General features: G+C 38.1%; 2 protein-coding genes and 1 pseudogene across 2 annotated transcripts; 1 reads left to right on the forward strand and 2 right to left on the reverse strand.

Annotated features, from left to right (window-relative positions):
* Positions 1 to 16,467: 16,467 nt before the first annotated feature.
* On the reverse strand, positions 16,468 to 17,409 carry LOC112832286 (olfactory receptor 9K2-like). The gene has a single exon (XM_025882883.1). It carries the CDS (start codon positions 17,407 to 17,409, stop codon positions 16,468 to 16,470), a length of 942 nt encoding a protein of 313 aa, XP_025738668.1.
* A 4,071-nt stretch (positions 17,410 to 21,480) lies between these two features.
* Positions 21,481 to 34,964, reverse strand: LOC112832587 (olfactory receptor 9K2-like; annotated as a pseudogene).
* Positions 34,965 to 39,243: 4,279 nt separating this feature from the next.
* On the forward strand, positions 39,244 to 40,948 carry LOC112832474 (dihydrofolate reductase). The gene has a single exon (XM_025883185.2). It carries the CDS (start codon positions 39,335 to 39,337, stop codon positions 39,896 to 39,898), a length of 564 nt encoding a protein of 187 aa, XP_025738970.1. The 5' UTR covers positions 39,244 to 39,334; the 3' UTR covers positions 39,899 to 40,948.
* Positions 40,949 to 72,089: the final 31,141 nt, after the last annotated feature.

Consider the following 72,089-nt stretch of genomic DNA (forward strand, 5'->3'; position numbering starts at 1 on the left):
GCCCACTGGCCCTAAATCAGTGTAAATATGTGTCCAGACTATATTCCAGACAAGAGAATAACTGTGCAGTTTGAAATTATGTTGATTAAGAATATTTTCCTTACAAGTGTCATTAGGAAATAACTTATTTTTGGACTAGAATGCTGCTATAGCAGTCCATGTCCTGCCAGTATCACATGAAGCACCATCTATAAACCTGGCTCAATTTCTTCATTTTCTCAGAAACTAATAATGTTAAGATTCCAATCTTATCTCAAAACATCTATGACTTAGGTTTAAATGTTCATATAATGACCAGCCAACTTTGATAATATTTTTGGTATTGTTTTTCCCCATTGAAGATCCCAAATTCAGAAGGAAAACAAACTTTAAAAGGGTATTTTGTACTCTAAATATTTTTTTGAGTTTTTAACAATGGTTGCTCCCTTTCTTTGTGATCCATTATGACATGATAGTAATGAGTGAGAAATGATATAAATAATTATTTATAATTATTGTGCCCCCTCTGATTAATTAGCTTATCACAGTTATTTCAGTGGCCTTGTTTGCAAGTCCACAATATGGTTAATTGTCAGGTCAAAAAAGAAAAACTCAGTCTTCCTAAAATTATGTATAGGTAAATGTATTTAATGTAAATATATTTCACTGATTGTATAATACTCACGATCAGTAGAAATATGATCATGTACAAGGATTGATACAATGTTTGTTTTTATTAATTTCCATAAATGGACTACATACATTAAAAGACACAAGTCATAAATATATGGCACAATAACATTCTTTCTTTCATGCTGAAGGGGATAACTCAAGGTTATAGTATTCATCATATAAAAACTAGAAGGTGTAAACCCAAATTTGTTATCCATTTCAAATATTAATAGTAAATTTAGGAAGATTCTACCCTCAAAATGCATACATAAATTTCTTATTGAGAATATAGTTATACCTTAAAATAATAACTGTTCTTCCCCCTTTATGTTTTTAATTCATTTTCTTATTTCATTGGATATAATACTATGTGTGTGTGTGTGTGTGTGTGTGTATATATATAATTTAAAAAATCAAAGAGGAGGGAACACTCCCAAATTTATTTATAAGGCTGGCATTATCCTGATGCCAAAACCAGAAAAGAACACTACTAGAAAACTACAGGCCAATATCCATGATAAATATGGATGCAAAATTTCTCAATAATATGCTAGCAAATCCAATTCAGCAGCACATTAAAAGAATCATTCATCATGATCAAGTGATTTGTCTTTGTTTATGCAAGGGTGGTTCAACATATCTAAATAAATCAAAGTGATACAGTACATTAACCAAGTGAAAAAAGAATCATAAAATCATCTCAATAGACACAGAAAAATCATTTTACAAAACTCAACATCCTTTCATGATAAAAACTGTGGCCAGATTAGGCATAGAAGGAACATATGCCAACAAAATAAAGGCCATATATGACAAGCCCACATCATCTTCAATGATAAAAGGTTGAAAATCATTCCTCTAAGACTGGTAACAACACAAGAGAGCCCACTCTCACCACTCTTATTCAACATGGTACTCACTAGAGTGATAAAAAGAAATAGAAATAAAAGAAATCAGAAATGGAAAGGAAAAGGTAATACTTTTTCTTCTTGCAGGTAACATGATTTTATATTTATTTATTTATTTATTTATTTATTTATTTATTTATTTATAAAGATTTTATTTACTTGAGAGAGAGAGCACAAGCAGGCAGAGAGGCAGAGGGAGAAGAGACTCCCGACTGAGCAGGAAGCCCAATGTGGGGCTTGAGCTCAGGACCCCCAGATCATGACCTGAGCTGAAGGAAGGCACTTAACCAACAGAGCCAACCAGGTGCCCCATGATTTTATATTTAGAAAATCCAAAAGAGATCAGATTTGTGGCTATCAGAAGCAGAAGGTAGATAATTGTCATAATTTATTTTTGTTGCTGCTATCATTGTTTGGTTCATTCATTGTTTTGGGCTTTTATTATAGCAGTTTCCAGGAGAGGAGGACCATTCTCACAAACATTGCAAGTTTTTCCATCCCTCTTTCTCTAGTAATTAATTCAGTTTTTAACTTAGATGAAAATAAATCATAGTGGCTTGAATAAAAGGGAGAGCTTTTTCTTCTCCCAAGCATAGTGAACTAACTTTAATTCATTAAATATTTACAAACATTTCTTTCCTTTGATGTAGGTCAGTCTATTTGAATTAGATATTCTTACATTAAATAAATATGACAGATTCCTATGATAAACTAACCTCCAAGAGTGACCCCCCCAAAGTGACCATGTATATATTGGGCTATAGTTACATACAGTCCGTTGTTTAAAAATCTAATATTCTTCCCTAAAAAAGGAAAGAAGCTAGTCTTAGATTAACTCAGAAAACTGTTAGCAACAGTTTCACAGCTTCAAGCACAGATCAAGGAAGACAGATCACACAAGATACTGTTAAGAATTCTGTCTACAAATAAACTAAATTAGTAGCAGAGAAGTATGGTGTGACATAGGGAAAGTCTCTCAACCATATGGTTACAACCAGGCTACAGTCTTCATAAGCCATGTTTGCATGGCCAGGTTGTGAAAAGGTAAGCATCTGAAGTCACTGAAGGATTTCTGGAAGCTTGCAGACTGACATCAGAACAAGGGCAGATATCAACCTTTCAGCACTTTCAACAAAGTAGATATCTACAAAAAGCAATAACAAAGATTTTTAAAACTTATATTAATCCAGGTCAGCAGTAAAGCTGAAACAAAACAGAAAACCATACTTCCTGAAGTTTGCAGTAAGGACAAGATGACCAAATGATTAATGAAATGGATTCCCAAAGTTTCTGCCCCTAATGGAAGAAACAGAATTAGACTTGGCTAAGGATGAGATTCACTGAGAAAGCCAAAGTTCTCGGTCTCTGATAACCAGTGAGACTAGTCAATCATCAGATTAGCCAAAGGAAACTGAACCAAAATTCTAGAAACCCGAAATGTTGCCGAAGCAAGTTGCATTATGAGGTTGGAAAAGGAGGCATATTTCAGGGAATGATCATATTAACTGTCAAAGAATGTATCAAGACGAGTTAATGCACTGAGAATCTACTTATATTTGTGTAAATACATAAGGGATAACACCTTATCTAAAATTTCTCTCACAATCTTGAAAGCAGCTCGGGAGAAGATACCTGTAACCTAAAATGGTAGAAACATTAGATTGGCAACAGACCTATCCACAAAGACCTAGAAGGCCAGAAAGGACTGGCATGATATATTCAGAGCACTAAACAAGAAAAATATGCAGCCAAGAATACTATATCCAGCTAAGCTGTCATTGAAAATAGAAGGAGAGATAAAAAGCCTCTAAGACAAACAAAAACTAAAGGAATTTGCAAACATGAAACCAGCCCTACAAGAAATCTCGAAAGGGGTCCTCTAAGCAAAGAGAGTGCCTAAAAATAACATAGACCAGAAAGGAACAGAGACAATATACAGTAATAGTCACCTTACAGGCAATACAATGGCACTAAATTCATACCTTTCAATAGTTACCTTCAATGTAAATGGGCTAAACCCCACAATCAAAAGACACAGGCTATCAGATTGAATAAAAAAACAAGACCCATCGATATGCTGTCTGCAAGAGACTCATTTTAGACCCAAAGACACCCCCACATTGAAAGTGAGGGGGTGGAAAACCATTTACCATGCTAATGGACACCAAAAGAAAGTTGGGGTGGCAATCCTTATATCAGACAAATTAGATTTTAAACCAAAGACCAGAATAAGAGATGAGGAAGGACACTATATCCTACCTAAAGGGTCTATCCAACAAGAAGACCTAACAATTGTAAATATCTATGCCCCTAACATGGGAGCAGCCAATTATATAAGGCAATTAATAACAAAAGTGAAGAAACACATTGACAACAATACAATAATAGTGGGGGACTTTAATACCTCCCTCACTGAAATGGACATATCCTCTCAGCAAAAGATCAACAAGGAAATAAAGACTTTAAATGACACACTGGACCAAATGGACTTCACAGACATATTCAGAACATTCCATCCCAAAGCAACGGAATACACATTCTTCTCTAGTGCCCATGGAACATTCTCCAGAATAGATCACATCCTAGGTCACAAATCAGGTCTCAACCAGTACCAAAAGATTGGGATCAATTCCCTGCATATTTTCAGACCACAATGCTTTGAAACTAGAACTCAATCACAAGAGGAAAGTCAGAAAGAACTCAAATACATGGAGGCTAAAGAGCATCCTATAAAGAATGAATGGGTCAACCAGGAAATTAAAGAAGAATTACAAAAATTCATGGAAACCAATGAAAATCAAAGTTCAAAATCTTTGGGATGCAGCAAAGGCAGTCCTAAGAGGAAAATGTATAGCAATACAAGCCTTTCTCAAGAAACAAGAAAGGTCTCAAACACACAACCTAACCCTACACCTAAAGGAGCTGGAGAAAGAACAGCAAATAAAGCCTAAACCCAGCAGGAGAAGAGAAATAATAAAGATCAGAGCAGAAATCAATGAACTAGAAACCAAAAGAACAGTAGAGCAGATCAACGAAACTAGGAGCTGGTTCTTTGAAAGAATTAACAAGATTGATAAACCCCTGGCTGGACCTATCAAAAAGAAAAAAGAAACCCCAAATCAACAAAATCATGAATGAAAGAGGAGAGATCACAACCAACACCAAAGAAATAAAAACAATTCAAAGAACATATTACAAACAACTCTATGCCAGCAAATGAGATAATCTGGAAGAAACAGATGCATTCCTAGAGATGTATCAACTACCAAAACTGAGCCAAGAAGAAATAGAAAACCTGAACAGACCTCTAACCACTAAGGAAATGGAAGCAGTCATCAAAAATCTCCCAACAAACAAAGACCCAGGGCCAGATGGCTTCCCAGGGAAATTCTACCATACATTTTAAGAAGAATTAATACCTATTCTTCTGAAACTGTTCCAAAAAATAGAAATGGAAGGAACACTTCCAAACTCGTTTTATGAGGCCACCATTACTTTGATCCCCAAACCACACAAACACCCCATGAAAAAGGAGAATTACAGACCAATATCCTTGATGAACACGGATGCAAAAATTCTCACCAAAATACTAGCCCATAGGATCCAACAGTACATTAAAAGGATTATTTTCACCACAACCAAGTGGGATTTATCCCTGGGCTGCAAGGTTGATTCAACAACCGCAAGTCAATCAATGTGATACAATACATTCATAAAAGAAACAACAAGAACCATATGATCCTCTCAAAAGATACAGAAAAAGCATTTGACAAAGTACAGCATCCTTTCTTGATTGAAACTCTTCAGAGTATAGGGATAGACAGTATATACCTCAATATCCTAAAAGCCATCTATGAAAAACCCACAGCGAATATCATTCTCAATGGGGAAAAGCTGAGAGCTTTCCCACTAAGGTCAGAAACATGGCAGGGATGTCCACTATCACCACTGCTATTCAACATAGTATTAGAAGTCCTAGCCACAGCAATCAGACAACAGAAAGAAATAAAAGGCATCCAAATTGGCAAAGAAGAAGTCAAACTCTCATTCTTTGCAGATGATATGATACTTTTTGTGGAAAACCCAAAAGACTCCACCCAAAACTGCTAAAACTCATACAGGAATTCAGTAAAGTGGCAGGATATAAAATCAATGCACAGCAATCAGGGGCATTCCTATTCACCAACAACAAACCAGAAGAGAGGGAAATTAAGGAGTCGATCCCATTTACAATTGCACCCCAAACCATAAGATACCTAGGAATAAATCTAACCAAAGAGGCAAAGGATCTGTACTCAGAAAACTATAAAATACTCATGAAAGAAATTGAGGAAGACACAAAGAAATGGAAAAACGATCCATGCTCATGGATTGGAAGAACGAATATTGTGAAGGTGTCAATGCTACCTAGAGCAATCTACACATTCAATGCTATCCCCATCAAAATACCATCCACCTTTTTCAAAGAAATGGAACAAATAATCCTAAAATTTGTATGGAACCAAAAAGACCCCGAATAGCCAGAGGAATGTTGAAAAAGAAAAGCAAAACTGGCAGCATCACAATTCCGGACTTCCAGCTCTATTACAAAGCTGTCATCATCAAGACAGTATGGTACTGGCACAAAAACAGACACATAGATCAATGGAACAGAATCGAGAGCCCAGAAATGGACCCTCAACTCTATGGTCAACTCATCTTCGACAAAGCAGGAAAGAATGTCCAATGGAAAGAAGACAGTCTGTTCAACAAATGGTGTTGGGAAAATTGGACAGCCACATGCAGAAGAATGAAACTGGACCATTTGCTTACACCACACACAAAAATAGACTCCAAATGGTTGAAAGACCTAAACGTGAGACAGGAGTCCATCAACATCCTAGAGGAGAACAGAGGCAGCAACCTCTTCAACCTCAGCCGCAGCAACTTCTTCCTAGAGACATCGCCAAAGGCAAGGGAAGCAAGGGCAAAAATGAACTATTGGGACTTCATCAAGATAAAAAGCTTTTGCACAGCAAAAGAAACAGTCCACAAAACCAAAAGACAACCGACAGAATGGGAGAAAATATTTGCAAATGACATATCAGATAAAGGGCTAGTATCCAAAATCTATAAAGAACTTGTCAAACTCAACACCCAAAGAACAAATAATCAAATCAAGAAATGGGTAGAAGACATGAACAGATGTTTTTCCAAAGAAGACATCCAAATGGTCAACAGACACATGAAAAAGTGCTCAACATCGCTTGGCATCAGGGAAATCCAAATCAAAACCTCAATGAGATACCACCTCACACCCGTCAGAATGGCTAAAATTAACAGTCAGGAAACGACAGATGTTGGTGGGGATGTGGAGAAAGGGGAACCCTCCTACACTGTTGGTGCGAATGCAAGCTGGTGCAGCCACTCTGGAAAACAGTACGGAGGTTCCTCAAAAAGTTGAAAATAGAGCTGCCATATGATCCAGCAATTGCACTACTGGGTATTTACCCCAAAGATACAAATGTAGGGATCCAAAGGGGTATGTGCATCCCAATGTTTATAGCAGCAATGTCCACAATAGCCAAACTTTGGAAAGAGCCAAGATGTCCATCGACAGATGAATGGATAAAAAAGATGTGATATATAAACAATGGAATATTATGCAGCATCAAAAGGAATGAGATCTTGCCATTTGCAACGACGTGGATGGAACTGAAGGGTGTTATGCTGAGTAAAACAAGTCAATCAGAGAAAGACATGTATCATATGACCTCACCGATATGAGGAATTCTTAATCTCAGGAAACAAACTGAGGGTTGCTGGAGTGGTGGGGGAGTGGGAGGGATGGGGTGGCTGGGTGATAGACATTGGGGAGGGTATGTGCTATGGTGAGCGCTGTGAATTGTGTAAGACTGTTGAATCACAGACCTGTATCTCTGAAACAAATAATACATTATATGTTAAAAAAAAAAAAAAAGAAGATAGCAGTATGGGAAGAATGAAAGGGGGGAATCGGAGGGGGAGATGAACCAGGAGAGACTATGGACTCTGAGAAACAAACTGAGGGTTTTAGAGGGGCAGGGGGTGGGGGGTTGGGTTAGCCTGGTGATGGGTATTAAAGAGGGCACATTCTGCATGGAGCACTGGGTGTTATATACAAACAATGAATCATGGAAACCATATCAAAAACTAATGATGTGATATATGGTGACTAACCTAACATAATAATAAAAAATAATTAAAAAAATAAAATCAATAAAATATATATATAATAGTTGGTGAAAACATACCAGATATACCCCTTTAGTTTAGCCAAAGTCATTATGGGACTACAAACCTATGCCAAAACCTCACATTTAATACAACAAATGTATTGATATAATTAATATCATAAGGGCATATAAAGGGCAGTTTTGTTCATGTGGGCAGGAGAGCTCTTCTAATAATAATGCTTCCAAATAGTTTATACATTAAAGTCACATAAAAATATAACTTGTTAAGTGTTTAGGAATGAAAGTAACAAGAGAGTAATAACCTGATGAAAATTAATGACAATAAAATTATAACAATGAAACTAATAAAATGATCAAATCATAAATAATTATAATTCTCTTGCAATACCAATTCAGCAAAGAAGAAAGTAAATAAATGTAAAAAATATGAATGTTAACTATACAAAGTAACTGATAGTTTTAATCATAATAGAACATTTTGAACAATATATTACATGGAAAAAAGGAATAACTTTCTACAAAAGTACCAAAATTTAGTAAAGAAGAAATTTAAATGTTAAAAGATCTCGCTCTACTTATCATATCAAGAAGATTTTGCAGGCCAGCCTAGCATAAAGGCATTCTTATCTCATAGAAACATTTGCAGAGATTAGAAATTAAATAAATGATACTTAACACATTTCATAAATATAATATACCCTAAATAATAAAAGGACAAAAAAAAATCAGCCCCAATTATACCAATAACCTGGAAAGAAAAATTACTAAAGAAATAAGACATCAAATTATAAAACTTACATTATGCAAAAGAGACATATCTTTTGTAAAGATGTAACAATGATTCAGCATGAGAAAAATCCATGTTATAAAGGACAAGAATATATGATTATCCTCGATGATATAGAAAAGTGATTTGTTACTACACTGGAATAGAAAGAATGCTCTTTAATTTAATATACATTTTTCTCCAGAAGTATTATACTGAAAATCATAGTAAAAGTTCATAAATATGTCATCTTAGTCATGACAACTTAAGGATGTCTGTGATCAACACTACCTTTCAAAATTTCACTGCAGGTTATAGCTAATGCAATAAGGAAAATAGATAAGGATTGGAAGAAGTTTAAAAAGCATTAATATAGCATAATAATGGCCCACAATGGCATTCTATAAAATATAAAGAAAACCTGCATGAAGTTATAAGAACTAATACATGAGTTTGGTCAACATGCTCGAAATAATGTTTCTCTACACCAACAGTAAGAAATTAGAAAATGTAATAGAGAAAGAAAATATCCCTTTTATAATAAAAATTGGGTTATACATAGAAATAAATGTAAAATTGTGTGCAAGACCTTTTAAAGGATAAGATCTTTTAAAGGACACTATAAAAAGTTATCGAAAGATATAAAATAAGACATGAATGAGGTGAAAGCTATACCATGATCAGAGGCAGATTCATCATAAAACTGAAGAAGCTCAGGTTTAAAGCCTCCAACCTGCGTGGTCCTCTTGAAGTTACTTAAGGGGTGGGACGGCCTAGCATAATGTGTTTATCTAGTCATGTGTTTTAAATTTTGCAAAAATATATATTACCTGCAGTCGATTAAAACTGCTGGCTCCATTTTCTGATATTTCATTTCATGGCAGGTAATATTGAAGTGGCAATTGCTTTTTGGATCCAGGTAACAGGAATTTGAGTTGAGAATGCAATTAAAAACTTTTAGTGAGATGTATTTTATGTTTCTCAGTCACATGTGAATGTAGTCAGGTAATGCTAGCTATCCTAGGTGGGATGATTTCCAGGAATATTTCTATTGCTGAATGTGTAGATTCATTGTTCTAAGAATGTGCCTGTTAGATACGATATGGTAAAGTTGGTGTAGCCACAGGAGGAAACAAGGAAGCTTGGAAGAAAGTTTATTTTGCTCACAGGTCCCAGGAAGAGGGGGAGTTAGGGTGAGGATTACCTCTGAGGACCACAAGAGAAGACACCAAGACGAAACTCAGGAAATCCCCTCAGCTATGGCTCATTGTTGAATAATGTCACTTCAGTGATACTCCCTTCTCAGATTAGGTAGGAGTAGAGGGCTTAGACCATAGATTTTATTAGCATTTCCATAGGAAAGGCATGGCAGGGCAGGGTAAATGGTTTAGGATTGGCTAGTTTGAAAACAACCAAGAGGCTCCTGGGTGGCTCATTTGGTTAAGTGTCTGCCTTCAGCTCAGGGCATGATCTTACGGTCCTGGGATCGAGTCAGGCTCCCTGCTCAGTGAGGAGTCTGCTTCTCCCTCTGCCCCTGCCCTTCCCCCCTGCTTATGCTCTCTCTCTCTCTCTCTCTTCCTTTCCCTGTTCTTTCCCTCCCTCTCTCTCTCTGTCTCAAATAACTAACTAACCAACCAACTAACTAAATAAATAAATAAATAAATTCTTAAAACAACAACAACCAAACAAGCAAAGCAAAAGGAAACCAAACCAAACAAAAGAACAGTGGGGCAGGAGGAAACTGTTAGAGGTGATGGGTATGTTTGCTACCTCGGTGACAGTGATGGCTTCACTGGTGTGTGCAAAATTCATTAAATTGTATGTATTAAATATGTCCAGTTTTTATATCAATTAGACCACAATAAAGCTGTTTAAAAAATACATACATAAGGGGAAACCCACAAAATTTACAGAAAGGTAGAAAACCTGACTCAGAAAGTGAGTAGAAACTAATTCTGGACATCCAGACTCACAGTCAAAAATGCCACCACTATGCTGCTCGGTATCGGGAACCACACTTGTGTCACCATCAATATTTCAGGACAGTGAAATGTCACCACAAGCAACAGTGCAAAAGTTTTCATTCATTAGATCTTACCATTGCTACCAATAGTGTTCATTTTAAACTAAAGTTTCTTACCACTCTTCTCTCCAAATTCAAAGTCCCAGGCAAAAACATCAAATTGTCTGACTCCTGGCCATGTCCTGGCTTCCAGGAACAGAGAGATAAGCAACTCAATCTTCAGATTTCCTTAAAAAGTAGTGAGAGTATTCTTCCCACCAATAATCGTACACTGGCAGTTTCGCAAATAGAGCAAGGTGTTTAGATGCTAGGCAGCCCAACAATAATAATTTTATGAGAAAATTATTATTATTTAAGCATCACCCAGATAGAATGTCCTCTAAGAATTGAGAATTAAAATTGTATAGAGGCTATGTATTGCTTTTTTTCCTATCTGGTTTCCATTTCCCCTTTCTCAACAGTGCCTGATTTATTTTTGAGGCATTAACAGTTTCCAATTTGATAGAGTCTACTGGACTCAATCTAGGTGTCCCATCTTCCTTCAGTAAATGGATGGGCCCATAACAAAGGAAGGCCAAGAAGATGCTTCCTCACCAGAATTTGAAGTCAACAGAGTGACTCAGACAATAATACTATTTCTAACTTGTGACATTCTCTTCCAAAGGGTCCCTGCTACACCATACCTATATGTCCTCCTTCATTCTCTGCAGTGTGTTTGGTCGTGCCCTATTTTAAATCTTTTTCTTCTGCCTCTCCATCAGTTCTGTATGTCACCAATACTCTTACCCTTCTAATAAATAACTTTCTATCTAGGCTACTTAACTCAGTTTTTATTACTTGTACCCAAAACTCTAAACAAATATCTGAAATTGGTTTCAGAGTACATGGATGTAACTGCATCCGGTAAAATTAGCCAAAAATATAAGAAAAAGAAACTCCATTTTATATTGGGAATAAAACCTAGATGTTCACATCATTTGTGGCAAAATTGTCTATTAACTTATGACATTAACTAAATGCTTAAATGGAATCATGTGCCCATGAAAGCAAGAATGTGATAGATCATACAGTCACCATCATGAGATAAAATTATGGCATGATTGATTAAAAGATTGCAACACGGTATGAGTACTTCTGATAATTTAAAAATTAGGCTCAAATTTTTAAGTTCATACCCCTATGTAGGAAATTTCTGTCATCATACAAGATAATCTCAGATTTTATAGCTGCAGAGATGAAATAGCAGAAAAATTAAACCCCAGAGTATGATTTTTTGGTTTGCTGATTACAAAATATGTCAATTCATACCTCTGACAACTCTCATACAAACAAACTCTGGACATCTGGGTATGTAAGATTACTTACAACAATTTGAATATCCTGATATTTTTGACACTCTACACCAACCACGTTTACAGAGGAAAAAACCCACTCATTTCCCTGATGGAGCTCTTTTCTACTTGCTTTAAGATGTTGTAACTCCTGAGGACATTTCTTGAAGGAAGAAGCTAAATTCCCTTTACATCCTATTCCTAACTTTCATGAGCGCAGTTACTCGGGTCAGAACCCAGCACGCCGACAGAAGAATACTGCTTCAAAGCAGAGGCAGAATTTATGGAAGACTGGGGCTTTAAAATTTGACTATTTTTTGGATACATAGTGTCAAAACCCAAAGTATGTTGGTGTGAATGAATTTCGAGGGCTCTTTTAGTGGAGTGGTGAGAGAGATACTGGGTAGAATTTGTACTTGCCAGAGATTTGAAAATTAATGTGCTGATTCACGCAAATAGTTTGCTGGGTTAAGTGCAAACTATGAATTAATAATGGATGGCTCTAAAGAAGTTGAGACACTAGTAACACTTTGAGAAATCTGAAATTCAATCTCTTTAGGAGACAGTGATGCTGAGGAGGATTAACCATAGACGTTCTGGTCTCATCTACCCTGGTTAGGTGCCCCTGAGGTGTCAGAAAATTTTCTCTTCATCAGTCACAAAGGCAACAACTGTCAACTTCCAAAGCATCTGTGATGCTTCTTTCTAAGGATGTTGGTGGGAGATGTTAAATTTAAATGGCCCCCCTGATATCAACAGGAATAGTGCAGGGACAGAACTCAAACTGTGGCATCTGACTGAGAGAGCAAAGGAAGATTAGGTTAACATGATAGTATCAGCTCTGGCTTATTAGTCAAATTAGATGAATGTGGTATAGCAATCTTCACCTAAGTTGGTTAATCATGAGGTGTCTAGGAATAAAACCCGTGGGCCCTCTTCTGAGAGATTGAGAGAGAGAGTGAGAGAGACCTGATTTGAGCCTCCATGACTCAAGTCCTGCTCATCCTCCGATTCCTAGACCTCAGTTGGTTCACATACAGCCACCAGAATATAGAGAAGCCTCGATATTCTCAAGCAAGGCATGAGCTGAAATCCTCCCAACAAGCTTTTTAAAATATTTCAGTAACTAATTTTTGGGTGACCAAACACTGACTTTTTTTGACTTTTAAGAATATTTAGATCCTGTCTCAGAACTAACCAACAGAGAGACAAAGAGCTGAACTTTTGTGAAGTATTTCCAATAGCATGGCATTAGACAAATTTGGATCCTATTTAGAAATTCTTTGTCTATTTCCCACTTTCTGATCTTCTGGAATGCTAACAACTCATCTTCTCCAGCCTCGCAACTGTGGATGTGCAGCCAGAGCCAAACAAAATTTATGGCTAATTATTTAGTTCTTGCCTAAGTCATCCAAAGTTCATTTATGTAAGTTGCCACAAAAGACATCTAAGTACAAGACATTGAGTTGAAACTGATGCCATTTGTCCCGGTGCCAAACAATGTGAATACATGGTGATTTTTAAACATTGGTAAGGGAAAAACAAACTATTTCAAAAATCTAGAATCCGTATTTCATAAAATGAACAAATAGGAAAATCAGTCTTTGGTTAAAGGTATTGTTTTTGGTTTTTGTTTGTTTACAAAATTGAAATAATTAAGAAATTACTTTGAAACTAATTCCTTTTTTCCTGTTTCACTTCCAGGATACATTGCTTTTTTCTTACCCTTCTTTTCCTTCTTCCCCTCCCTCTCCAGGCTTCACAAGTAAGTAGCTTTGTCCTCACTGAGAGCTCCAGAGTAATAGCTTACACACGCTCAAAATTTTTATTGGTTATATGACCTACACTGCTTCAGGGGACTGGGCAAAATGACATCTCATGTTCAACATACAAGAATAAGTGTAACAAACAGTCCAATAGCAATTCAACATTACAATATTTTACAATATCTAATCAGTTCAGCTTCTCCAATCACCATAACAATTTAAATCTCATAATAAGAAATTGGAACTATCCTAAGGAAAGACACTGAAGCAAGCTCTGGGTGCTTGTCCACAGATGCTTAATGTAGTCATTTTAACTTATGTTAGTGAAGTTTCGAATCAGTGCTTAATTGCCATTTACAACTATCTGAGTCAGAGAATGTTAGCATCCTGGCAATAGAAAATATTACTATAAACACCTTCACCAAAGTTCTGCATCATTAAACTAGATATTAGGTAAACATCAACAATACATAAAATTTAAAGATAAAATGCAATACATGATGTTATAGGACATTAATATATGTGCATGTCCAAAAATTTGTTAAGAAAGATGAATCATGCAGTACAAATAAGTTAATAGTGTTTGAGGTATAGAGTTCAATCTCCAGCCTCTCAAGATGGTATCACTATTAAAAGATTTCTCTGTGTGGATTTTTGTGTACAATTTTAAAGTCAGCCGTAAATAACAACTTATGATGTCTATGTTGCAGAATGTAATCTTCCAAATCTCTTGGATGTAGCAGTGTTTCATAAACAATCCATGAATCATTAAAAAAAAAAAAAAAGACTTTGTCAATGAAAGCCAAAGAAGGTTGGTAAGACATTGGGGTGTTCTGATGGCATCTTTATGGCACAAGTAACAAGACAGGTAAGTTAGGCACTACTTTTCATAGAAAACCTGAAAAAAAATTACCAAAGAAAGTGTCTATGGCAATTTAAAGAAAATTATAGAGATCTTATCTAGCACCTTTGAAAGTACTTTGCCTTGGTTTTCAACTTTCCCAGATTCCTTCAAACGTTTAAAGTGGTTTCAGCAATGCCACTTGTGAGGTCATGCAATGGGATACTGTTATCTGTTATGGCTACAAAACAGGAAATATGAATCAACCAGACTAAAAACTAAAACAAAGGAATCTAGCTGTATTCTTATCCAATATTCTATTGCCTTTTCCCAACAGTCCTTAGTAACCCATACTTGTGAGATCTACAACAGAGTGACATTCTAACACTAATGGGCATCCAATGGAAATATGTAAAACCTCAACCTAAAAAGGGTGTTTTTCAGACTAGTAATAATCAAGGCCAATGATCCCTTTCCCAAGCTGATTTGGATTCCTATTTTGCTCTCAAATAATATTTTTCTGAAATATCAATTAAATGGTAGCATCTGAGTACCAAGAAAACGGTAAATTCACAGGTTTAGGGAGGAGGGGATAAATATAACCTTGATTTTTTAAAATCATTTTTCTGCTCTCTTCACCTCTTAAATAATTATTAATCAAATCTCTTGCCCTAATCGACATTAACCCACAAAATAAATGCCCTTGTGCATTCATCAAAGAAAGCTTTGCTATCTAAACAAAAACTGAGAAAGAGAAGGCCTAATCAGATACCCATGTTTTAGGTTTTCACAATGCCAAGTATATGGACATAACTGGTCATTGTATCTTATTCCTTAGGTTTAGCTTTTTTCCACATTTGATTTTGTCTGGACTTAAGCATTAACTGTTTAGGTGAAGTATTACTCACAGCACTTGTAAAAACAGGGACCTGCTATGATTTTCTCTGGAACATGCTTCCCTTGATACCTGTCAAATCTGTGGGAAGCTGCATTAACATTTGATGTTAAGGACTAATCACATTTTTATTACTCCTTAACCAAATTGACATTTGATGTTTAGGACTAATCACATTTTTATTACTCCTTCACCAAACTAATAAGCACACTCATACATATACAAACATAACACATGCATGCACACATATATAACCCAACTATTCATAATGGCTTTTGTAAGGCCTTGTGATATTTTTAACTGAGATTCTCCAGCTGATTTCATTTCAATATGGTGCTTTCACTACCAATAATTTGTATTATCCAAAACATAGCATGAGTTGTAAAATATCATAAACATCCTAAAATGTTTTCATTGTATGATAGCAAAGTAGGGATGACGGTGTCATTCAAAGAAAATCAAATAAAATGTCTTAATTTACAAAATCAATGCAATTTTCACATGTTTCTTCTTTGGCCACTTTAATTCAGCAAATATCACTGGTTATTCTACGTTTCCATTTCCTCCTCATTATATGCACATGCTCTCTTATCTTTTGCGTGACATCGAAAACAAAGCACAACACTAGCATTTATACTATCATTTGCATATAAACCATTGGGTCACACAGTTTCTAAGTTAACCCATTATACTAAGTATTTTCTGTATCTCTGTTTTACGTACGCACACAGGGAAGCAAAACTATAAAATTCTATACCTCCCTATTTGCATAACATATTATTACCTGGAGAGTGAGAAATACAGAACTCTTTGTAGAAATGCAGCAAATTTTCATGGTGTCCAGAACTTTCAGATTTAACATTGCCTTGAGAAAAAATGAATATGTTATTTGGAGCTTTCATTATAGGATGTTATTAATGCTATGGAATAAAACAGTTAAGGTGGGTTTTTCTTTGAGGGGGGTATTATTTTAAAAAAATAAATAAACCCGTGCTTTAAATGCCTGAGTCTAGAAGATCACGCAGACAAAATCAGTTGGTACAAGAAACAGTAAAACAGGGGGAAGCAGATTTAAAGTAAAACTTTTTTCTTCCATAGGACTTTTTTCATGGCATCTTTAACACCCTTATTTCTTAGAGAGTAGATTAAAGGGTTCAGCATAGGTGTGAACAAAATGTAACATACTGAAGCCACTTTACAAAGTTCAGGGTTACTTGGAGGTGTGAGATAGACAAAGGAGACCGTCCTATAGAGCAAACTTACAACCCCCAGGTGGGAGCTGCAGGTAGAGAAGGCTTTCTTCCTCCCTTCACTGGAGCGGATTTTTAAAACTGTAGACACAATATACATATAAGATAACACAATAACAACTATTGTGGGCAAAATAATGAGGACAGCCAGACTAAATGACACCATCTTTTTCAAAAAGATATTGGAACAAGAGATCTTCTCAATGGGGTTCGAATCACAGTAGAAGTGATCAATGACTCGGGAAGCACAGAAAGACATTGAGAAGGTTACACCGATTTGAAGGATGGAACTGACCCAGCCACAGAGATAGGAACCAGCCACCAACTGGATACAGAGGCTTCTTGACATGCGGACACTGTAGAGGAGCGGGTTGCAGATGGTGATGAAGCGGTCATAGGCCATGGCCGCCAGGACAAAGGCCTCTGCGACCATGAAGAGTGCATAAAGGAATAGCTGAGCCACACAACCTGCAAAGGATATGGTCTTTTTCTGAGACAGGGTGTTGACCATGGCTTTGGGTACAATAACAATGGAGTAGGCGAGGTCAATGATGGAGAGATTGCCTAGGAAGAAATACATTGGTGTGTTCAGCCAGGGATCGGTCACAATGATGCCAATCATGCTAAGGTCCCCCAGAAGAACCATCCCATAAACAATCAGGAATAGTAGGAAGAGGAGACTGTGGAGCTCTGGACGGACCCTGATGCCCACAAGAATGAAGTCAGTCACTTCTGAGTGGTTGTCTCCTCCCTTGTCACCCATGGCAAATTTCTGCTTAAAGGTATAACAGAAAGTCAACAGATAAAGTTTCCACTATTTCTCTACTATCATATATAATACTTTACATTAAAAAAGACCTTATAGTTGACAGAATACTATCAAGTTAAGTCCCATTAAGTTTACACACATAAGAAAATTAAAGATGAGAGATACTTGACGTGCCTAAGGTAACACAACTGGTTAAGGTAACACAACTGGTTAAGGTTCAAACTGGAATTTGAACTCAAGGTGAAATATTTTATATTCAAGTTTATTGTGAATTTCAACACAACAAAGTCTGATATGTCCTTATATCTCTCTATCTTGTCATACAGATGGTTTTCAAGATGTCGTTTGTGATTTCAAAGTACTAAAGTCTAACACTTCATACTAAGAAAAAGACACTTCCTTAAATTTGATTTATCATTTTATATTCATTTTTTGTAATAATACTTTGCTACAACACAGTAAAAATAATTAATCTTGGAAAAGGAAGATACAAGTTCTTTTCAAGATAATATGAACTTTCTAGCAAAAAGAGCTTTTACAACAACAGGTAAGTTACTAAGGAATTAATTGTCTTATTTGAGATCTTTAAAAATAAAATCAGACTTGAGAGCCTGGGTGGCTCAGTTGGTTAAGCCACTGCCTTCGGCTCGGGTTATGGTCCCGGAGTCCTGGGATCAGGTCCTGCATCCGGCTCCCTGCTCAGCGGGGAGTCTGCTTCTCCCTCTGACCCTACACCCTCTTGTGCTCTCTCTCTCACTCTCTCTCTCAGTCAAATAAATAAATAAAATAAAATCTTTAAAAAAAATCAGACAAACTTCTGGAAAAAGTCTAATTTTATTTAAGTGCAAAACTGAAATGTGATTGATGCCTTTATAATTTTTATCCTGTAAAGATTGTTGATACTGTTTTTGTATGTATAAATCTGTCAAGAAATCCATGTCATCTCCAACTTCTACACTTGAGGAAAAAATTAGAAACTTCAAAGTGAGGAACAAATCAAAATGTAAAACGAATATATTAGAGAGCAAGTTTTATGAAACTTTGACCAAATGGTCAAAGCCCAGTAGTTTTAAAAACAAATTTTGATTTTCTAGAAGTATCTAAATTAACCTATTTGGTTTTGGGTGACCTGCTAAGCAACTAAGGCAACATTAGTTAATTTGAAATATTTTTGTTATTTTCCTATGAAACAACACACTCACTGTCAATTAAGGATGACCTCATACATCTTTTCTTCTTTGGTGGCATTTAAACCAAGTGTCATTTATGCTTTCAAGGAGAGGTATGGATAATAAAAACCAGCAAATAATCTACAAAATGTCTTTACTGAAACTAAAATGAGTGATACAATAGCAATCAAATTAGAGAGTATTCAGAGTTTCTCCTTGACTCTCTATCCTCCCTCAATTGTAAGAGGTTTACGTGTTTTTTGACTGTCTACAAAAATCCCTCAGATCCCAAAGCCTTCATGACTTTCTTTGCTTCCTTCATTTATTGCCTCTCCCCACAACTCTCTCAAAGAAAGACATGAAATTAATTCATATAGATTCAAATCAAGGGGAACAAATGACTAATGAGATATATTACTATTCTCAGTCTTCACTCTACTGCCCCACCACATATTGGAAATCCATTCAAGTAATTGTATAGTAATTTGTTTATCTTTTGTTTATTTTTTATTCTTTTTTTATTTTATTATGTTATGTTAATCACCATACATGACATCATTAGTTTTTTTTGGTTTTTTTCTTTTTTCTTTTTTTTATTATGTTATGTTAATCACCATACATTACATCATTAGTTTTTGACGTAGTGTTCCATGATTCATTGTTTGCGTATAACACCCAGTGCTCCATTCAATACATGCCCTCCTTAATACCCATCACCAGGATAACCCATCCCCTACCAACCCCAGAACCCTCAGTTTGTTTCTCAGAGTCCATAGTCTCTCATGTTTCGTCTCCCCCTCTGATTTCGTATAGTAATTTGGTTTTATTAGGAGGTGGGGGGATGAATTAGGTTTACAGGTTAACACGCATGAGGATGATATTTTATTCTAGAACTAATAGAATGAAGCTTTTTTTAGGCATAAAGCTGAACAGAGCAGTTTCAAGTGCCAGTCATCATTTGCTGGTTTGGAATGGGGAAAAAGAGGATAGTTGAAGAAAAGAGGAAGCCCTCTTAAGACATGCTAACATTTTTTCACTCATAACTCTTTTCTGCAAAGAGGCATAAGCTTAGTAGGCCTTGTCCTTTGGTCTTATTTAAAAAGGAGGAGGAGAAAAAATCTTAAGTTCTTATACCAAATCAAATGTTACTTTTTTGAGACTATATCAATGAAAACAACACGTTAGTATTTCAAGGATATACATTTTCATCTGTCTGATTATCCATTAATGTGTTTATTCAATGTTTTTGAGTACCTGTTCTGGACCAAACATTGTGCCTGGTGCTGAATATGAAGACCAAAAAGAACTGAAAGCTATACTAGCTTATGGCATGATATGATCCTGGATATGAAATTTTTTATTATAATATTATAACTGCATTTATTTAGTGCATCACTAAATGTCCAGTATTAAGCAAATAAATTCACTGCTAGCCTTTTAAAGAACATGTATTTTTAGAACTGTGGATAATAAAACTTTTAGTTATGAGATTCTGTGACCACAGCAACCTTAGAATAGGTAGGCTTTTGAAAGCAATCCTGACATTAAATGTTCCATATTATTATTCTGACCCTACTGTGTCACAATATTTGGTTCAGAAAATGTTGTCAGTGTACCTGTAAGGAAAAGGTGATAGATCTAACCTAGAGTAATAAAATACAGTAAAGTAATATTGTTTAGTGCTTTTATACAAAATTATAGAATATGGATGATGAAAGATTCACCTCTATTCATAAATGAATGATAAATAGTCAATATTAGGTATAAAATAATCAAAAGAGCAACGATGGAGGATTTTTATGATTGTAAAGTCTTCTAAGCAATGGAAAGGAGAGATAAACGGATAATAGAACATATATCACTAAGACTACGTTTTAAACATCAGTTATCATATTCCCAGTCTGATTTAGTTATGGTCTTTCTTCAAGCAAGAGACTATAAGTCACTGAGGTTATTTTTACCTGATAACCTTTAATATATGGCATTCCACATTCTGATACTCAAAAATTGCCTTTTAAGCATGTAGAAAATGTCTATGGCTATCTTATTGAGTGACTAAAATAGATATGATTGCTTTTTAATTATTCTTACCTGAACTTATATTTCTTTTCTATCTTGTGAACTAGTTCATGTGACTCTGCAGGGATTCAAATTCTTTTTCTTTAAGTCTGGGAAAGAAGATGTATTTTAAAAATAAAACCAGCAATGACAATGCCAAAATTGAACATCGCAAACAATGTTTAATCCCCGATAAAATTACAACCTCCTTAAGCATGGCATGACCATGTTCTTTGTTAGTGGTATTGCCCATAGGTCCATAACTTCCTATTACCTGTTATTGAAGTTTGCTCTTTCTTTAATATAATTTTGTTTGAAAACCTGTTGTATCGATCTTCCTGAACACCGAGTGAGGATGATGGACTAGGAATCTTTCTCTTTAAGAATTACGGGTATTTCTCTACTAAAATTGAAATAAAAGCCAAAGAAGCTAAGAAATCAAACTGCATGAAAATCTCTGCCTCCATGCTAACATGTTTTGCAGGCCTTAGAATGAAGATGGGCGCAAAATGGAGATTTAAGACCAGTAACAAGACTCCCCAGTCCCTGACGACCTACAAAAATAGCACCAGCCAGAATCCATGGTCATGGAAGTTTTTTCCAATCCCATGAAACTATTTCAGAGAATTGCAGCATAAAGTTTTTAGAATAAAGTTTTTGGAGGAAGAAGTCCCTCTGAGAGAGGACTGAAAATAAGTCAATTATAATTTTGTAACAAGGGCAAACTCCAGGGCCATCCCATGAGGAGTATGTGAGGAGCACTTGTTGAATACTCTTGGGACAATTACGAAGTTATTTTGGACAAGACTCCTTGTTAGAAAGTTTTTTTTTCTTTATATTAGACTACTGTTCGCTTCTCTGTAATGTCTACATGCCTGATTGTTGGCTTCTTTGAAACTTCTACCCACCTTTCAGAGCCTCTACCCAAAAATTTGCTTTCTGAAGCAACACTGAACATCTTTATTTGATCCTCTAAATGACACCCTTTAAAAATTTAAAAAGACAGATGCACTATTGCCCCATAGTCTTCTCATTTCTGGATTCAATGTCCTTATTTTTTTTATTAAGATCTCCATTCAGGAGCAATTAAATGATTTCTATCTTGCCAGTATCTCTGCCAAACAATTCATTGCCAACCTTTGACATCAAGCTGTATATAATCCATCCCCTTGAAATATCATTCCCTAATTACTTGTGATTTACACTTCTTTAATGCATATAAGACTGAAAGTTTTTTTCACATGTTGCCTCTTAATAGTCTTGCAGTCAAAAGAAAGTCTTTTTCACATGTTGCCTCTTAATAATCTTGCAGGCAAAAGAACCTTTTGTTTTGTTTTGTTCTGTTTTGGCCTTATGCGAATTGCTCTTAAACCAGATGTTCTTGTTCTGTGGATTTTTCCTACACCTTCTATCTGTTCAAATATTCCTTCCCAGTTTCCACTACTTTATACTTAGCCTCTTACATTTTAGACTGTTGGCTTTAGCTTATATTACTATATTATTAAAATCAGTCCAACTATATTTAGGGACCCTCTGATATTAGAGAGTTCATATTTTTGGACATATGGAGGCTATATCCTATAGCCTTCTAAGTTTTCATTGACATAATTTTTGGGCAGAAATAATTCAGAATTGCTTGAGAAAGCCTCCCTACAGGTTTATGAAGATCTGTTAGTCAATATAAAAAAATGTATACTTGTTTAATCACTGTAAATCCAGCCTCTTTTTCACAAAGACTCTAAAATAGCTCATTAAAATAAAGATACATGACATATGACCTCACTGATATGAGGAATTCTTAATCTCAGGAAACAAACTGAGGGTTGCTGGAATGGTGGGGGTGGGAGGGACGGGGAGGCTGGGTGATAGACATTGGGGAGGGTATATGCTATGGTGAGTGCTGTGAATTGTGCAAAACTGTTGAATCACAGATCTGTACCTCTGAAACAAATAATGCAATATATGTTAAGAAAAAAAAGAAGAAGAAGAAGACAGCAGGAGGGGAAAAACGAAGGGGGGAAATCAGAGGGGGAGATGTACCATGAGAGACTATGGACTAAAAACCAACTGAGGGTTCTAGAGGGGAGGGGGGTGGGGGGATGGGTTAGCCTGGTGACGGATATTAAAGAGGGCACGTTCTGCGTGGAGCACGGGGTGTTATGCACAAACAATGAATCATGGAACACTACATCAAAAACTAATGATGTAATGTATGGTGATTAACCTAACAATAAAAAATTTTAAAAAAATAAAGGCAGAGAGGGAATTGAAAAAAGGAAAAAAAATTCAAAAAATATATATACACATATATACATTCATATGGGTATATGTGTGTATAAACTGAATATATATATATCATACATCATGTATATGTGTATAGATCTCTCTCATTCTGTTTCCCTCTACACACACACACACACACACACACACACAATGTGCATATGATAAAATCTGTAAGTTTTGTGTTAGATAATCCCAAAACCAAAATAATAAAATGAAACCCAATAAAAAATAAATTAAATAAATAAATAAATATACGTGATATGGTAATCTTCTGAATATTACTTTACTCTGAGGGTTTCAACTCACTTTTCCTCATTCTGGACTCATCAAATATCTTTATAAAATCTAAGAAGAGGGGTGCCTGGATGGCTCAGTCAGTTGAGCATTGGACTCTTGATTTCAGCTCAGGTCATGAACTCAGGATCTTGGGATTGAGCCCCACATTGGGATCCGTGCTCAGCATGGAGTCTGCTTGTCCCTCTCCCTCTGCTCCTCTCCCTGTTTGCTCTCTCTCTCTCTCTCAAATAAATAAATAAATAAATAAATAAATAAATAAATAAATAAAATCTTTTTAAAATCTAAGAAGATGTCAGGGAAAATTATCAAACATATCCCAACTCATGTATACATAACTACAAAATTAATATGTAAAATAACCTTCTATGTATTAGTCATTAGTCATTTTGTCTATGTATTAGTCATTTTGTCTGTATTAGTCATTAGTCATGACCAAATTTTCATCTCAGACACCGCTAAGTGTAAGCTAAATTTTGTGGTCCTAATTCATAAAGCAGAGAATCCAGACAACTCGATGAGCTTTTCACAATCTAGGCCACTTATAAACTTCTTATAATCTGGCTCTATAACAGGTATTTCCAGCTTCAAGTCTCCTTCAATTTGTACCCAACTTATACTCTCCTACTGCCTGAATAGATCTTAGAGTTCCATGACTCCCTACTGTTATTCATGTTATTCCTGCCTATTTTATTGGCCTGAGTATCTTTCTTACCTCTTTATTTTCACTTCTGTACTGGAATTACTTAATAATACCATCATCAATATACCTAAACTTTTACCATCATGTGTTCACTTACCACTATATCTTAAAATGTCACCTTAATATGAATTTCATTATACAGAATTTAAAACCCAGAGGCCTATCTAGATGTCCTATTAGCATTTCAAACAACATCATGCCCACCCCCCTTGCCCCCCATCCCCATTTAATCCTGATTTCATGGCATTGAGAAGCATATGAAAGAGAGGAAGAAAAGCGAAGACCAATTGTTCCCCCCCCCAGATAATGGATTTTCATCCATTTAAGGCATCATATTGACATGATGACCACTGAGAAAATCATGAAAAAAAAATTTAGATTGCATAGAGTAAAACCAAGAAGTCATCCTGATGGCAATATCAGTGATGAGATAATAAACCTGTGCAAGAGATGAAAATATGTTACTCTCATGTGCTCACTCCCAGCTATCGAACACTCAGGCATAGCCCCCATTCTCTACTTCCCTCTCAACACACAGGCATGTGTGCGCACATACACACACACACACACACACACACACACACACACACACACACACAGTCTGCATTAACTAATGGTGACAGCTTTTAATGAGCTCCTATCCTAGTTAGTAAATTACTGTAAGTAATAGCACAACATTTTCTATTATATAGGAAAATATTTTTAACCCAGTACTTAAAATAATCATCAAGTTCATCCTTTTAAAAAATTTGATTATCCAGATTTGGAACCCCTCACCTCAACTTGAATATGACTAAAATAAAACAGAAAACAAAGAAAAACAAACAAACAAAAAGTGCATAATTATCTTCTTCTCCTGAACATTCATATTATTTAAGTTTCCAGATTTGTCTTTCTAAAGTGTTATTTTAATCATTTAAAATAATGATAAAAGAAATCCTTTCTTTTTGTTTTTGTTTTTTGGGTTTTTTAAAAAACTTTCATTTAAATTCCAGTTAGCTAACATAGAGTGTAATACTAGTCTCAGGTGTACAATACAGTGACCCAATACTTCCATACATCACCCAGTGCTCATCACTAGTGCCTCCTTAATCCTCATCACTTATTTCACCCATCCCCCCACCCACCTCCACTGCAGTAGCCATCCGTTTGTTCTCTACAGTTAGGGGTCTGTTTCTTAGTTTGCCACTAGCTCTTTTTTCCCCCCTTTGATCATTTGTTCTATTTCTTAAATTCCACATATGACTAATATCATATGGTATTTGTCCTTCTCTGATGGACTTATTTCACTTAGCTCCCTGCTTAGCGGGGAGTCTGCTTCTCCCTCTCCCTCTGCTCCTCCCCCCCAACTCATGCACTCTCTCTTTCTCTCTCACTCTCTCTCTCAAATAAATAAAATTTTAAAAAACAAACAAACAAACATTGGTGACAGTGATCCCTATCTTGTTTCTGACGGTAAAGGAAAAGCTCTCAGTTTTTCTGCATTGAGGATGATATTATTAGCTGTGGGTCTTTCATATATGGCCTTTATGATGTTGATGTATGTTCCCTCTACCCCTACTTTGTTGAGGGTTTTTATAAAAAATGGATGCTATACTTTATCAAGTACTTTTTCTGCATCTATTGATATGGTTCTTATCCTTTCTTTTATTAATGTGTTGTATCACATTGATTGATTTGAAAATATTGAACCTCCTTTGCAGCCCAGGAATAAATCCCACTTGATCGTGGTGAATAATTCTTTTAATGTACTGTTGGATTTGATTTGCTAGTATCTTGTTGAGAATTTCTAGGAATTTATCCATTTCTTCCAGATTGCCCAATTTGTTGGCGTATAAATGCTCATAATATTCTCTTATAATTATTTGTATTTCTGTGGTGTTGGTTGTGATCTCTCCTCTCTTATTCATAATTTTATTTATTTGGGTCTTTTTTCTTTTTGATAAGTCTGGCTAAGGGTTTATCAATTTTATTAATTCTTTCAAAGAACCATCTCCTAGTTTCTTTGATCTGTTCTACTGGGTTTTTTGTTTGTTTGTTTCTGTATCATTTATTTCTGTTCTGATTTTTATTATTTCCCTTCTTCTGCTGGCTTTAGGCTTTATTTGCTGTTCCTTTTTTAGCTCCTTCAGGTATAAGGTCAGGTTGTGTCATTCAGACTTTTCTTGCTTCTTGAGGCAAGCCTGTATTGCTTTATATAAACTCCCCTCTTAAGACTGCCTTTGCTGCATCCCAAAGGTTTTGGACCGTTGTGTTTTCATTTTCATTTGTTTCCATTTATTTTTCTATTTCTTCTTTAATTTCCTGGCTAGCCCGTTCATTCTTTAATAGGATATTCTTTAACCTCCATGTTTTTTGTGATCTTTCCAAATTTTTTTGTGTGTGCTTGACCTCAAGTTTCATACTGTGGCCTGAAAATATGCATAGTGTGATCTCAATCTTTTTACATTTGTTGAAGCCTGAACTGTGATCCAGTATGTGATCTATTCTGGAGAATGTTTCATGTGCACTCCAAAAGAATGTGTATTCTGTTGCTTTAGGATGGATTGTTCTGAATGTATCTGTTAAGTCCATCTGGTCCAGCGTATCATTCAAAGCTATTATTTCCTTATTGATACTCTGTTTAGATGATCTGTCCATCCATTGGTGTAGGTGGGATGTTAAAGTCCTCTACTATTATTGTATTATTATCAATGAGTTCCTTTATGTTTGTTATGAATTGTTTCATATATTTGGGTGCTCCCAAGTTGGGGGCATATATATTTACAATTGTTAGATCTTCTTGTTGGATTGACCCCTCATATGGTGCCCTTCTTAATGTCTTGTTACAGTCTTTGGTTTAAAATCAGGCATATTACTTATACCTGTTTTGATTAGATCCCATAACCTTTTCTTGTACTTTCTTTTGGGATAAATTTCTCCATTTTAGCATTTTGTCTAGGTCTCTGTCTTCTTCTTTGTGTTAGGAAAGCCTGCTATTTCCTGCTCCTGAGAGTAACGGGTTTATGAAGAAGAAGTCATATAATGTCCAGGCCCTGGAACTTCAAGAAGTGTTTCTTTTCTTTTTTTTTTTAAGATTTTATTTATTTATTTGACAGAAAAAGAGACAGTAGAGAGGGAACACAAGCAGGGGGAGTGGGAGAGGGAGAAGCAGGCTTCCCGCTGAGTGGGGAGCCCAATGCAGGACTCAATTCCAGGACCCTGGGATCATGACCTGAGCCGAAGGCAGACGCTTAAAGACCGAGCCACCCAGGCGCCCCTTCAGGAAGTGTTTCTGGTGTGTGCTGTGTGCACTCTGCTGTGTTTTGGCTGCTCTCAGGTCAGTCCTCTACAGGGTTTCTCCTTACCTGCAGTGGGGTGTTTGGACCTTGCCCACTATGTAACAAGTTTTAACTAAGTATGTTTTGGTCTGCTTATTAAAAGAGGCTAGATCCTATTTCCCCCAGAGCTGAAGGTTTGCAGCACTCCATGGTCAGTAGACTTGGTGGGTGTGGGGGGTTTGTGCTGGTCTTCTGGGGGAGGGCCCACTGCTACTCTGACTCTCAGGTACACTTGCCCTGGTTCAGAAGCACCTGAGGGTGGGCTTAGTGTAAGTGGCTTATTCCTCCACTGTGGGTGCTGAGCTGTTCAATAAAGAGGTCCATGCTGTTCTTGCTGAAGGGGGGTTGGGTTGGGGTTTGGGGAATAGCATCAGCCAACTCTCTATCTCTCTCATCCCTGGAGAGGGGAGTTCACACCATCACTGTTCAGGAAGCCCTAATAGAAGAGTGAACAATCTCCCCTCATGTGTCCCAGGCTTCCCTCAGGTCCCTGCCTTCACCCTATGTCTGAGCCATCTGTCCACCTGGCATCACAATGCTCCTGTGTTTTATCTCAGGCCCACCAGCTGGGTTTCAAAACTCCAAATTTAGGGACCAGGTGCACCACAGACACGTGCTGATCCTCTAGGAGAGGGTCTCCCCCCACAGTGACTGCTGCTGGTTTGTCCCAGAAGGGCAGTCACACAAAGGTGCAGGGGCTTGGAGTTCGTGGTTAAGTGCAACAAAAATCCAGTGTCCAGGTTAACCCCTCAGCATCTCTGCTCCTATGCTAATGAACTGGGCAGCTCAGTGGCACCCACTGGCTCTTTTGTCCCCTGAGAAGCAGTGCCACCTCTCCCAAATGCACTCCAAGAAGGGGAACTGTCTCTCCCAGTGTGACCCAGGGCATCCTCAGACCACAGTGTCCACTCCCAGGCCTCTACCTTCTTTCTGCACAGGAGTGCCACAGAACCCACCTAGCAATGGTGCAGACTTCTAAAACTTAAGTCTTTGAGCTCTGCTGCTTGTAAAAACTTGCAATAATTAGACCCTCTTGTTTCCCCATCAATGGTTTTGGGGAAGTGTTTTTGTTGTGCAATGCCCTGCGCTCTGTTTTCTCTCTCCCTCCCACACCCAACCCCTCTCTCCATGATCAGGGCTCCTTCCCCTCAGCAGCACCAGTGATTCTTCTCTCCCCCAAAATCCCATCTCCACATCTCCTACCTTCAATGATGTGGCCTCTTTTCTCCCTCACATTGTACAGTTTGTTCTCTCAGTCCTCGGATCAAATTCTTGGGTTTTCAGAATGATTTGATATTTATCTATCATTCTACTCTGTTTCTGTGAGTTTGGCTTTTTAAAATTCCACATATAAATGAAATCATACAATATTTGTCTTTCTCAGTCTGACTTATTTCACTTAGCTAGACTTATTTCAATACACTAGAAATAGAGTAGAATTATTGTGCCAGGGGCTGAGAGGAGGAAGAAATGGTTGAGGGTGGTCAAAGGGTACAAACTTCTAGTTATGAGTAAGTTCTGGGGGCCTCCAATACAGTATGCTGCCTATAATTAACAGTACTATACTGTATACCTGAAAGATGCTAAGAGAATAGATCTTAAATGTCCTCACCACCAAAAAAAAAAAAATTAAGTAACTATGTGAGGTGATGGATTTATTAACTATTTTTATTGTGGTAATCATTTCATAATGTATACATATATCAAATCATCATTTGGTACACCTTAAATGTATACAGTGTTATACATCAAACACATCTCAACAACACTGGAAAACAATGATAACAATAAAAGCTAATATTTAGATATTATGATAGAAAGTCAACATATCTCATGTAGCATTAAAATGCACACATGTAGTCATAATGAAATGAGGAAATGCTCATGAAATTTTTGTTTGTTTAAATGGAGTTGAATAATGGAGATTTTGTGTCTAACAAATTTCTGAGATCATTGAAAAAGTAACAAACTATTCCTTGCCTCTGATATGTAAAATTCTTCTGAGCATTATCTCAATCATTAAAATGTGCTGTCAGTCAGAGGTGACTTTCTAATTAACTTGACTTTCATTGCACTTCACTCTGCCCATTTTCAGGGGGAGTACGATTGGTACCTGTTACTCCGAGTGGCTGCTTTGAGGGATCATTCCTTCAGTTAACATACTGCATGGCCTTGGAAAGAGACTCTGGGCTGTCAGTTCAGATGAATTCATCAAATACTCCTTTCAGAGCTTTTTGTGGGTGTCAGTGACATGATGAAGTCAAATCCACGCTGTGCAATTCCATAGTGGCAAACATGAAATGTACTGTAAAAACTCAATACAATTTAAATAAAATCTCTATATTAGGGGAAAAAATGGTAAAATCCCTCATCCACCCAAAGGTTGGATGTTGCTATGGTGTAAAAATCAAAGTCATCTTAAAATTATTTACATTAATAAAAAATTTAAAAACTTAGAATGGAGGACTCATGCAGGCCACAGCCAAAGCACAGTCCATGCAGGTGGGGCACAGGGTTTCCCAAGAAGACAAACAGGGTGTAGTTGGAGCTTGCAGGGTGCACTGTGTGGCTTAGGAGTGTGGGGCAGAAGTGCAGGTCCTGATGGAGGAGCAGGCAGAGGAAGGACTAGGTTGCACCGAGCATCGGGAGTGTCTGGGAGAATGGTGGATTCAGGCTTGAGAAGCAGCTGCCCGGACCCAGTCTTCCTAGATGAAGCCTGATCTCGGGCAGGATCTCACAGTTGGTGGTGGAATTGGATGGGCAGGGGTGCTGGGATCAGAAACACGTGGGTGTCCTAGGTGCCAAAGGCCCCTAGTCCCAGATCATCCATAAGGAGTCTGGCTCAGGTCATCTACCAAGCAAGCCCCAATCCTCATGTATACCTCTCCACCAACTCAGAATCACAGGCATCAATCCCTCTCTCCCATGGCTCCAGTAGATGTGGGAAAAGGGCTCTGGCCAAAGGCTGTGCAGCTGAGGGACCTCACAAGGTCAGAAGGAGGGAATGAACTGTGCATGTTTGGGCCACAAATCTATAGCATTCCAGAAGGCCCAAAGCACCAGGAAAACAACTAAGTGGCTTCTGGTGTAGAATCCTGGGGCCCAATCAGATTTCTGCCAAGGCCCAAGCCACAGGAACCAGAAAGCACCCAATCATTGGAGACCTCTAGGCCAGCAGATCACACACCTGCAGGCAAAGGAAACAAAAAAATTGCAGGTGGGTGGCTAGTGGTAATAATAAGTGATGCCACTCCCATTTTCATACAATGATTCCTTGACCCATGAACCCTGGCTATGGAAGAAACAGCAGCATTCATTGGATGCTGATTCAGAGCATATACAGCCTTCTGGAGAACCTTGCCTTAGCCCTGCAAGGTTCACTTAGCTGGTGATCAATAACTAGGTCTTCAAAAGGCCATTCCATCATTTTAATAGAACAGCTGCTATAGGATGGTGGGAAGCATAGTAAGACCAGAGAATTCCATGAGTATGGGCATATTGCTGCCTTCTTTTTGCTATGAAGTGAGTTCACTAATCAGAAGCAATGCTGTATGTAATACCATGATGGTGGACAAGGTATTTTCTTTCTCCATGAATGGTAGTGTGGGCAGAAGCTTTAAACCAGGGAAGATGAATTCATATCTAAAATGTCTATTCCAGTTGGAACAAAACTCTGCCCTTTCTTTGACAGAAGCAGTCCTTTGTTGCCACCAACCTGCTAATAGGTAGCTGGCTGATCACCTCAGGGAAAGGGACCATACTGGGACTCAGTCTTAGTCTCTGCTGCTGGTTGACTAAGCATTCAGCAGTGGCCCTATCAGATCAGACTTGGTGAGTGGAGGTCAATGTTGCTGAGCCCATGCATAACCTCCATCCCTGCCGCCATGCCCACTTTGCTCTGAGATCACTGGACAATGACAGGGGTGTCTAGGGAAAGATGCTGACTGGTATCCACAGAAAGGGTCATCCTATCTACTTGATTATTAAAATCTCCTCTGCTGAGGTCATCCTTTGGTGAACATTCACATGGGACACAAGTATCTTCACATTTTTTGCCCATTCAGAGAGGTCTATCCACATACCTCTTCCCAAAACTTTGTGTCACAAATTTTCCAATTATGTTCCTTCTAAGTGCTAAACCATTTAGAGAAACCATTGGACACAGCCAGTGAATCTGTATTATAACTGCATCTCTTGGCCATTTCTTCTTCTAAGCAAAGTGAGCAAACAAAGGCACTATTTGAAGTTCCGTCCACTGGGAAGATTTTTCTTCACTATTGTCCTTCAGGAATGTCCCAGAAAGGGTCTTTAGTACTACAACCATCCACTTTCAGGTGTCCTGCATATCATACAGAAACATCTGTAAAGCAGGCCCAAGACTTCTTTTCCTTTGCCAGTTGATCAGAGAGAACTCCTCATGAAGACAGAGGTGCAGGCTGGAAGAGGAAGGCAGGGTAGCAGGAGTGGGGAACATGGTTGTTTGGCCACTTCTTCAGGTTACTTTCTTGTGCCTCAGGGTCTGCTTGATCCTGATCACATATATAGCACCTCCATTTGATGATGGAGTCCTGCTGTGTACACCCAACGTTATGGCTTCTTGGGTCAAGTCAAACCCCAGGTTCATGATTGGCAACTGAGATTGCATGGTAACTTGGGGGTTTATGGTCAAATGTTTAGGCTTTACTGAGGTCTAGTAACAGACTATTTCTCAAAAGGAGAGAAGTTATTTGCAGAATACGGCAGGACTTTACTTCAAAATCCTAAAGGCCTATCCTGTGACTCATCTATAGGGGCCTGCCAAAGGCTCCAAACAGATTCTCTATCTGCCATTAACATTTCAAGCACCATTGGATCTGCTGGATCATGTGGTCCAAGTGGCAGAGCTGTCAGCACAAGCAGCCTGGACCTATTTCCAAGCTTTTTCTTATTTTGTGTCCCATCCAAACTAGCAGTTTTTCAGGTTACTCCATAAATGGACCAGGGTAACAAACGCAGTGAGGAATAAATTGTCTCCAATATTCCAAAACACCACTAGGTGTTGTGCCTCTTTTTTGGTTTTAAGAGGAGCCAGATGGAGCAACTTATCCTTCACCTTAGAAGGGCTATCTTGATATGCCCCACACCCTAGAAATTTCACTGAGGTAGAAGGCCCCTGAATTTTAGTTGGATTTATTTCCTACCCTCTGCCATGCAAATGTTTTACCAATAAGTCTAAACTGGCTGCTGCTTCTTTCTCACTACATCCAATCAGCTTAGTGTTATCAATGTAATGGAACAGTGATATCTTATGGAAAAGAAAGATCAAGATCCCTGCAAACTGAATTATGACAAGGGGCTGGAATTGATATACCCTTGAGGCAGGACAGAGTATTGAACCTGTATTGCTGGCCTTTTTAGTTGAAAGCAACTGTTTCCTGTGATCTTTACTAAAAGGAATCAAGAAAAAGCACTTGACCTACCTGGATTTTTTTTAAATAAGCTTATTACATGGTCCAGGCTCTGCTGCTTGGCTCTTCTAGTCTAGTAGGTCCAATAAAGCTACAACTTTTTATAGCAGATCAATATGCCTGGTGGACCCATGATATGCCCCAAAAAGAATTCAAATAGAAAGAACCTTACATTTTGAAGCAAAGATTTTTGCCCTCAAAAATCAAGTACTGGTTTGAGAAAAAGTCTGGTGGGCTCTAGTGGAGTCTGAATGCCTGCTCATAAAGCACCAGGCAACCCTGGAACCTGAGCTGTTCACCTAAAACCAGGCATTTTAAGCTGAACTCTAAAATGGATATGTCCAGAAGTACTCCTTCATTATACTTTTTTTAATTTTAAGTGAGACTGGAAACTAGGTCTAAAATCATAAGTAGTTTTTATTAGCAAGCTAGTCAGAGTCCCAGCCTACCTGCTTGGCCCAATTGGTTGGCCCTTCCTTAACACGTATCAATGAGCTTGTTGAGAAAAATTGAGGAAAAAAAATATCAAACTTGCTTTCCAGATGACTTTGTCTTCTCAAGTACTTGACTACTCAGAAAAAGAAACAGCTTTATAAAATGTTACTATTTTTTGAAGGTTTTATTCATCTTCACCAGGAGACAAATCATTATAAGATTAGCAAACTATTATCAATAGCACTTTCTCTAATAAGACATTCTACATTCTGACCTCAACACCCTACCAAAGTAATTTTTGGCCTACCATCTCAATAGGTCCAGAGGAAAAAAAAGTTACAATTACATCCTCTTTTACCCACTAGCATAAAGTTATACCTACAAAGAGTGAGGAGTATATTTTTGTGGATAGAATGGCTGCAAATTTTATTGATGCTGAAGATTTAACACTGCTCATAAGGTGGAGTAAATGGTGGATTGCTAATTCTCCTTCCACAAAAGTAATTCATTGTGGGATGGTCAACTTAGAGGATCCTTAAGTGACTCAAGCTTGATCCCACATTAAAAACAAATCAGGGGTGCCTGGGTGGCTCAGTTGGTTAAGCCACTGGCCACTGCCTTCGGCTCAGGTCATGATCCTGGAGTCCCTGGATCGAGTCCCACATCCGGCTCCCTGCTCAGCAGGGAGTCTGCTTCTCCCTCTGACCCTCTTCCCTCTCATGCTCTCTATCTCTCATTCTCTCTCTCAAATAAATGAATAAAATCTTTAAAAAATAAAATTAAATAAATAAATAAATAAAAACAAAAAATAAAAACAAATCAGACTGAAACAATGGAAGGGTACATTAATGGGGAAATTACAGGAAAGTAGAATTAGTATAAAGATTTTTTTCTTCCAAAAGACTTTTCCCAATGCTTGTTTGACATCCTTGTTTCTTAGAGAGTAGATTAGAGGTTTTAACATGGGTGTGACCAATATGTAAAATACTGAAGCCACTTTACGAAGTTCAGGATTGCTTGGAGGTGTGAGATACGCAAAGGAAACAGACCCATAGTGCAAACTTACCACTCCCAAATGGGAGCTACAGGTGGAGGAGGCTTTCTTTCTCCCTTCACTGGAGGGAATCTTCAAGACTGTGATCACAATGTACATAAGACACTACAGTAACAACTATTGTAGGCAAAATAATGAAGGCAGCCAAACTGAGAGATACCATCTCATTGACAGATTGGAATAGGAATTCTTCTCAATGATTTTAGACTTAGTTTCCAGTCTTACTTAAAATTAAGAATCACAGTAGAAGTGATCAATGACTCGGGAAGCACAGAAAGACACTGAGAATGTTATGCTGACTTGGAGGATGGAACTGAGCCAGCCACAAAGATAGGAACTAGCCACCAGTGGAGTGCAAAAGCATCTTAACATGTGGACACTATAAAGAAGAGGACTGCAGATGGCAATGAAGCGGTCATAGGCCATGGCTGCCAGAAGAAAAGCCTCTGTAACCATGAAAAATGCATAAAGAAACAGCTGAGCCACACAACCTACAAAGGAGATAGCCTTTTTCTCAGACAGGAAGTTGATGATGGCTTTGGGGGCAGTAAGAGTGGAGTAGGAGAGATCAATGAAGGAGAGGTTGCCTAGAGAGAAATACATTGGTGTGTTCAGCTGGGAGTCAATCACAGTGATTGCCATCATACTAATGTTCCCCAAAAGGACCATGCCATAGACCAGCAGGAAGAGGAGGAAGAGGAGAATGTGGAGCTCTGAACCGACGCTGCAGCCTACAAGAATGAAGTCAGTTACATCTGAGTGGTTGCCTGCTCCCTTGTTGCTCATGCCAAGAATCTGCTAAGAGGTACAAGACAAGATTAAAAATTGAACTTCCTATCTATTTCCTGGTATCATAAAATATCCTTTTTCTCTTGTGGAAGACATTGAAATTTGTGCTATCATCACCTGTATTGTGTTAGGTGCCCTTTTTTTTTTTAAGATTTTATTTATTTATTTATTTGACAGAGAGAGAGATAGCGAGAGCAGGAACACAAGCAGGGGGAGTGAAGAGGGAGAAGCAGGCTTCCTGGTGAGCAGGGAGCCCGATGTGGGGCTCTATCCCAGGACCCTGGGATCATGAACTGAGCCAAAGGCAGTCGCTTAACGACTGAGCCACCCAGGCGCCCTGTTAGGTGCCCTTTTATAGAAACTAAATCTAAGGCATGTTGTGATTGCCCATCAGTACATAACATGTAAGTTACCTAATTCGTAGTTTTCTAATGTGACTCTCCAAATCCAGTGCTCTTCCCAGTATAGCACATGTGACATCTATGCATAAACCATTATTTCTTCATACCTGTGTAGCTCTTCAGTTGATTTTCATGATAAGTTTAATATACCTGAAGGTTTTAGAGATGTAAAAATACTCATTCTCATCTTCAATTTATAATTTCAAATTCATTTTATCCTTGATAATGCTTCCAATTTACAATAGAAGGATCTAATTAAAGACTGATTTAAAATTCCATGAATAGACATTAGACCTGAATAGACATTAATATTTAAATAGTCTGTGCAAGTTTAGGTTACCAAGAGATTTAATTTGGGATCCAAAATAAAACCTTGAAAAATCGAATACATCATCACCTTCTCGAAGTGGACAGCTCAGACACACTACCAGGAGGGGAAATCCATGGATTCTACATATCTCTGCACATATCTCTCAAGAAGTCAGTTTGATCTTAAATGTCTATACAAGTGAAAAAAAAGAAAAGAAAAGAAACTTCAAAACAATGTGTTGATTAAAATCTGGGGTTAGGAAAGAAAAATATCAATTTTGAAAAGTAATTTTATGATGTCTCCATTTAGAGAGAGATCCATATGCCTATTAAAATTTTCTAAACAATTATTTTGGATCTGTCACACAGGTAAATATTCTGAATTGTTTGTCCTATGACTTTGGAAATTCTCTGTTTTCTCCAATACAGTGACAGCTATTTCTGTATTTCAGATTTTAAAATCAATTGTGATTTAACCACCCAACAGAGGGGAGAGCTTGTGTGGCTTATCAAAAGCACCAAATGACCTAAGAAATATTCATTTTTGATTTGGCACATATGGCAGAATCACCATATTCTGCTCTCATCCTCCCTCAGGCATGTGACTGTCTGTCTTCTCCATCCTCTGCCCTCATCCCTCAGCTCCTACTGCTCTCAGCCCATCCTCCTCCTCCTCACCACATATTAACTTTTCTAAAAATGTTAGCAACTTAGTGCACAAGTTCAGTAGTAGGATCCTTAGATCTCTTCTTTACCTACTGCTCCCATGGCAAATTGAAATCTCCTGAAATAATCCTAATTAAATTTATTTTTGAGAAAAGCACTAAGTTCCCATGTTAACTTTTACAAGGGTGTTTACACTTAAATATTGTAAAACTAAATTTAAAGAAATAAAGATTTAACAGGGGAATTTCAGGCATCAGACATCAGATATTAACTGGGTAATGGAAGAGCAAAAAGACAGATTTTAGAGAAAGGAAGAAGGCTTCCAATTCTTCCTTCCTTCCAATGCTACCAAATTCACAGCATACAACTAGATATCTAGCAGTATTTTAGCAGAAAATTTTCTTTGTTTTATTTATGGTTCCCATTGTTATTAACCAAATTATATTGTATGAAACTGTATCAGCCAGTATGCAGTGACAGGAAATCATTGTTTTGAGATCGTTATCATTTTTTTGAGAATAATGTGTATTCATTCAATCATTCATTAAGCCACTGAACACTATGAGCCACCTACTATACACCAGCCAAAATATGGGAATACACAAGTATCAGAAAGGAGTTTCTTACAGTATGGAGGTTCCTCAAACAGTTGAAATTAGAGCTACCATTCGATCCAGCAATTGCACTACTGGGTATTTACCCCAAAGATACAAATGTAGGGACCCGAAGGGGTACGTGCACCCCAATGTTTATAGCAGCAATGTCCACAATAGCCAGATGGTGGAAAGAGCCAAGATGTCCATTGACAGATGAATGGATAAAGAAGATGTGGTATATATACACAATGGAATATTATGCAGCCATCAAAAGGAATGAGATCTTGCCATTTGCAACGACGTGGATGGAACTGGAGGGTGTTATGCTGAGTGAAATAAGTCAATCAGAGAAAGACATGTATCATATGACCTCACTGATATGAGGAATTCTTAATCTCAGGAACAAACTGAGGGTTGCTGGAGTGGTCGGGGTTGGGAGGGATGGGGTGGCTGGGGGATGGACATTGGGTAGGGTATGTGCTATGGTGAGCGCTGTGAATTGTGGAAGACTGTTGAATCACAGATCTGTACTTCTGAAACAAATAACGCAATATATTTTAAGAAAAAAGAAAAAGAAGAAGATAGCAGGAGAGGAAGAATGAAGGGGAGTAAGTCAGAGGGGGAGACGAACCATGAGAGATGATGGACTCTGAAAAACAAACTGAGGTTTCTGGAGGGGAGGAGGGTGGGGGGATGGGTTAGCCTGGTGATGGGTATTGAGGAGGGCACATTCTGCATGGAGCACTGGGTGTTATGAGCAAACAATGAATCATGGAACACTACACCAAAACAAATTATGTAATATATGGTGATTAACATAACAATAAAAAATTTTTTAAAAAAAAAGAAAGAAAGGAGTTTCTTCTCAAAGTACAAATGCATTGCATTTTCTTCTTTGCCTACCTTTTCATTATGAAATAACCAGTAGGTTGTGATTTGCCCTTCAGGAAAGGAGACATATTTATTTTGAGGTGCACACTAATTTCTTTTTATAATTTGTAACAAGTAAATTTTGCCAAAAATAAAATAAGTTTTATTTATGAAGGCACACAGACATACTCATGAATGACTAATTATTTGACTGAAATAAACATGTTTATCTCATCACTTACATGAATATTCTTTTCTTTACTTTTCTTGAGTAATTCTTTAATGGTAGATGCAAGGATACAAAAGTTACTGTGTTTAATTCTAAAAATGCAAAAAAGTTTATGAAACTACATCATAGAAATGAAAGACAATGTCAAAATTAAACATTTTTTTAATTAAAATTTCTCACAAAATATAAAAATCCTCTTTTGGAATACATCGTTTTACTCTGTTTTATGCTCTGCTCATAGATTAATAATACCCCATTCTTCAGTTAAGAGTATTTTCTTATCTCCTTAGTAGTGTTTCTGTCTGAAAACCCCCTGCAATTTTGTACCTTGGTAGAGACAAGAGGATGAAAGAGGTGATCTGGTGAGGCTTCTTCCAACCCAATGAATGTTTCTTTATAGAAACTGAAGGAAAAATGCAACTCAGCCTGTAGAGTCTCCCTGCATGAGCATGTCTCTCCTGCACCAGGATATCTCACAGGCCTTGGACTGAGGGAGATGACAGCAAATGGGAATTTAAGCAAGGAAAAGATGAACTCACCAGTGAATAGTGGAGTCCCTGATGGCCTGGGGAAATGTAGCAGAGGAGTCCTGGTGCCCTTAGTTAGCCCCACAGAAACAATTTCCAGTTATTATAGCATGGATTGGGTAGAAAGGGCTCTTCTGAGAGAGGCTAAAATTAAGTCAATTATGGGATGATAACAATAGCAGGCTCCGCATCTAACCCATGAGGACCACATTGAAGAGATAAACAGAACAAATTATATTTACTCTTATTTCTCACCTTGAACCATCTCTGGGTCTTTAGAAAAACTTGTTTTAAGGTTGAGATAATATATTTTACATAATTTCCATTCCCCAGCTTAATTTCTGCCTTCCACAGTCACACTGAATTTACTACTGATGCTTTTACATGACAGCTCATAGTCTTGTATTGTCTAGGTTCATTGTCCCTATTTTCTTATTGTATCTTACTCTCTGCTAGATGATTTTTATTTTGCATATTATACCATAAATTATATTACAGACAATGTTACCAGTGTATTCATAATTAAAATTAGTAAGGATAAGTCTACTAATAAGAATGACTATTTGAGTATAAATGACAATTATCTCAAGGCCTGTTGCCTCTGGTGGAATAAAACTTGGGTCTAGCTAGATTACAACTTTGTGGATCCAGATATAAGAATGTACCCATTTCGGGACCTAGGAGGCGGGGTGGCCACAGTTTCGCGCCAAGCTCGGCGGGCCGAATCCCGGTTTGGTGAGCTAGCTGGGAGGTGTTTACAGCCGCTGTCATGGTTCGTACGCTAAACTGCATCGCCGCTGTGTCCCAGAACATGGGCATCGGCAAGAACGGGGACCTGCCGTGGCCCCCGCTCAGGAACGAATTCAAGTTTTTCCAAAGAATGACCACAACTTCCTCAGTAGAAGGTAAACAGAATTTGGTAATTATGGGGAGGAAGACATGGTTCTCTATTCCCGAGAAGAATCGACCTTTAAAGGACAGAATTAATTTAGTTCTCAGCAGAGACCTCAAGGAACCTCCACAAGGAGCTCATTTTCTTGCCAAAAGTCTGGATGATGCCTTAAAACTTATTGAGCAACCAGAATTAGCAAATAAAGTGGACATGGTTTGGGTAGTAGGAGGCAGTTCTGTTTATAAGGAAGCCATGAACAAAACAGGCCATCTTAGACTATTTGTGACAAGGATTATGCAGGAATTTGAAAGTGACACATTTTTTCCAGAAATTGATTTGGAGAAATACAAACTTCTGCCAGAATACCCAGGTGTTCTATCTGATATCCAGGAGGAGAAAGGCATTAAGTACAAATTTGAAGTATATGAGAAGAACGATTAATGTGAAGATGTTTTCTGATTTATTTCAAGTTAGTTGCTCCCCCTGCCCTCCAAACAATTTTATATTTTAATATTAGGAAAAAAAGACTTTTGTTGACTTCAGGTCAATGGATAATTATTTCTAAGCAATGAGATTTTATTAATCTTAATTAGGCCAAGTTAAGATTAATCTTAACTAGACCATATCAGATACCATTTGTGAAACATTTCTTGCTGTAACTGTGTGTTGCCCGTCAAGGACCAGCACCTGCCTAGGGTAGCATATCTATCAAGAGCCTAAGTGAGACAGTCCCCTGATAGCATAAGTTGAAACCAGGATTTACAAAGATAGAACTAGACAGATTTGTCCAAAGGTCAGAAATGGATTATAAATAGAAGAGCTAGAACTCAGATATTATAAGAAAATTAGATCAAAAGAGGAACTTTGAGTTCTCTATGCATATTACACTTCTGAAAAAAAGTTCTGTTCACTCAGACAGGGAATCTGGTAAGTTGAGAACTCTGATATATTCCATAGGGATAGTAAAGAGGCAGGTAGGACGCTACCTTTTTGAAGGTTAAAAGAGAAAGTCTGAGACCTAACAACTCTGTTTCCGATCTCCAGTGAGATTCCATGGGATGTTACAATGATAGAAGAACAATAGGCTGTTCTATACAAAAAAGAGTAATCTAATAGCAAGCATATGGCTAAAATTAGAAATTAAAAACGTAATGAACTGAAAACGGATAAAGCTAGAAACCAAAATTACAAAGCTGGAAACTAAACTTCACTGAATTAAAAAATGAAACTTAAAACACATTTACCCATCATGTTAGCAAAGATGTGGATTGTTAAGTATCCAAAGAAATAGCATTTTTTGCTTGTAAATTAATGCAACCTTTTTAGAGTTTAAGTTAGGAATATCAATTAAAATTCAGAATATTCTAGGTTTGGACCCAGAGCTTCCACTCCTAGAAATTAATCCTGAATAAAGAGATGGACCCAAGAATATTTGTTGCACTACTTTTTTAACTTGGAAATAGCCCAAATGACAATCAATAAAGAAATAACTAATCAAAAAAAAAAAAAAAAGAATGTACCCATTTCAATGAAATACAAGAAGTAATGAAAAAGTAATGAGCTTTAAGGAAATAAACATGTAGAACGGTACCCATTCTTAGTATGCCTTATAATGAATTTTGGTTATCAAATACAGAAGATAATGCACAAGATAAAATGTTTAAATAAAATTTTCTTTAGCATATTAATCAGCTAGGAAACACAAACTTTAGTGTCATATAACCTCAAGTGACTGGCATTATCAACTAGGCAATTCTGTTGATCCTGGCTATGCAGTCTTGACTGCTGACTCCGGGAGGATGGCCTTAGCTGGGAAGACTGAGGCAGATTGTCTCTTCTCTGTATGTGTCCTGTCTTCCAGCAGGCAACCCTGCACATGTCTTACAGTAATGGTTGAGAGAGAAAAGTGAAAGCAGCAGTGCACCAGCACTTTTCAGTGTAATAATCCCATTGGCCAAAGTGAGTGACATGGCTGAATCAAGGCAAGAGGCCTGAGTAGGAGAGCACACAACTGCCTAACAGGGAGTATGTCAAAGGGAGGGGTGAAGAATTGGGATCATTTCAACATATGGCTATGTCCTGTTTGATTAGTTCTTTAAAGATTTTGGATACTAGCCCTTTATCTGATATGTCATTTGCAAATATTTTCTCCCATTCTGTCGGTTGTCTTTTGGTTTTGTGGACTGTTTCTTTTCCTGTGCAAAAGCTTTTTCTCTTGATGAAATCCCAATAGTTCATTTTTGCCCTTGCTTCCCTTGCCTTTGGCGATGTCTCTAGGAAGAAGTTGCTGTGGCTGAGGTCGAAGAGGTTGCTACCTGTGTTCTCCTTTAGGATTTTGATGGACTCCTGTCTCACGTTTAGGTCTTTCAACCATTTGGAGTCTATTTTTCTGTGTGGTGTAAGGAAATGGTCCAGTTTCATTCTTCTGCATGTGGCTGTCCAATTTTCCCAACACCATTTGTTGAAGAGACTGTCTTTTTTCCGTTGGACATTCTTTCCTGCTTTGTGCAAGATAAGTTGACCATAGAGTTGAGGGTCCATTTCTGGGCTCTCTATTCTGTTCCATTGATCTATCTGTCTGTTTTTGTGCCAGTACCATACTGTCTTGATGATTACAGCTTTGTAATAGAGCTCGAAGTCTGGAATTGTGATGCCGCCAGCTTTGCTTTTCTTTTTCAATATTCCTCCGGCTATTCGGGGTCTCTTCTGGTTCCATACAAATTTGAGGATTATTTGTTCCATTTCTTTGAAAAAGGTGGATGAAATTTTGATGGGGATTGCATTGAATGTGTAGATTGCTCTAGGTAGCATTGACATATTCACAATATTGGTTCTCCCAATCCATGAGCGTGGAACATTTTTCCATTTCTTTGTGTCTTCTTCAATTTCTTTCCTGAGTATTTTATACTTTTCTGAGTACAGATCCTTGCCTCTTTGGTTAAATTTATTCCTAGGTATCTTATGGTTTTGGGTGCAATTGTAAATGGGATCGACTCCTTGATTTATCTCTCTTCTGTCTTGTTGTTGGTTTATAGGAATGCCACTGATTTCTGTGCATTGATTTTATATCCTGCCAATTTACTGAATTCCTGTATGAGTTCTAGCAGTTTTGGGGTGGAGTCTTTTGGGTTTTCCACATACAGTATCATACCATCTGCAAAGAGTGAGAGTTTGACTTCCTCTTTGTCGATTTGGATGCCTTTTATTTCTTTTTGTCTGATTGCTGTGGCTAGGACTTCTAAATACTATGTTGAATAGCAGTGGTGATAGTGGACATCCCTGCCGTGTTCCTGACCTTAGTGGGAAAGCTCTCAGCTTTTCCCCATTGAGAATGATATTCGCTGTAGGTTTTTCATAGATGGCTTTTATGATATTGAGGTATGTACCCTCTATCCCTATACTCTGAAGAGTTTTGATCAAGAAAGGATGCTGTACTTTGTCATATGCTTTTTCTGCATCTATTGAGAGGATCATACGATTCTTGTTCTTTCTTTTGTTAATGTATTGTATCACGTTGATTGATTTGTGGATGTTGAACCATCCTTGCAGCCCAGGGATAAATCCCACTTGGTCGTGGTGAATAATCCTTTTAACGTACTGTAGGATCCTATTGGCTAGTATTTTGGTGAGAATTTTTGCAACCATGTTCATCAAGGATATTGGTCTGTAATTCTCCTTTTTGATGGGGTCTTTGTCTGGTTTTGGGATCAAGGTAATGGTGGCCTCATAAAATGAGTTTGGAAGTGTTCCTTCCATTTCTATTTTTTGGAACAGTTTCAGGAGAATTGGTATTAATTCTTTAAATGTCTGATAGAATTCCCCTGGGAAGCCATCTGGCCGTGGGCTTTTGTTTCTTGGGAGATTTTTGATGGCTGCTTCAATTTCCTTAGTGGCTATAGGTCTGTTCAGGTTTTCTATTTCTTCCTGGTTCAATTTTGGTAGTTGATACATCTCTAGGAATGCACCCATTTCTTCCAGGTTATCTAATTTGCTGGCATAGAACTCTATGCTCATAATATGTTCTTATAATTGTTTGTATTTCTTTGGTGTTGGTTGTGATCTCTCCTCTTTCATTCATGATTTTGTTGATTTGGGTGATTTCTCTTTTCTTTTTGATATGTCTGGCCAGGGGTTTATCAATCTTGTTAATTCTTTCGAAGAACCAGCTCCTAGTTTGTTGATCTGTTCTACTGTTCTTTTGGTTTCTAGTTCATTGATTTCTGCTCTGATCTTTATTATTTCTCTTCTCCTGCTGGGTTTAGGCTTTATTTGCTGTTCTTTCTCCAGCTCCTTCAGGTGTAGGGTTAGGTTGTGTATTTGAGACCTTTCTTGTTTCTTGAGAAAGGCTTGTATTGCTATATACTTTCCTCTCAGGACTGCCTTTGCTGCATCCCAAAGATTTTGAACAGTTGTGTTTTCATTTTGATTGGTTTCCATGAATTTTTTAAATTCTTCTTTAGTTTCCTGGTTGACCCATTCCTTCTTTAGTAGGATGCTCTTTAGCCTCCATGTATTTGAGTTCTTTCCAACTTTCCTCTTGTGATTGAGTTCTAGTTTCAAAGCATTGTCGTCTGAAAATATGCAGGGAATGATTCCAATCTTTTGGTACCCGTTGAGACCTGATTTGTGACCTAGGATGTGATCTATTCTGGAGAATGTTCCATGGGCACTAGAGAGGAATGTGGATTCTGTTGCTTTGGGATGGAATGTTCTGAATATGTCTGTGAAGTCCATTTGGTCCAGTGTGTCATTTAAAGTCTTTATTTCCTTGTTGATCTTTTCCTTAGATGATCTGTCCATTTTGGTCAGGGGGGTGTTAAAGTCCCCCACTATTATTGTATTGTTGTCAATGTGTTTCTTTGCTTTGTTATTAATGGGCTTGTATAATTGGCTGCTCCCATGTTAGGGGCATAGATATTTACAATTGTTAGATCTTCTTGTTGGATAGACCCTTTAAGTAGGATAGAGTGTCCTTCTTCATCTCTTATTACAGTCTTTGTTTTAAAATCTAATTTGTCTGATATAAGGATTGCCACCCCAGCTTTCTTTTGGTCACCATTAGCATGGTAAATGGTTTTCCACCCCCTCACTTTCAATGTGGGGGTGTCTTTGGGTCTAAAATGAGTCTTTTGCAGACAGCATATTGATGGGTCTTGTTTTTTAATCCAATGTGATAGCCTGTGTCTTTTGATTGGGGCATTGAGCCCATTTACATTCAGGGTAACTATTGAAAGGTATGAATTTAGTGCCATTGTATTGCCTGTAAGTTGACTGTTACTGTATATTGTCTGTGTTCCTTTCTGATCTATGCTGCTTTTAGGCTCTCTCTTTGCTTAGAGGACCCCTTTCAGTATTTCTTGTAGGGCTGGTTTCGTGTTTGCAAATTCCTTTAGTTTTTGTTTGTCCTGGAAGCTTTTGATCTCTCCTTCTATTTTCAATGACAGCCTAGCTGGACATAGTATTCTTGGCTGCATATTTTTCTCGTTTAGTGCTCTGAAGATATCATGCCAGTCCTTTCTGGCCTGCCAGGTCTCTGTGGATAGGTCTGTTGCCAATCTAATGTTTCTACCATTGTAGGTTCCAGAGCTCTTCTCCCGAGCTGCTTTCAGGATTTTCTCTTTGTCTCTGAGACTCGTAAATTTTACTATTAGATGTCGGGGTGTTGACCTATTTTTATTGATTTTGAGAGGGGTTCTCTGTGCCTCCTGGATTTTGATGCCTGTTTCCTTCCTCACATTAGGGAAGTTCTCTGCTATTATTTGCTCCAATATACCTTCTGCCCCTCTCTCTCTTTCTTCTTCTTCTGGGATCCCAATTATTCTAATGTTGTTTCGTCTTATCGTATCGCTTATCTCTCGAATTCTGCCCTCGTGATCCTGTAGTTGTTTATCTCTCTTTTTCTCAGCCTCTTTATTTTCCATCATTTGGTCTTCTATATCGCTGATTCTCTCTTCTGCCTCATTTATCCTAGCAGTTAGTGCCCCCATTTTTGATTGCACCTCATCAATAGCCTTTTTGATTTTGACTTGGTTAGATTTTATTTCTTTTATTTCTCCAGAAAGGGTTTCTCTAATAACTTCCACGCTTTTTTCAAGCCCAGCTAGTGTCTTTAAAGTCATGATTCTGAACTCTAGGTCCGACATCGTACTAATGTCCGTATTGAGTAGGTCCCTGGCTGATGGTACTACCTCTAGTTCTTTTTGCTGAGGTGATTTTTTTTCATCTTGTCATTTTGTCCAGAGGAGAATAGATGAATGAGAGAACAAAATGCTAACAGGTTAACAACGTCCCCAGCAAATATACTGTATACAAATCAGAAAAGACCTGAAACCAGGGGAAAAGAAAGGGAAGGAAAGAAAAAAAAAGATAAAAACAAAAACAGAACAATACAAAAAAAGCAGAATATGATCAAACATGATCAGGCTAGTGCATAGATCAGTGCCACACACTAGATTTTGGGCGTATTTTGGTCTGTTGGAAAAAAGTGCCTCCTAAAATTTTAAAGGAAGAAAGACATATATGTACAAAATAAGGGTTGATACAATGAAGGGATGGAAGATGACTATAAAGATGAAAATTATAAAAGATTTTATAAAAGGAATTGATAAGTTGTTTGAAAAAAGAAAGTAGATTAAAAAAAAAGAAAAAAGGGAGAGTATGTGATCAGGCAGGAGACTAGAACAAAGCCATACACTAGTGATTTAGGGTATATTTTGATCTGTTAGAAGAAACTGTATCTCAAAATTTTAAAGAGAGAACAACTTATATATATGCGAAAAATAAGGGTAACTACTATGAAGGGATAAAATATGACTCTAAAAATGAAAAATAAAAAATGTTTTTTTTAAAAGGGGTTGATAAGATGTTGGTTGAAAAAGGGAAAAAGAAAAATTAAAAAAAAACAGTTAAAAAAATTAACTTTGATGAACTAATGAATCATGGTAAAAAAAAAAAAAAGCCATGAATTCTATGTGCAGTGTTCCCCTAGCGCTGGAGTTCTCCCGTTCTCCTTGATTGGTAAACTTGGTCTTGGCTTGCTGGCTGTTTGTGCTGATCTTCTGGGGGAGGGGCCTGTTGCCGTGGTTTCCAAATGTCTTTGCCGGAGGCTTAATTGCCCCGCCCTTGTCGGTCTGGGCTAAGCAAGCTGCTCGGGTTTGCTCTCAGGAGCTTTTGTTCCCTGCAAGCTCTCAGTACAGCTTTGGAGGACCAGGGCGAAAATGGTGGCCTCCCAATCTCCACCCAGAGGAGCTGAGAACTCGGGGCCCCGCTCCTCAGTACGCCCCCAGAGAAAAGCAGTCACTCCCGTCTCCCTGGTCTCCGGCCACACTCCGTGCTCACCCGGCCTGTGACCGAGCGTTTGTATCTCTGGTACCCGACCCCATGTGGAGTCTCCAAACCCAGCAGATCCCTGCGGTGCGCTCCCGCGCCGCTCCTCCCGAGGGAGAAATGGGAGTCTTCCCAGCTCTGCCGCTTGTTGGGTCTCTGCTGGAGGAGCAGTGGCCCGACTGGGCCACGGATCACAGTTTATGGCAACCCCGAGCTGAGAGCCCGCGCCTCCGCTTTGTCTCTGCAGCCGGCTTCCCTGCTCCGATACCTGGGAGCTCTGCTGCACTCAGGCACCCCCCCCCCGGTCTTTCTGTGACCCCAAAGGTCCTGAGACCACACTGTCCCAGGAGGATTCCACCCCACGCTTAGCCACTGGAGCGACGTCCCTCAGCGGAGCCGACTTCTAAAAGTTCCGATTTTGTGCTCCGCGGCTCTATCACTTGCCAGAAGCGGCTGACGGAGGCCCCCTCCCCCACCGTCTATCCTCCCGAATATCGCCTCGGATTCACTTCTCTGCACGTCCTACCTTCCAGTAAGTGGTCGCTTCTCTGTTCAGAGAGTTTTTGCTCCTCTCCTCTTCGATCTCCTGTTGAGTTCGTAGGTGTTCAGAATGGTTTGATCCCTATTCAGCTGAATTCCTGGGACCAGACGAAATCTAGGTCTCCTACTCCTCCGCCATCTTGCTCCGCCCCCCCATTGGTCCTTTTTGAAAGACTTTACCACAGGTCCCTGGCATTCACTCCCTATTAAAGTGAGGAAAACTTCTCAAACTTCCAAGTGATTATCTGTTGGCTATTTTGAGCTTTTCTTTCTTGTGTCTATTAGAAATTCCATTTCTGCATTTGTTTTTCCCACACAGAGGGCAATAATATCCTTTGAGGTTATTGGTGGTTTTTTCCCACCTTCTTATACTTCAAGAATGATAGTCATACCTTGTCATCTAAATTTATTATAAAATTGTAATGAGATTTGGTTTTGCTTGCAAGATCCTCTGCTTTCATGTGTATATTTGGGAAGTCGACCATCTTGCTATTGTTTTTCTACTTGACCCATCTGTCTTTTTTTTTTTTATTTTTTTATTGTTATGTTAATCACCATATATTACATCATTAGTTTTTGATGCAGTGTTCCATGATTCATTGTTTGTTCATAACACCCAGTGCTCCATGCAGAACGTGCCCTCCTCAATACCCATCACCAGGCTAACCCATCCCCCCACCCCCCTACCCTCTAGAACCCTCAGTTTGTTTTTCAGAGTCCATCATCTCTCATGGTTCGTCTCCCCCTCTGACATACTCCCCTTTTCTTCCTCTCCTGTTATCTTCTTCTTTTCCTTTTTTCTTAAAATATGTTGCGTTATTTGTTTCAGAAGTACAGATCTGTGATTCAACAGTCTTGCACAATTCACAGCGCTCACCGTAGCACATACCCTCCCCAATGTCTATCACCCAGCCATCCCATCCCTCCCACCCCCAACCACTCCAGTAACACTCAGTTTGTTTCCTGAGATTAAGAATTCCTCATATCAGTGAGGTCATGTGATACATGTCTTTCTCTGATTGACTTATTTCACTCAGCATAACACCCTCCAGTTCCATCCACGTCGTTGCAAATGGCAAGATCTCATTCCTTTTGATGGCTGCATAATATTCCATTGTGTATATATACCACATCTTCTTTATCCATTCATCTGTCGATGGGCATCTTGGCTCTTTCCACAGTTTGGCTATTGTGGACATTGCTGCTATAAACATTGGGGTACATGTACCCCTTCGGGTCCCTACATTTGTATCTTTGTGGTAAATACCCAGTAGTGCAATTGCTGGATCGAACGGTAGCTCTAATTTCAACTGTTTGAGAAACCTCCATACTGTTTTCCAGAGGGGTTGCTCCAGCTTGCATTCCCACCAACAGTGTAGGAGGGTTCCCCTTTCTCCACATCCCCGCCAACATCTGTCGTTCCCTGACTTGTTAATTTTAGCCATTCTGACGGGTGTGAGGTGGTATCTCATTGAGGTTTTGATTTGGATTTCCCTGATGCCGAGTGATGTTGAGCACTTTTTCATGTGTCTGTTGGCCATTTGGATGTCTTCTTTGGAGAAATGTCTGTTCATGTCTTCTGCCCATTTCTTGATTGGATTATTTGTTCTTTGGGTGTTGAGTTTGATAAGTTCTTTATAGATTTTGGATACTAGCCCTTTATCTGATATGTCGTTTGCAAATATTTTCTCCCATTCTGTCGGTTGTCTTTTGGTTTTGTGGACTGTTTCTTTTGCTGTGCAAAAGCTTTTTATCTTGATGAAATCCCAATAGTTCATTTTTGCCCTGGCTTCCCGTGCCTTTGGCGATGTTTCTAGGAAGAAGTTGCTGCGGCTAAGGTCGAAAAGGTTGCTACCTGCGTTCTCCTTTAGGATTTGGATGGACTCCTGTCTCACGTTTAGGTCTTTCAACCATTTGGAGTCTATTCTTGTGTGTGGTGTAAGGAAATGGTCCAGTTTCATTCTTCTGCATGTGGCTGTCCAATTTTCCCAACACCATTTGTTGAAGAGACTGTCTTTTTGCCATTGGACATTCTTTCCTGCTTTGTCAAAAATAAGTTGACCATAGAGTTGAGGGTCCATTTCTGGGCTCTCGATTCTGTTCCATTGATCTATGCGTCTGTTTTTGTGCCAGTACCATACTGTCTTGATGATGACAGCTTTGTAATAGAGCTGGAAGTCCGGAATTGTGATGCCGCCAGCTTTGCTTTTCTTTTTCAGTATTCCTCTGGCTATTCGGGGTCTCTTCTGGTTCCATACAAATTTTAGGATTATTTGTTCCATTTCTTTGAAAAAAGTGGATGGTATTTTGATGGGGATTGCATTGAATGTGTAGATTACTCTAGGTAGCATTGACATCTTCACAATGTTGATTCTCCCAATCCATGAGCATGGAACGTTTTTCCATTTCTTTGTGTCTTCTTCAATTTCTTTCATGAGTATTTTATAGTTTTCTGAGTACAGATCCTTTGCCTCTTTGGTTAGATTTATTCCTAGGTATCTAATGGTTTTGGGTGCAATTGTAAATGGGATAGACTCCTTGATTTGTCTCTCTTCTGTCTTGTTGTTGGTGTATAGGAATGCCACTGATTTCTGTGCATTGATTTTATATCCTGCTACTTTACTGAATTCCTGTATGAGTTCTAGCAGTTTTGGGGTGGAGTCTTTTGGGTTTTCCACGTACAGTATCATATCATCTGCAAAGAGTGAGAGTTTGACTTCCTCTTTGCCGATTTGGATGCCTTTGATTTCTTTTTGTTGTCTGATTGCTGTGGCTAGGACTTCTAATACTATGTTGAATAGCAGTGGTGAGAGTGGACATCCCTGCCGCGTTCCTGACCTTAGGGGAAAGGCTCTCAGCCTTTCCCCATTGAGAATGATACTCGCTGTAGGTTTTTCATAGATGGCTTTTATGATATTGAGGTATGTACCCTCTATCCCTATACTCTGAAGAGTTTTGATCAAGAAAGGATGTTGTACTTTGTCAAATGCTTTTTCTGCATCTATTGAGAGGATCTTATGATTCTTGTTCTTTCTTTTGTTAATGTATTGTATCACGTTGATTGATTTGCGGATGTTGAACCAGCCTTGCAGCCCAGGAATAAATCCCACTTGGTCATGGTGAATAATCCTTTTAATGTACTGTTGGATCCTATTGGCTAGTATTTTGGTGAGAATTTTTGCTTGACCCATCTGTCTTTTGTTCCATACTTTTTTCTTCTTTATTATGGATTGAGTATTTTTATTAGTCAATTTGTCCCCTTTGTTTACTTATCAGCTATAACTTTCTGTTTTGTTATGTTAGTGGTTGCTTTCAAATTTACAGTATACATTGTAAACTTAACAAAGTCTATCTTCAAGCAATACTATACCATTCCATGCATATTAAAACAATTTTCTATAATCTACTTTTATCTGTCTCCTCCTAGTCACACATTTTTCTCATACATGTTACAAATTTGGCCATACATTATAATCTTTTTATTTAAACAATTATTTTAAAAGATATTTAAATAATAAGAAAATTATTACATATTTACCCATGTAATTTCTATTACCTGTGAGCTTTTATCCTTTTGTAAAGATCCATATTTCTCTCTGGTATCATTAATCCTTCTGCCAAAAGGATTTCCTTTAACACATCTTATAGCGTGGATCTGTTGGTGACAGTCTTTCGGCAGCCACATGTTTGTAAATGTCTTTACTTCACCTTCATTTTTTGAAATATGTTTTCATTGAACATAGAATTTTAGGTTGAGAGTTTTTCCATTTGGCACTTTAAAAGGACTTTTCTCCAGTTTTCTCACTTGTATTTCTTCCTATAAGAAATCCACCGTCATTCTTATGTTTGTGCCTCCATTTGTAATGTGGGGGTTTTTCTTTCTGCTTTTAAGATTTTCTCACTATCACTGGTAGTGAACAATAATGATCATGATATGTCTCAGTATAATTTCTTCATTTTTCTTATGCTTGGAGTTTGTTGGAAATCTTAGATGTGTGAGTTTCGAGTTTTCACCAAATTTGTATAATTCTTTAAGACTTTATTTCTTGGGGTGCTGGGTGGCTCAGTCGTAAGTGTCTGCCTTCAGCTCAGGTCATGATCCCAGGGTCCTGGGATCGAGCCCCACATTGGGCTCCCTGCTTAGCGGGAAGCCTGCTTCTCCCTCTCCCACTCCCCCTGCTTGTGTTACCTCTCTTGCTGTGTCTCTGTCAAATAAATAAATAAAATCTTTAAAAAAAAAAGACTTTATTTCTTAAATCTCGTTCTTGCCCCTCCTCTTTCCTCAGGGACTCAAATTACACATATCTTAAGCACTTAAATCTCTCCTACATATTACTGATGACCTTTTCATTTTAAAAATTATTTTCTCTTTATGCATAGCTTCTACCACTATGTTTTTAAATTCACTAATCTTTTCTTCTAACATGTATAATATGCTGTTAATCTCGTCCAGTGTATTTTTCATCATAGACATTGTAGTTCTTATCTTTAGAGGTTTGATTTGGGTCTTTTAAAAACCTTCCATGTTCCTCCATAACTTTTAGAACATATAGAATTCAGTTATAATTGCAATGTCCTCATCTACTAATTGCAACATCTATCTTAGTTCTGGATAACTTTCCATTGATTGATTATTCTCATTATGGGTCATGCTTCCTGCTTCTTTATATATCTCATAATTTCTTACTTGATGCTGGATATTTTTGTATTACTATAATCTTGAGCTTTTACCTGAGATGTATTTAGGTTGGGTCTTACTTTTGTGATTTGAATCAAAGCCATGTTCAGTCTAGGGCTAATTATTCTCCACTATTGAACGAAGACCTTCCTAAGTATTCTATGTGATGTCCCATTAACTGTGAGGTCTAATGAGAACAGACACTATGCCAGCACTGTTTAAGATTGAGTACTGTTTCTGTAAATCCTTTTGGATATTTTTTTCCACCTGCATATGCTAATCAGTATTCTGCTGATTACTCTGCAGGTATCTGGGGAATCTCTCTTTGTGCTGTTCTCATCTTTCCAGTACTCTGTCCTACAAACTCTGCCCTTGGTTTATCTAACTCTCAGCTCTATCTTTAATTCAGTGAATCCACCAGCTCTGCCTCAGTTTCTTCTTCCTGCACCATGAGCTAAAGCTCTCTCAAGCAATTAAACTGGGGCAATCTTGTAAAATTAGCCTTGTTTGTCTCAGGGATCACTTTGCTGCCTTACACATTAAAAAGTATTGTTTCGAAGATTTTTTCTGAGTAGTTTGGCTGTTTCAAGTGAGAGGCTCTTGTTACTTTATCTTGACTGGAAGCTGAAGTTAATGGATTTTTAAATATCAGAAAAAAACCCCACCTCTTTTCATTTTTTCAATTGGGGATTATTATATATATCAAATGGGCCCTAAAGAAATCTTAGCTGAAGAACTCACTACTGAAGAAAAAAAATTATATAATATTATGGCCCACAAATCAGAGCATTGTTTATGAAGTTTAACAGAAGTAATCCACACTGCATTCACAATGAAGGTATCCCTAACAAACAAGCCAAGAGCTTTCCCATTGGGATTTATTACACTCAAGTTATGTGGAGTTAGTAATCATTTTTTAATTACATTTGAATTAATTAATTCTGAAGTAATTTTTTAAATCCTTTTGTCTTGCTTCCATGTAAACATATCCAGGTTTGGTGATTTTTTTTTTTTGGTCACTACCAATGTTGTTATTTTATATTAACTTTCAGTGTAAAACCTGTAACTAAAAAAGAGAACCACAGTTATCCAACCATGAGATATGCAGGGCGTTTTAATCTGTCAATATATTGTTCACATAGGCCATTGGAAATAATCTCTTAATATGTTAGCATTAAATTATTTTGGAATGAAAAAAAGGCATAATCAAACACTTTACTATGTCAGCATTTTTAAACATTTAATTTAAGTATGAATAGAACAGGTTCCGGAACAGCTAGAGTGAACATAAGAAAGAGGAAGAAAAATAAATTAATTCATCCATATAAAAAATAGTGAGCAAAAAAGGGCTATTAAATAATCTGTCTAATAGGACTTAATATCTGATGTCCAGTATATTGTCATTTAGCAATTACTAAGTCAAAATTACCTTCTTTGACCTTAACTATTAACCCTAGAAAATATCCCTTGGTAAATAATCCCCCTATGCAAATTACAACTGCATGAAGATTTTATTACACTGTCACTGATTCTGTCACTTAGACCTCAAAAATACATATGTTATCAGATGCAGAAAATAAACAGAATTCAGAAGGAGGATGTGAAGTTAAGGAATATCATAACCATCTTAATAGAGAGTCCTATCAAAATGAGAAAAGGAGGTTTTCATTTTTTTAATTTTATAAGTTCATAAATAATTAGTCTGGGAATTAATTAAAATTAAAACAGTCAGCCCACCCTGGTTCTGCCAAAACTAATTGGCACACCACTCTTGGTTCCCCACTTGCCAGCTATTCTTATCCTTCTTCCTTTTTTTTTTTTTCAATTATTGGATAGCCACTTGTACTTTATGGGGCCTTCCATAACACAGCTAGCCTTCCAGAGGTGATTTCATGAAATAAAAATTTTATTATTTCAAAGCAATTGTGATCATTCATAATTTCATTTGGCAGTGATTAGTTTATTCTGAGCATATGGTACAACTCTGTCCAATAAAACATAAAAAGGAAATTTACAATATTGTTGGAAAAGTTTTTCTCAGTTTCATGGAGGGGTGTATGTCATACTGACTATTACGCAGAAAATTAACAGTTAAAGGAAAAAGCATTAAACATTTATCCTGTCTTTCTGATATTTCAGAAATATTTCTATTTCAGAAAAAACAAACTATCCTATCAAAAAAATGACAGCTAATAAATGTAGAGGACATTAAGGAAATAACAGGAATCATCAATGCATGCTAAAGCCATTAGCTGAAAGAATGAAATAGAACTAAGTATTCACATGGTATCAAAGAATCATACATAAATTATTTGCTGTTGTAAATGGGAAAAAAAAAACTCCACATAATTTCACATTGGCAAGATCAGCTGAAATCACCTTTATTCAATGGTAAAATTTTGCCAACTTGATATATCTGTAATAGGGTATAACAAGAATATATCTCTGAAGTATTCTTGCCAAAAAGGTTTAAACTGAATTGAGCCTTTAGATCTAAATTCTAGTTTGCAAGAAATACAAAAATCAGAAGAAAAGGTAACAATCACCCCAGTGAAACAATAAGACAAATCCACATGGGTCATTTTACACAAAAATGAGCCTGGCCTCTACAACAAATCAGTATCATGGAAAAAAGTTCAACTGTTCTTTGATTTTTAAAAAACTGACATACAACCAAATACAAGGAGTGTTCCTTGACTTACTCTTGGTTTTAACAAGCCACTCATAATTACATATTTTAGGAAATCGGGGATTTTTATTATAAGAAGAATGTTAAGTGGCATAATGAATTATTAGTAATCTCTTTAGGTATAAAAGGAATTGAAATATTAACTATCAAACTAGCATGGTGAGTATATAGATGTGGATTTTACTATTTTTCTGTCTATTTTATTTTTGTCTGCGTATTTGGAAATTTTTATTTTAAAGAACCTGTTTTTGAAAGGCCTACAAGATAGAGAATTAACAATTTCTTCTTTTAGAAAAAATAATAGATTAATACCTGGAACTACTGCAGCCATCATGTGACCATAAATGGCATTGCCCACCTGCTGAGGATGGCAGAACAGAAGGTAGGGAGAAACCTGTGTCCCTGATGTGGTCCTTGAGCCACTGAACCCACCTTAGAATCAAGGTATCTCCAGCAACCTCATTATATGAAATAATAGACCCCTGAAGTTTTCAGCTGCCTTCAATGAGTCTTTAGTTACTTGCTGCTGAATGCTTCGTATTTGACTCAGCACATATGACTGGAAAGAAAGATGGAAAAGAATGATTTGAGCATGTAACCTTTCTTGTTAAAGATTGTATTTATTGGGACACCTGGGTGGCTTGGTCATTAAGCGTCTGCCTTCGGCTCAGGTCATGATCCCGGGGTCCTGGGATCGAGTCCCGCATCGGGCTCCTTGCTCGGTGAGGAGCCTGCTTCTCCCTCTCCCTCCACTGCTCCCCCTGCTTGTGCTCTCTCTCTGACAAATAAATAAAAATATTTTTTAAAAAAAGATTGTATTTATTAATTTGAGAGAGAGAGACAGGGAGAGCATGAGCAGAGGGAGGAGGGGCAGAGAGAGAGAGAGAGAAGCAGACTCACTGCGGAACAGGGAGCCTGACATGGAGCTCGATCCCAGGACCTCAAGATCACGATCTGAGCTGGACACTTAACCGACTGAACCACCCAGGTGCCTCTTGAGCATGTAATCTAATAAAAATGAGGCTGCTTAGAAATAACTGAAGCACTAACAACCCAAAATTGGAATCAATCAATGAGGTTTCCAAATGGGTATACTCTACTCCTCATAAGGGAGAGTAGCATTAAATTGGGGGAAATCCATATAAGACCTGAAATTCACACACACACACACACACACACACACACACACACACACACACACACATCTTAAAGCTCAAGCCTACTCAAAATGCTATCCTGTTTTTCTTTAAAAAAAAAAAAATTTTTTTTTTAAAGGAATAGGATAGTCAGTTCTTAGCTTGTGGACATGGAGTGTTGATCTGGAATTCCAAACAAGTGGAGTTGCCTGTTGAGGGCTCTGTTTTCTAAATTCATCAAAGCAAGCCTGCAGACATCTCTTTTCTCTTTTCTACTGGCTGAACCATAGCCAAATTATTCTTAGTTTAAAAAAAAAAAGAACGCTGTGGAGATATTTGCACATTAAAAGGATCTTCTTAAAGCCCAGCCAGAAAGAAAGAAGAATTTGATTATTACTTTGGAAATCTTTAGCCATGAATTCCTTTACTTAGTAAATGCACTTTCAAAGTCAGAATAAGGTTTCTATCTTTAAGGCTATACTTAAAGGTGAATAAATTTGACTACATTTAAATCTTTTAAAAATCTGTATGACAAAATAGACCATAAACAATATTTAAAATATAACCCACAGGCTGAGAGAAAATGTACACAGTGATAACAATCATCAAAGAATTAATATCTAAAATACATAATTACCTCAAATAAATTTATAAGAAAAAAACAACTCAATGGATAGTAGGTTAAGGGTAGTAGGCAATTCATATAAGAGGAAACTTAAAAATTTAAATTGCACCCAATACCACTAATAATCAGGTAGGTATTAAAATCCTTACTTTTTCACACTCATCAAACTGGCAAATGAGAATCAAGAAAAATGGAAGTTCCTATAATTGAAGTGTAAATTGGCACAACCTACTTGGAGAGCCATTGGTGAATACAAGAAAATAGAAAATGTATATATTGCATGACCCAGAAATTTCACTCCTTGGCATAGACCCCAAATAAGCTCTCAGGCATGTGCACAACAGACATATATATGAACATATTTCCATTTTTAATTAAAAAAATGAAAACAAAATTCTAATCAGTATGATATTGGATAAGTGATATATTGATCTATGTTACAGTTTTTTAATGAATAAATATATATACACATACACATCTATTTATGTATATTAGGATGTGTACATCTTGCAAATGTAATGATGAATGATGAAAAGAAGTTAAATAGTATCTATGGAAGTTAAATAGCATCTAATGAAGAAAAGAAGTTAAATAGTATCTATTTCATAAATGGTTAATCATGCTAAGTGTATGATGTATTATCTATGGATCTAAACATAAATAGCAGAAGTAAAAACCTATGCCTGAAAGAGAGGATAAAATGACAGAGGTATAAGATTTTTAGTGATGTAAGTATCAATTTCTTGTTTAATTTTAAAAACAGAGAGCTCTGGAGCAAATATAGACCAAGTGAAATCTGCTAAATTGAGGTGGTTCATAGGTGCCACATATGACACTATTTTCAGTACTTTCCACAGTGTAGAAGCATTTTAGTTTTTCTAAAAATTAAAAACAAGATGATTGTTTTAGCAAAAACTATTGAGTATGGGCTTAGTCTTTGTCTTGACTCCCTGGTCATCGAATGTCATGTGAAACTCACTTTTTGCCCTCTCAAGAGCTCCTATTCCACATGTGATACCACGCAGAATCAGATGTCACACAAGTGACATCAGCCAATCCCAAATTTTGCCTGCTGACTAATCTCACAATCTAGCTTACCTCTTACTTTTCCTTTGTGTTACAGTTTGGAGGAGTAATTTCACCACATTCCTGGACAAACCATTAAGTGGACAGCAGCCCTTCAAAAACTTCAAAAACCTCCCCACACAAATCAACCAACTGTTCTTAACTGAAAACAGTCAATTTTGCTCAAAATGCAAGGCTTTTTAAGACATGGTGACTTTATACAGAGCAAAACACTGGCAAGTGTCTTTTCCTCTGAATGGGGCCACCGGGGCTCCAAGGACCAAGACCCAAACTTGAAAGGGGCAGCTATACTGTTCTTTCTTTTCCAGAGCTCTACTTCAGCTGTATTTGACATTGAAGAAGAAAGATATAAAACTGGTATGAGTAAATATATTTCCAAATTTAGTACCTATATTTCTAAAGCGATATTTCCACTGTCCCTAAATAAGTGCCCTACACATAAAAGGCACTCAATACATGTTAATTCTGTTCATTATTATTTTTATTTTATTTTATTTAAATTCAATTAATTAACATATAGTGTATCATTAGTTTCAGCGGCAGAGTTCAGTTATTCATCAGTTGCATATAACACCCAGTGCTCATTACATCATGTCCCTTCCTTAATGCCCATCACCCAGTTACCCCATCCCACCACCCACCACCCACCTCCCCTCCAGTGTTCATTATTCTTTATACAGTAAGTATTGATAGACTGCTTCCTAGCAGTAAGGTGTTGTGCTAGAGAAACTCTCTGTATAATGGAATATGCGTAAGTGGTATTGAACAATATATTTTCTAAAAACTAGTCAGGAAAAATGGCTATGTATGTGATATAAACAGTTTGCTTTCAATGTTTAAGAAGTAACTGGCTCTAAGATGCTGCAAGATGGTGGAGGAGTAGGAGATCTAAATTTCATCTGGTACCAGGAATTCAACTAGATAGGGATCAAACCATTATGAACACCTCCAAACTCAGCAGGAGATCAAAGAAAAGAACTCTCCACCACTTTCTGGAAGGTAGGACGTGTGGAGAAGTGAATCCGAGGCTATGTTCGGGAAGATAGACGGCAGGGGAGAGGGCCTCCGTCAGCTGCTACCGGCAAGTGATAGAGCCGTGGAGCACAAAATCGGAACTTTTAGAAGTTGTTTCCGCTGAGGGACGTCGCTCCAGTGGCTAAGCGGGGGGTGGAACCCTCAATGGGACAGTGTGGTCCCAGGACCCTCGGGGTCACAGAAAGACTGGGGTACCTGAGTGCAGCTGAGCTCGCACATATCGGAGCAGGGAAGCCGTCTGTAGAGACGGAGCCGAGGAGTGGGCCCTCAGCTCGGGGTTGCCATAAACCATGATCCCTGGCACAGTCAGGCCAGTGCTCTTCCAGCAGGGTCCCAACAAGTGGCAGATCCAGGGAGACTCCCCTTCCTCCACCAGAAGGAGCGGCATGGGTGTGCACCACAGGGATCTGCTGGGTTTGGAGACACCACAAGCGGTCGTGTGCCAGAGATAGAAATGCTCGGTCACAGGCCGGGTGAGCACAGAGTGCGGCCAGAGACCGGAGAGATGGGAGTGACTGACTGCTTTTCTCTGGGGGCTCACTGAGGAGTGGGGCCTCAGTTCTCGGCTCCTCCAGGGCGGAGATTGGGAGGCCAACATTTTTACTCTTGTCCTCCAAAGCTGTACAGAAAGCTTCCATGGAACAAAAGCTCCCAAGAGTAGGCAAGGGTGGGGCAATTCTGCCTCCGGCAAAGACATTTGGGAACCACAGCAATAGGCCCCTCCCCCAGAAGATCAGCAAGAACAGCCAGCCAAGACCAAGTTTACTGATCAAGGAGAATGGCAGAATGGCAGAGTATTCCCCAGCACTAGGGGAATACTGCACAAAGAATTCATGGTTTTTTTCCCATGATCCTTTAGTCTTTCAAAGTTAATTTTTTGAACTTTCTTTTTCTTTTTTCTTTTTTTTGAATTTTTCTATTTCCCTTTTTCAACCAACAACTTATCAATCCCTTTTTAAAAATTTTTTTATTTTTATTTTTAGAGTCATATTCTATCCTTCATTGTAGTTAATCCTATTTTTGGTATATATATAAGTTGTTCTCTCTTTAAAATTATGGGATACAGTTTCTTCTAAAAGACCAAAATACACCTTAAATCTCTAGTGTATGGCTTTGTTCTAGTCTCCTGCCAGTTCACATTCTCTCTCTTTTTTTTTTTGAATTTGTCTTCTTTCTTTTTTCAACCAACTTCTTATCAATTCCATTTATAAAATCTTTTATAATTTTCATCTTTACAATCATATGCTAGCCCTTCATCATACTTACCCTTATTTTTATACATATATAAATTTTCTTTCTTTAAAATTTTGGGAGGCAGTTTCTTCTAACAGACCAAAATACACCCAAAATCTAGTGTGTGGCACTGATCTATTCACCAGTCTGATCATATTTAGTCTATTCTTTTTTTGTTTTTGTCCTACTTTCTTTCCCTTTCTTCTCCCCCAGTTTCAGATCTCTTCTGATTTGTTTAGTGTATATTTTTCTCGGGACATTGTTACCCTGTTAGGATTTTGTTCTCCCATTCACCTATTCCTCTGGACAAAATGACAAGATGGAAAAATTCACCTCAAAAAAAAGAACAAGAGGCAGTACCGACTGCCAGGGACCTAATCAATACGAATATTAGTAAGATGTCAGAACTAGAATTCAGAATGATTATTTTAAAGATACTAGCTGGGCTTGGAAAAAGCATGGAAGATATTAGAGAAACCCTTTCTGGAGAAATAAAAGAACTAAAATCTAACCAAGTCAAAATCAAAAAGGCTATTAATGAGGTTGAATAAAAAATGGAGGCTCTAACTGCTAGGATATGTGAGGCAGAAGAGAGAATTAGTGATATAGAAGACCAAATGATGGAGAATAAAGAAACTGAGAAAAAGAGATAAACAACTACTGGATCACCAGGGCAGATTTCGAGAGATAAGTGATAGCAAAAGATGAAACAATATTAGAATAGTTGGGATCCCAGAAAAAGAAGAAGGAGAGAGAGGGGCAGAGGTATATTGTAGCAAATTATAGCAGAGAAACAGACATCAAAATCCAGGAGGCACAGAGAACCACCCTCAAAATCAATAAAAATAGGTCAACACCCTGACATGAAATAGTAAAACTTACGAGTCTCAGAGACAAAAAGAAAATCCTGAAAGCAACTCGGGAGAAGAGATCTGGAACCTACAATGGTAGAAACATTAGATTGGCAACAGACCTATCCACAGAGACCTGGCACGCCAGAAAGGACTGCTTGATATATTCAGAGCACTAAACGAGAAAAATATGCGGCAAAGAATACTATATGCAGCTAGGCTGTCATTGAAAATAGAAGGAGAGATCAAAAGCTTCCAGGACAAACAAAAACTAATTTGCAAACACGAAACCAGCCCTACAAGAAATATTGAAAGAGGTCCTCTAAGCAAAAAGAGAGCCTAAAAGCAGCATAGATCAGAAAGGAGCACAGAGAATATACAGTAACAGTCACCTTACAGGCAATACAATGGCACTAAATTCATACCTTTCAATAGTTACCCTGAATGTAAATGGGCTCAATGCCCCAATAAAAAGACACAGGCTATCAGACTGAATAAAAAGACAGGACCCATCGATATGCTATCTGCAAGAAACTCATTTTAGACCCAAAGACACCCCCACATTGAAAGTGAGGGGGTGGAAAACCATTTACCATGCTAATGGACATCAAAAGAAAGCTGGGATGGCAATCCTTATATTAGACAAATTAGATTTTAAACCAAAGACTGTAATAAGAGATGAAGAAGGACACTCTATCTTACTTAAAGGTTCTATCCAAGTCTATCCAACAATAAGATCTAACAGTTGTAAATATCTATGCCCCTAACAAGGGAGTAGCCAGTTATATAAGCAAATTATTAACAAAAGCAAAGAAACACATCAACAACAATACAATAATAGTGGGGGAATTTAACACCTCCCTCACTGAAATGGACAGATCATCTAAGCAAAAGTTCAACAAGGAAATAAAGACTTTAAATGACACACTGGACCAAATGGTTTTCATGGATATATTCAGAACATTCCATCCCAAAACAACAGGATACACATTCTTCTCTAGTGTCCATGGAATATTCTCCAGAATTGATCACATCCTAGGTCACACATCAGGTCTCAACCGGTACCAAAAGATTGGGAACATTCCCTGCATATTTTCAGACCACAATGCTTTGAAACTAGAACTCAATCACAAGAGGAAAGTCGAAAAGAACTCAAATACATGGAGGCTAAAGAATCCTACTAAAGAATGAATGGGTCAACCAGGAAATTAAAGAAGAATTTAAAAAAATTCATGGAAACAAATGAAAATGAAAACACAACTTTTCCAAATCTTTGGGATGCAGCAAAGGCAATCCTAAGAGGAAAGTATATAGCAATACAAACCTTTCTCAAAAAACAAAAAAGGTTTCAAATACACAACCTAACCCTACACCTAAGAAGCTGGAGAAAGAACAGCAGATAAAGCCTAAACCCAGCAGGAGAAGAGAAATAATAAAGATCAGAGCAGAAGTCAATGAAATAGAAACCAAAAGAACAGTAGAGCATATTAAAGAAACTAGGAACTGGTTCTTTGAAAGAATTAACAAGATTGATAAACCCCCGGCCAGACTTATCAAAAAGAAAAGAGAAAGGACTCAAATAAATAAAATCATGAATGAGAGAGGAGAGATCACAACCAACACCAAAGAAATACAAACAATTCAAAGAACATATTATGAGCAACTATATGCCAGCAAATTAGATAATCTGGAAGAAATGGATGCATTCCTAGAGATGTAAAACTACCAAAACTGAACGAGAAAGAAATAGAAAATCTGAACAGACCTATAACCACTAAGGAAATGGAAGCAGTCATCAAAAATCTCCCAACAAACAAAAACCCAGGGCCAGATGGCTTCCCAGGGAAAATCTACCAAATATTTAAAGTAGAATTAATACCTATTCTTCTGAAACTGTTCCAAAAAATAGAAATGGAAGGAAAACTTCAAAACTCGTTTTATGAGGCCACCATTACCTTGATCCCAAAACCAAAGACCCCATCAAAAAGGAGAATTACAGACCAATATCCTTGATGAACATGGATGCAAAAATTCTCACCAAAATACTAGCCAATAGGATCCTACAGTACGTTAAAAGGATTATTCACCACGACCAAGTGGGATTTATCCCTGGGCTGAAAGTTTGATTCCACAACTGCAAATCAATCAATGTGATACAATACATTAATAAAAGAAAGAACAAAAACCATATGATCATCTCAATAGATGCAGAAAAAACATTTGACAAAGTTCAGCACCCTTTCTTGATCAAAACTCTTCAGAGTGTAGGGATAGAGGGTACGTACCTCAATATCATAAAAGCCATCTAAGAAAAACCCACAGTGAATATCATTCTCAATGGAGAAAAACTGAGAGCTTTCCCACTAAGGTCAGGAACGCGGCAGGGATGTCCATTCTCACCACTGCTATTCAACACAGTATTAGAAGTCCTAGCCACAGCAATCAGACAACAAAAAGAAATAAAAGGCATCCAAATCAGCAAAGAAGAAGTCAAACTCTCACTCTTTGCAGATGATATGGTACTTTATGTGGAAAACCCACAAGACTCCACCCCAAAACTGCTAGAACTCATACAGGAATTCAGTAAAGTGGCAGGATATAAAATCAATGCACAGAAATCAGTGGCATTAAGATACACCAACAATAAGACAGAAGAAAGAGAAATTAAGGAGTCGATCCCATTTACAATTGCACCCAAAACCATAAGATACCTAGGAATAAATCTAACCAAAGAGGCAAAGAATCTGTACTCAGAAAACTATAAAATACTCATGAAAGAAATTGAGGAAGACACAAAGAAATGGAAAAACATTCCATGCTCATGGATTGGAAGAACAAATATTGTGAAGATGTCAATGCTACCTAGAGCAATCTACACACTCAATGCAATCCCCATCAAAATACCATCCACTTTTTTCAAAGAAATGGAGCAAATAATCCTAAAATTTGTATGGAACCAGAAAAGACCCTGAATAGCCAGAGGAATGTTGAAAAAGAAGAGCAAAGCTGGTGGCATCACAATTCCGGACTTCAAGCTTTATTACAAAGCTGTAATCATCAAGACGGTATGGTACTGACACAAAAACAGACATAGATCAATGAAACAGAATCGAGAGCCCAGAAATGGACCCTCAACTCTATGGTCAACTCATCTTCGACAAAGCAGGAAAGAATGTCCAACGGAAAATGACAGTCTCTTCAACAAATGGTGTTGGGAAAATTGGACAGCCACATGCAGAAGAATGAAACTGGACCATTTGCTTACACCACACACAAAAATAGACTCCAAATGGTTGAAAGACCTAAACGTGAGACAGGAGTCCATCAAAATCCTAAAGGAGAACACAGGCAGCAACCTCTTCGACCTCAGCCGCAGTAACTTCTTCCTAGAAACATCACCAAAAGCAAGGTAAGCAAGGGCAAAAATGAACTATTGGGACTTCATCAAGATAAGCTTTTGCACAGCAAAAGAAACAGTCAACAAAACCAATAGACAACCGACAGAATGGGAGAAGATATTTGCAAATGACATATCAGATAGAGGGCTAGTATCCAAAATCTATAAAGAACTTGTCAAACTCAACACCCAAAGAACAAATGATCCAATCAAGAAATGGGCAGAAGACATGAACAGACATTTTTCCAAAGAAGACATCCAAATGACCAACAGACACACGAAAAGTGCTCAACATGGTTCAGCATCAGGGAAATCCAAATCAAAACCTCAATGAGATACCACCTCATACCCGTCAGAATGGCTAAAATTAAGTCAGGAAACAGCAGATGTTGGCGAGGATGCGGAGAAAGCGGAACCCTCCTACACTGTTGGTGAGAATGCAAGCTGGTGCAGCCACTCTGGAAAATAGTATGGAGATTCCCCAAAATGTTGAAAATAGAGATACCCTATGACCCAGCAATTGCACTACAGGGTATTTACCCCAAAGATACAAATGTAGGGATCCAAAGGGGTACTTGCCCCCCGATGTTTATAGCAGCAATGTCCACAATAGCCAAACTATGGAAAGTACTAAGATGTCTATTGACAGATGAATGGATGAAGAAGATGTGATATATATATATAAAGAATGGAATATTATGTAGCCATCAAAAGGAATGAAATCTTGCCATTTGCAATGATGTGGATGGAACTGGAGGGTATTATGCTGAGCGAAATAAGTCAATCAGAGAAAGACATGTATCATATGACCTCACTGATATGAGGAATTCTTAATCCCAGGAAACAAACTGAGGGTTGCTGGAGTGGTGGGGGTTGGAAGGGATGGAGTGGCTGGGTGATAGACATTGGGGAGGGTATGTGCTATGGTGAGCACTGTGAATTGTGTAAGACTGATGAATCACAGACCTGTACCTCTGAAACAAATAATACATTATATCTTAAAAAAAGAAGAAGAAGAAGAAGAAGAAGAAGAAGAAGAAGAAGATAGAAGTAAGGGAAGATTGAAGTGGGGGGAACTCGGAGGGGGAGATGAACCATGAGAGACGATGGACTCTGAGAAACAAACTGAGGTTTCTAGAGGGGAGGGGGGTGGGGGGATGGGTTATCCTGGTGATGGGTATTAAAGAGGGCGCGTTCTGTGTGGAGCACTGGGTGTTATGCACAAACATTGAATCATGGAACACTACATCAAAAACTAATGATGTAATGTATGGTGATTAACATAGCATAATAATTAAAAAAAGGAACTGGCTCTAAATCTCCTAAGTTCATGAAATGGATTCATGTTTGTTATTTAAAAAAAGTATGAATATAGATGTGTGCTCCACTATGTGCCTACAGTCAATCAGTAGAAACAAGCTCAAGTATAGAAAAGCCTAAAGTTTTTAAATGTTAAGCAAATGTCTGCATTCCTTTAAGGGAAAATAGTATTAAAATACTGTATTAAGGGGTGTCTGGGTGTCTCAGTCATTGGGCATCTGCCTTCGGCACAGGTCATGATCACGAGCTCCTGGTATCAAGCCCTGCATCAGGCTCCCTGCTCAGCAGAAAAGCCTGCTTCTCCCTCTCCCTCTCCCCCTGCTTGTTTTCCCTCTCTCACTGTGTCTCTCTCTGTCAAACAAATAAATAAAATCCTTAAAAAAATACTGTATTAAAATAAATCAGAAATTTTCCAAACTAATGCATGCATGCAGATAACCCAAAATACCACGAGATGGCAGCACACTCCACTGATAACACCACGTAGGTTTTCACCTGTCAGTGGTCAGGAAGAAATATTGAGTGAGATGTTCTCATTAAATCCTAGGTGTTTGATTTAGAAAGAGCTTCAGGATCAAGTCAGCACACGTTTCTCTTCATCTTCCAAAGAGGAAAACAAATTTCTGAAAAATTAAAGTATTTATTCAATGTCAAACAAGTAGTTTGTTACAGAACTGGGATCAGAACCCTGAACTTGCAACTCCCAGGGCATGCTCCTAACAACATCAGGCCTTAATCTCATCCTTTTTCTACCCCCAAAGCCTTTCAATGACTGTTATGGCTAAGAGAAATCATGCTATGTAATAAAATATGGAAACTGAGCAGCAAGCAAAGTTTTCTCTTGGGTCCTCCTACATCTTCTCCAATCCCAGCCCTCACTGACTGACTGCTGTCCCATTTCCTAACCCATCCCCCAACAAAATGGGAGAGATTCTGGTATCAGTGAAGCCTTCAGCATTTGGGGGCTGAACCTCATTTGCTTACTTTAACTATAAAATGAATGCATATTGCTCATGTTAAAGTAATATTAGGCTATAGAAGTCGATAAACCTTGAAGTTGACTCTACAATCAGATTCTCCTTCAGGCTAAACGCAGTCTGGTGACTAACCTTCCTGGTTTGCCTGGGCCTGAGGGGTTTCCCAGAATATAGGACTTTACTTCTGAAGCACTGAAAGTCCTACGCTGGGAAAACCATCACCTTGGCTCCTTGACGTGGGACTCGGGCTTTGTGGTGTGATGAACAATGTGATGGGCTAGAAGAAAGACAGTGTGTGTCACCATCACCTTTTCTCTCTCCTTCCATCTCTCTCTTCAGTTCAGCCAACGGCATAAAACTGCTCTAAGGAGATGCACTGAGCTGAGCCCCAGGAATTCAAGGATGAACCACGTGGCATGAGGTGGCAAATAGATGCACGAATAAGATTCCTGAATAACATTTTTATCATATCTGCTTTGGGGACGCTCCCACACCAACCTGGTTTATTTTATAACTCCAGTAAATCAAACATGTGTGCACCATTTTTGTCCTTTTTTCAAATAAAACCCAGTCATTTTCTTAAAACTAGAATGTGTGTAATAATAGCCAACTTTTGCCAAGTGCTTACCAATTTTCTGGAATTCTGTTATTTGACTCTTATAATAACACTTTGAAGGAAAATCTTACATTGTCCTCATGGCTCAAACCAGTGAACTGAGACTTGAGGAAGGTAAATAACTTACTCCAGACAATACAATTAATCATGAGAAAAGTAGTTTTCCAATCCCAAATCTGTTGACTCTAGAGCCTGTGCCCTCCCCCACTTGGGGACACCATTTCTCATCTAGAGAGGTGCTTGTTCTGTCTAGAACTTACCGCATTCATGGAAATGTTCTCTATCTGCTCTGTCCAAGAGAGGAACCACTCGCCACATGTGACTACTGAATTTTTGAAATATGGCTTATGTGACTAAGGAACTGAATTTTAAATTTTACTTTATTTTATTTAAATTAAATAGCTGCATGTGGCTAACGGCTGGACTACAAAGACCTAGGTATGTATTCTATCATGTGGATACAGTATAGTAGATTAACACAGTATAGTGAAAAGAGAAAGGACATTGGAATTACACTTTCTGCCCTCAAATCCCTACCCATGCCACTGAACCGGCTATGTGAACCAAAGCAACATTTTTCTGCTTTACATCTCCATAAGCCTCAGTTAGTTGACTCATGTAAAAAAGGGGATAATCATAATTTTGCCAGACAGTTGGGAGTTTTAAATAGATATATATGATATTTGGCACTAATTACCACTAAACATGTTTTATTTGTCATTTAAAGATCTAAAATGATTGGGAAGGAAATTTGCATAGGCTCCATTTAGCACTTTCTCCAATATTTGAGAGGTCATGTCAAGAAACTCCTCTATGTCTCTCCCATTGTAATAGAATTCAGTTTCTTTCATTACATTCTCTCTTAGAATTGTTGTTGGGTTTAAAAGTTTGATGACAAATGTAAAGTACCCCACAGTTATCTCAGTGACCAGAACAAGGTAATATGCAGTGATGCCTTTTTCCCTCTGCTCTCCTTCAGGACTTAGCATAGTTTGTCTTTTTAAAACCACAAAACACCCTTGATGAAGAGTGTGAGAAAGGCTAGAAGGAATAACCTGCCTACTTCTCTGAGGTCAAAGGATAACTGAATTCTTACTTTGGGTTCAGGCATGTTTAAGAAACAAGCTATACTCAAAACAAAACAAAGAACAAAAACAAAAAAAAAAACAGACTATACTCTCATTTGATAAATGAGTATAGGCTAGAATGATTGAAAAATAGTGTGATCCAGTGGAAAGTTCCTGGAGGTTAAAGTGAAGAAGCCAGAATCTGATTTCTTTTTGACCTGGAGTTGTTCTGTGGTTGTTTCTCATTCTGTACCTCAAATTTCCCAGCTAGGAAGTGGGTAGAACCACCTTAAATCTCCCTCAGAATTATGTAAGGATTAATATCCTTACTTATATAATCTTCCTATTAATGTAACTTACATTTTCATATTAATAATCACCCTTGACCATCTATCCTAGCACTATATGAGATATAAGTTGTAATTTTTGTAAAATACTTCCATGAACTATAAAGCACTAAGCACTAATTACAATCATTAGGTAAAGCAGAAAACATCATCTTCATTTTACCAATCTGGAAATGAGTGTTCAAAAAATTAAGTGACTTGCCTAAGCCACAGTCAAGGCCAAGATCCTTGACCACACATTCACTGACTTGATTACTCTTTCAGAGAAAAATGCTAAAACAAATCCCCATTGTGTTGAGTGAAATGAAAAGGTTTAGCCTTCCATGTAAGTGATATGATTAGTCCTTCAAAAGAGCTTGCCTGAATGAAACATGTTATGAGACAGTGGATTGGGCCTGGTGAGATGACCTGGATAACTGTCTCTCGGTGCCACTCTTTCCTGTTCTTTCTCCCAACCTCACAAAGACAAGTTGATTGAGGAAAGCAGCCCTTCCAAGCGGCTGTTCAAGTTGCTGCTGTCCTGCACAGCCACTAGGTGGCCACCCGGTCTAATCCTGATGAGCTGGTATAATGGGCTTCGAAGGTTGAAGATTTCCAGAGTTAATGGCCCCAGAGGGAGGGGCTAGCCCCAGGGCTGCCTGAGATTTCATCACTTGCCCAGAGGCAGACTTGGGAAAAAAATCATAGCAGACCCCTGGTCTGTCCACAGCCTGGTCATTCCTGCCACTTCAGGGCCTTGGACTCCCATGTGTTCAGATCTCAGTGGCCCTTTAGCCTCCTTCCAGCCATGAAAGTTGAGCTTCCTGGAACCCTTGTTCCAGAGCTCGGTGTCAGGATAAGGTCTTAGCCTTGTTGCTGAGGGAAGCATTGACCCTTTCCAAGAACAGGTTGAATCAGAAAAGAACTATGTTCCTAAAAGAAATTACAGAGGGAGGCTGACCAGAAAGACACAGCACGGAGAGAGTAACCTGTGCAGAGGCTTCTGAAGACAGCAGGAAGAGCAGAGAACAAGTCTTTGCCCAAGGAAAAAGCTTGTTAGCTTGCACTTTTCTTTTTTTTTTTATTATGTTAGTTAATCACCATACATTACATCATTAGTTTTTGATGTAGTGTTCCATGATTCATTGTTTGTGTATAACACCCAGTGCTCCATTCAGTACGTGCCCTCTTTAATACCCATTACCAGGCTACCCCATCCCACCAAGCCCCTCCACTCTAGAAACTTCAATTTGTTTCTCAGAGTCCATAGTCTCTCATGGTTCATCTCCCCCTCCGATTCCCACCTCCCCCTTCATTTTTTCCTTCCTACTACCTTCTTTGTTTTTTAACATATAATGTATTATTTGTTTCAGAGGTATAGGTCTGTGATTCAACAGTCTTGCACAATTCACAGCGCTCGCCATAGCACATACCCTCCCCAATGTCTATCACCCAGCCACCCCATCCCTCCCAACCCCCACCACTCCAGCAACCCTCAGTTTGTTTCCTGAGATTAAGAATTTCTCATAGCAGTGAGATCATATGATACATGTCTTTCTCTGATTGACTTATTTCGCTCAGCATAATATCCTCCAGTTCCACCCACATCGTTGCAAATGGCAAGATTTCATTCCTTTTGATGGCTGCATAATATTCCATTGTAGATATATACCACATCTTTTTTATCCATTCATCTGTCGATGGACATCTTGGCTCTTTCCTTAGTTTGGCTATTGTGGACATTGCTGCTATAAACATCAGGGTGCACGTACCCCTTCGTATCCCTATATTTGTATCTTTGGGGTAAATACCCAGGAGTGCAATTTCTGGGTCATATGGTAGCTTTATTTTCAACTTTTTGAGGAACCTCCATACTGGTTTACAGAGTGGCTGCACCAGCCTGCATTCCCACCAAGAGCATAAGAGGGTTTCCCTTTCTCCACATCCCCGCCAACATCTGTCATTTCCTGACTTGTTAATTTTAGCCATTCTGACTGGGGTAAGGTGGTATCTCATTGAGGTTTTTTTTTCTTTAATTTTTTTATTGTTATGTTAATCACCATACATTACATCATTAGTTTTTGATGTAGTGTTCCATGATTCATTGTGCATAACACCCAGTGCTCCACACAGAATGGACCCTCCCCAATACCCATCACCAGGCTAACCCATCTCCCCACCCCTCTCCCCTCCAGAACCCTCAGTTTGTTTTTCAGAGTCCCATTGTCTCTCATGGTTTGTCTCCCCCTCCGATTTCCCCCACTTCATTCTTCCCCTCCTGCTATCTTCTTTTTTTTTTCTTAACATATATTGCATTATTAGTTTCAGAGGTACAGATCTGTGATTCAACAGTCTTGCACAATTCACAGCGCTCGCCATAGCACATAACCTCCCCAATGTCTATCACCCAGCCACCCCATCCTTCCCACCTCACCCCCACTCCAGCAATGCTCAGTTTGTTTCCTGAGATTAAGAATTCCTCATATCACTGAGGTCATATGATACATGTCTTTCTCTGATTGACTTATTTCACTCAGCGTTAACACCCTCCAGTTCTATCCACATCGTTGCAAACGGCAAGATCTCATTCCTTTTGATGGCTGCATAATATTCCCTTGTATATATATACCACTTCTTCTTTATCCATTCATCTGTCGATGGACATCTTGGCTCTTTCCACAGTTTGGCTTTTGTGGACATTGCTGCTATAAACATTGGGGTGCACGTACACCTTCGGATCCCTACATTTGTATCTTTGGGGTAAATACCCAGTAGTGCAACTGATGGATCATATGGTATCTCTATTTCCAACTTTTTGAGGAATCTCCATACTGTTTTCCAGAGTGGCTGCACCAGCTTGCATTCCCACCAACAGTGTAGGAGGGTTCCCCTTTCTCCACATCCCTGCCAACATCTGTCATTTCCTGACTTAATTTTAGCTATTCAGACTGGTGTGAGATGGTATCTTATTGAGGTTTTGATTTGGATTTCCCTGATACCGAGGGATGTTGAGCACTTTTTCATGTGTCTGTTGGCCATTTGGATGTCTTTGGAAAAATGTCTTCTGCCTATTTCTTGATTGGATCATTTGTTCTTTGGGTGTTGAGTTTAATAAGTTCTTTTTAGATTTTGGATACTAGCCCTTTATCTAATATGTCATTTGCAAATACCTTTTCCCATTCTGTCGGTTGTCTTTTGGTTTTGTGGACTGTTTCTTTTGCTGTGCAAAAGCTTTTTATCTTGATGAAGTCCCAATAGTTCATTTTTGCCCTTGCTTCCCTTGCCTTTGGCGATGTGTCTAGGAAGAAGTTGCTGCAGCTGAGGTCGAAGAGGTTGCTGCCTGTGTTCTCCTTTAGGATTTTGATGGACTCCTGTCTCACATTTAGGTCTTTCAACCATTTGGAGTCTATTTTTGTGTGTGGTGTAAGCAAATGGTCCAGTTTCATTCTTCTGCATGTGGCTGTCCAATTTTCCCAACACCATTTGTTGAAGAGACTGTCTTTTTTCCATTGGACATTCTTTCCTGCTTTGTCAAAGATGAGTTGACCAGAGAGTTGAAGGTCCATTTTGGGCTCTCTATTCTGTTCCATTGATCTATGTGTCTGTTTTTGTGCCAGTACCATACCGTCTTGATGATGACAGCTTTGGAATAGAGCTTGAAGTCTGGAATTGTGATGCCACCAGCTTTCCTTTTCTTTTTCAACATTCCTCTGGCTATTCAGGGTCTTTT

The sequence above is a fragment of the Callorhinus ursinus genome, unplaced genomic scaffold (assembly GCF_003265705.2).
Source record: "Callorhinus ursinus isolate GAN/ISIS: 27379988/994484 unplaced genomic scaffold, GSC_fseal_2.0 scaffold44, whole genome shotgun sequence".
Lineage (NCBI taxonomy): Eukaryota > Metazoa > Chordata > Mammalia > Carnivora > Otariidae > Callorhinus > Callorhinus ursinus.

Bases quoted from the DNA above. Each gene is read 5' to 3' on its own strand.
- LOC112832286 (XM_025882883.1), bottom strand. From the start codon at position 17,409: ATGGGTGACAAGGGAGGAGACAACCACTCAGAAGTGACTGACTTCATT.
- LOC112832474 (XM_025883185.2), top strand. From the start codon at position 39,335: ATGGTTCGTACGCTAAACTGCATCGCCGCTGTGTCCCAGAACATGGGC.